General features: G+C 49.3%; 2 protein-coding genes across 4 annotated transcripts; one reads left to right on the top strand and one right to left on the bottom strand.

Annotated features, from left to right (window-relative positions):
* The first annotated feature begins 27343 nt into the window (after positions 1 to 27343).
* On the top strand, positions 27344 to 43885 carry EPHB6 (EPH receptor B6). Its single transcript, XM_027538793.1, has 17 exons — positions 27344 to 27634; positions 36710 to 36900; positions 37171 to 37235; positions 37477 to 38230; positions 38940 to 39095; positions 39372 to 39713; positions 39821 to 39945; positions 40136 to 40298; positions 40535 to 40649; positions 40886 to 40938; positions 41209 to 41328; positions 41448 to 41695; positions 41950 to 42123; positions 42631 to 42780; positions 43000 to 43193; positions 43318 to 43473; positions 43581 to 43885. The coding sequence occupies exons 2-17, from the start codon at positions 36801 to 36803 to the stop codon at positions 43687 to 43689; spliced, it is 3024 nt and encodes a 1007-aa protein (XP_027394594.1). The 5' UTR covers positions 27344 to 27634; positions 36710 to 36800; the 3' UTR covers positions 43690 to 43885.
* A 78-nt stretch (positions 43886 to 43963) lies between these two features.
* Positions 43964 to 62368, bottom strand: TRPV6 (transient receptor potential cation channel subfamily V member 6). Of its 3 annotated transcripts, none has more exons than XM_027538794.1 (15): positions 60338 to 60674; positions 51420 to 51517; positions 51135 to 51257; positions 50168 to 50305; positions 49784 to 49882; positions 49447 to 49622; positions 48807 to 48953; positions 48493 to 48705; positions 48090 to 48176; positions 47915 to 47991; positions 47510 to 47675; positions 46921 to 46987; positions 46319 to 46587; positions 44904 to 45010; positions 43964 to 44602 (listed from the first exon to the last, which is right to left on the bottom strand). In XM_027538794.1, exons 1-15 carry the CDS (start codon positions 60463 to 60465, stop codon positions 44332 to 44334), a joined length of 2166 nt encoding a protein of 721 aa, XP_027394595.1. In that variant the 5' UTR covers positions 60466 to 60674; the 3' UTR covers positions 43964 to 44331. The 3 variants fall into 3 exon arrangements, with proteins under 3 accessions (XP_027394595.1, XP_027394597.1, XP_027394596.1); XM_027538796.1 differs by lacking the exon at positions 60338 to 60674 and adding an exon at positions 62235 to 62368 and having other exon boundaries at positions 43969 to 44602; XM_027538795.1 differs by lacking the exon at positions 60338 to 60674 and adding an exon at positions 58343 to 58511 and having other exon boundaries at positions 43969 to 44602.
* Between the last annotated feature and the right edge of the window lie 7870 nt (positions 62369 to 70238).

Below are 70238 nucleotides of genomic sequence, written 5' to 3'. Positions count from 1 at the left end.
TGCAAGCAAACACACACACATACACATACACACAACTCTACACAGAAGATACTCATTACATGTTTGTGCAGAATTTAGGAAAAAACATACGGTCAGGGTTACACAAAGGAGAGAAAACAAAATTTCTGGGAAAATTTTCTGAGGAATACCAGCTGATCTATGAGGCATAAGATGCAGCCAGAAGTCAGTATCAGATCTACTCAGGGCTCAAAAAGGGCTGAGGGATATACACTGTGATAAAGAACCTTCCTCCACCTTTTTTTTCTCCGTAAGCTAGAGGTCTCCTAAAAATGTCATTACTTTATTTGATCACAGTGGTAAAACAAACAATGGGCATTGTATCTGAGTATGTCTGTGAAGCCTTGCTCATTAAAGTATCTATTGGAAATATATTTAACTGTAATATCTCTCCACCCATAAAGACATAAATATTATGTTGAATATGACCCATTGCTTAATGGAAGCAAAAGGACCGATTGGAGTCATCTAGGAGTTCCTACGTTGCTAGGGTCTTTGGGGGAGTAAAGCTCCATCTTTCCCTTGGGATTTTTGAAAGGTAAGCAGTCAAGGTGAGGCGTGGTCCCGCTAATGGATTAATACAGAGATCAATAAGATGTTAGTGATAAAGTCTTCCTCCTCCAGTTTGCCTCCAAACCATCCCTCAGGTCCTTGTTGAAATAGCTGAGGCAGGCTTTGCAGGCTCGGGAGGCTGTGTCACCATACAGGAAACACACACACACCCAAGAGAGAGTGTTCACTTCTGTATGTTTCATAAAAGCCCTAGGTGTGGCCACTACACCTCAGTTTAATGAAACTATAATTATATGCTGCTGCTGCTAAGTCGATTCAGTCGTGTCGGACTCTGCGAGACCCCAGAGACGGCAGCCCACCAGGCTCCCCCGTCCCTGGGATTCTCCAGGCAAGAACACTGGAGTGGGTTGCCATTTCCTTCTCCAATGCAGGAAAGTGGAAAGTGAAAATTGAAAGTGAAGTCGCTCAGTCGTGTCCGACTCCCAGAGACCCATGGACTGCAGCCTACCAGGCTCCTCCATCCATGGGATTTTCCAGGCAAGAGTACTGGAGTGGGGTGCCATTGCCTTCTCCAAGGAGAAAAAAAAAAACATTAAGAAGAAGCCCCAACTGTGGTATTTTCACTAACAGCAGAAGCTTGTCCAGGTCAGGTGAACTCAAGTATTTCTTCCTAACAAAGTCTCAAGCCTAAGGAAAGTAAAAGTAAGAAGATAAAGATTAAAGAAAGAAGCTGGCACTGTGCAACAAATCTAGACTTCAAATTTTTCAATGTAATGAAAAACCAAGAAACAAGGAATTAAAAAATATTTATAATGTGCGTATGGCATGTTATTTACATTTGGCATGTACCTAACATTTATATGTGTTACAGATCTACCTTATGAGAATGTTAGAATCTGTTATAGAGACAAGAAAGCAAATAAAGAGGATAAAGAAACTTAGAGGCAAGTTGCTGGAGATGTTGGCAGTGTTTATAAGATGTGCTGAATATAGATAAATAAGTCAGTAACTTCTGAGACGCATACAAGTAGATAAAATGCAACCTGCATGCGCCAGACAAAGATAGAAAGGGATGAGGGGTAAGGGAAAGGGAAGGAAGGGCGCAAGGGGGAAGGGAGGGATGGAGAGGTATGGAGAGGTATGGGAAGGAAAGGAGGAAGAAGAGAAGAAGGATGGAGCTGGTGTGAGTAACATTGACCACAGAGAGCCAGGCCTTGGGAGCAGTTTCCAACGAAGGCAGCATAGCGAACACAAGCATGTAGTTGAAAGAGGCCTTGGGAGGATGAGTGATTATGAGACTCTCATTAAAGGAGTAGCCCTGGTCAGCAGGGCTTAGAAGAGGGAGGGCTCTTGGCTCTTAACACAGGAAATTATTACAAAGCATTACCTATTGTCCCTAGACTAAATAAATAAAATGATTACTATCATTTTCAAACTCTTGAATTATATTTACGTTGAAATGAAATCATCTCTTTGCTTGATTACCTTGGGAACTGTCGGTCTTGGTGAATCTTTCCAGTCCATCCATGAGTCCATAGCTTAATTAATCCCCGTTAATTCCCACCACAGGAGGTCCTCATAGCTCATTAAAGTCAACTCATTATGTTTATGGATGGAAATAATGAGTTCTAAAGTTGATAGTTTTCCTCACTGAACACTCCTAGCTGGGTAGAGACAGGATTTGAACCTGTGTGCTCATGGAATGAAAAAGCAGGACTCAAGAACCTAATATGAAGGATAGTTGAAACAGGAGTGCATGAGTGTAAAGAAAGAACAACATTCCTGTTTGGAAGGAAGCTTTGGATACAAAGAAGCACAAGGAGAATCACAGAATGTCCAAGAAGCCCAAGCAAAGGGATCAAGGGCAGAAGACAACTTCATGAAGCCCATATTCCCCAGTTTTTGAGACTAAGGCTTAACTCCCTTTAAAAAACACATTAAGGAGTTGAGAGGAAGGCAAATAAGGAGACTGGGACACCGCCAGCCATCTGCTGTGCTGACCACTGAAGGCATTCTCTTGATGCCACTCACCTTAGTGAAGCGATCACAGCCCAAGCTGCATTTGTGGCTTCACAGGCTCATCCACTTGGACCCGTATAGAAAAGGTAGATCAGCCTCTTTTGATTTATTTGAGTTCAAGGAAAAGGTTGCTCTATAAGTTAGAGTGCCAATTTATGAATTTAAAATTTGATCATGAAAACTGTAATTGTCACAGGCTCTGGGGAGATATTCTTAAGCCTGCATAGCCTTTTACTTGGGAGAATGGATAAGAAGGTCACTCAGTACAGGTGGTTTGAATGGTTTATTGTATCACAGTGGGTTAATCTGATGCATCTCTTGGAGCAATAGAAATCCTCCTGTATCGAGGACCGTAAATTCTTAGTTGTAGCCCATGGGATCTAGTTCCCTGATCAGGGATCTAATCTGGGTCCCCTGCAGGGGAGAGTTCACATGCTGCAACTGATGATTCTTCATGACCCAACGAAGATCAAGGATCCCAGCATATGGCAGCTAAGACCCTGCTCAGCCAAACAAATAAATAAAAACATTTTGGGGGAAAGGATTACAATTCATTTCTGTGTGCATTCATCTATTCCTCCAGTGTATACCTTTGATATTATCATTCCACATGTGACATCCTGTTAGCTACCTTCTAAGTCGATAGAAGCTCCCCCAACAGCCTGAGAGAAGCTCTCCCTGCAGCATATTAAACATGGGATACCCCCCACTGGGAAGAGGAAGCCAATTAGCGTGTGGTGGTAGAGTCTTTTTCATCAATATATTTTTATTGAAGTATAGTTGATTTGTGCTTAGTCGCTTCAGTCATGTCTGACTCTTTGCGACCCTATGGACTATAGCCCGCCAGGATCCTCTGTCTATGGGATTCTCCAAGCAAGAATAATGGAGTGGGTTGCCATTTCCTCCTTCAGGGCACCTTCCCGATCCACAAATCGAATCTGTGTCTCCTGTATTGCAGGCAGATTCTTTACCCACTGAGCCACCTGGGAAGACAGTAGTTGATTTACAATGTGTTCATTTCTGTTGTACAGCAAAGTGATCCTCTTATACATATGTAGATACATTTATACATTTTTAATATTCTTTTCCATTATGGTTTATCATAGGATATTGAATGTAGTTCTCTGTGCTCTACAGTAAGACCTTGTTATCCATCCTATATATACAAGTTTACATCTGCTAACCCCAGCTTCCCGCTCCATCCCCCCCTCAGCCCCCTCCTCCAGGCAGCGTGGTAGAGTTTTAATAGATGAGCACTTAGGTCACTTACTCCTTCTCCTAATTAAGCCCAAAACTCCCACATAATTATATCACCATTTATATAAAGTCTATTAATTACTTTTTTACCTCTAAGTGATATTCACACTTCACACATCCTTTCATCTTTATTCCTTTATCCTTTAAAAATGCATTGCTCACTTTATAATATGATGACACTGATATCCTAAACCTTTGTTTCTTTTTCTTCCTCCCATGCACTTAATTTATCATCTATAATTTTACTCCAACATTGTCAAGGTTGATATCACTTACATTCCATCTGGTAGCATAATCAGGTATGTTGTGCCATGTCTGTAAGTGGACTCTGAAAGATGAAAATTAAAATGGTGTTTATATTATTATGACTTCATAAGTAATTGTCTACTGCAAAGTCATGCAGCTATAATTACAATTACTCTCTTGTTTAATTTTTACTGATTTCCTGGGATTAAAATTCTGTTCTCCTTAAAGTGGTTGACTTTATCATATCCTTTATTTATTTATCCATGTTCTCTACCAAGTAAAATATTCTATTATGACAGAAACTGCTAATTGTCTCCCAATATCTGCTCTCTACTTCTTCTACTCTCATAAACCACAATTAAGTTTAGTTGGGTACATGGAAACTGGAAATAAAAATTCTCTTTTCCGGATTTGCTTATAACAAGGCATAATCAAGTGATAATCAAGTGATGGAGCCCTGGTGATGAGATGTAAGGGCCAGTTGTGTGCAGCTTTCACTAAAAGTCCTGAAAGGAAGTCAGTATGACCATTTGTTCCCTTCCCTCTGTTCTGCTCCTTGGTATGTCAGTGGGATGCCTTTCACTCAATCGTAGGCTATTAGTACTCTAGGTCCCCAGCCTCAGAGATCTAATGTCTGATGAGCTGAGCTAGAACTGACATAATAATAATAAAAATAAAGTACACAATAAATGTAACACACTTGAATCATCCCCAAACCATCCCCCCAACTCCATCCATGAAAAAATTGTCTCCCATGAAACTGGTCCCTGGTGCTGAAAAGGTTGAGGATTGCTGATGTAGGAAGTGCAAAGCAGAAAGTCATTCTGGGTCACAGATTATCACACAGCTTCTACAACTGCCCTGAACTAATTACATTCATGCTTTTATGTGAAAGAGAAATGTCTTTCTTGCCAAAAATCCCACCCCACAGCCTTTTTACCAGCTCTAGGCTGCCTCCCTCTGGACTTCTCTTATGCAAATTTTTTAAAAACTGTTTTGTTTTTTTTTAAGCCAGGATGATTTAACATCTCTTACCAGCAGAAGAATGCATAACCTGACTGGTGTAAACTCAGAAAGGGCATCTTTGTTTTAGACACTTGCTCACTGACTGTATAAGACAACACATGGATGGTGCTCACAGTTAATTTCAGGGCACAGATGTAGGAAACAGAGGAACACAAGGATTGCTGGAGGGTCTGGTGACAGTGATTCATCATCAGACGTGTTACAGAGCTGAATCTCAGTGCAAAACAATGGCTGCCTTTAACAGACGAGGGTGCACTCCAGGACAGGAAGAACAGACGGAAAAGAAAAGAAGAGAATCAATCTGCTAACGTAAGATGTTCCGTGTAGCCAATGTTTCATCCCAAAGATCCTAAACGTATAGAAAAAGTCAAGGCGGAGGTACACCTGGACAATTGTTTTACTTGTTCAACCCATGTTCTCTTTGTCCTCTGATTTCCGGACCTAGCTTTCTAATAATCATAACATTCACATTTTCATACTCACAGCTATCCTTTTAAATACCCTCCATGTTTATTAAGCTAGTTCTTTCCTCTTTATTCTTTTTGTCACGCGAGTGTATGTTCCTCGGTTCTTTGTCTCATCACAACAAAGATTTGGAGTGACGGACATTAAAGCCCCCTCGGCGTGTCACAGTTCTCGGGTCTTGGACGGACCGTGTTATAGCTCTCAGATCTCAAAAGGACCATGTTATAGCTTAGACAAATCAGTGTTACAGCTCAGTGTTACAGCTCAGTGTTACAGCTCTATTTTATTTAGAAGATAGCAGGAAAATCCATCTTTGAGGCGTGAGGGCACGTCCATCCAAAGGCGTGAAGAGAAGAGTGCCCCAGCACATGGGGGAGAGAAAAGAGAGAGCGCTAGCTTTGGCTCCTCTTTTTATATGTTTATCTCCCCCTGGGCCTGTCCTATGTAAATTGGGCCAGCCAGGAGTGTTGTTTGTTTTACCTGAGGTCCTCACTCAGGTCCTCGGACCTTCTTTTGTTCTATTTTCTCGGGCTTTTCCCTTCTTTGTCTTTTAGCCACCGCCGTTTTGGACTCCTTTTCCCTATTCTACCTACCTAACATTTTCAAAGCTCTGTCCCTTCCTTCCTGCCAACTCATTATCAAAACCCTCAGAGCTTTTGAGTAAACCAGAACCAGAAACATGCCCTCTCAGCACTCAGAAGGTATTCATAAAAAGCTTTGGTGGGGGTGGGGAACAGAAAATCACTTAGCCACAGGGATGGTGTACAGGGAGGAGATGATGGCAGTCTTGTGGATAAATTGCTCACACACAGATGCTCAGATAAATCCGTAATTAAAACGAAATGTGAATGCTTAGGCCAGGGGAAATAAATTCCCCGAGGCCAATCCTTTGCTGGTCTCTTTGATCTTCTACAGTAATGGGTCAGTCAGACCACTTGCCTGAAGCTCAGATTCTGCCCATGTGATGTGGTTCCTTCCCCTGTGTCCTCACTAGGGCCTGGGGGTTCAGATCACTCTTGCATTCAAGAGGCCTGGATTAGAAAGAGAGAGTGCAACAACACTTACCACTTAAATACTACATAAATACCACATAGGGAAGGAAATCTTTTCCCTTCTTCTATTCTAGGTTCTTTAGCTGGTCTAGCAATTAAACTGGCATCAGACAAATCAACAGAAGAAAAAAATAAATTTCATACATATGGGAATCCCAAAGATAGGAGGCTCTAAGACAGGCAACTGAAGTTTACATGCCATTCTGAGCAAAGAAGAAGGGAGTAAGGGTTTGGGGACTTCAAAGGGGAGGAAGACAATTTAGGGAAATGGGGAGAGCAGAAGTTTGCTATGCTCTGCAGCTAAGTCTTTCTGATCTAAAAAGTTTGCCCTGGGGCTTCCCTGGTGGCTCAGTGATAAAGAATCCACCTGCCGATGCAGGAGACCCGGGTTTGATCCCTGGTCTGGGAAGATCCCACACGCTGTGGAGCAACTAAGTCCTTGGGCCACAACTATTAAGCCTGTGCTCTAGAGCCTGCGAGTGATGACTTCCGAAGCCCATGTACCCTTGAGCTTGTGCTCTGAAACAAGAGAAGCCCCTCACAAAGAGAAACACGTGCACTGCAGCTAGAGAGAGGCCCAGCCCAACACAACCAATAGAAAAGCTCTCTCTTATACTAGCTCTCTTCCTGGTACAGGCCCTCTATCTAAATTCTTTTAGGCAATAAGGGGAAAGGAAAACAAACAAATATACCTCTTGCTGAGTCTGTGAGGCCTTGCTTGTCATCAGCTCATAACAATCTACATGACAAAGTATATATTTTGGGGTCACATAATCCACTCCCCCTGAAGTCACCTCTGTGTAATTTTACATATAGTGTCTCCTTTAATCCTCGTAATGATTCTGAAAGGCAGCTATCTGGTACTTTTAATTTTTTAAAAAATTCATTATTTTTAAAATTTACGGCATATTTAGATTGTCGTGGACATGTATGAATGCCAATGTTAATGCTAAGTCACTTCAGTCGTGTCCGACTCTTTGTGATCCTATAGACCGTAGTCCAGGGCCGGGGGAGCCTGGTGGGCTGCCGTCTATTGGGTTGCACAGAGTCGGACATGACTGAGGCGACTTAGCAGCAGCAGCAGCAGCAGACTGTAGCCCACCAGGCTCCTATGTCCATGGGATTCTCCAGGCAATAATACTGGAGTGGGTTGCCATGCCCTCCTCCAGGGGATCTTCCCAACCCAGGGATCAAACCTGTGTCTCTTACATCTCCTGCATTGGCATGTGGATTCTTTACCACAAGTGCCACCAGGGAAGCCCAGACATGTACAAGGTATATGTTTAATCTTTATAAGACTGATACCCAGACCATTTTACAGTTGAGGAAATGAGCATTTCTAGATTTCCTAAACTATAGTTTAAGAAATGAGCACACAAGATAACAGTTTGAAGAAAATATTTTTTTGCCCTCCACACCCCCAAAAGAGCAACAAGCTATTGAAATATAAGTTTTGGTAATGAGCATAAAAGAGAAGAAATTAATATGCTTGCTGAATACTGGAAATATAAGGAAAATACTAGCAAATCAAGATTTTACGAGTTTGTGAAAAATCAAAGATACGCATGCATGCTAAGTTGCTTCAGTCTTGTCCAACTCTATGTGACTCCCTGGACTGTAGCTCTCCAGGTTCCTCTGTCCATGGGATTCTCCCAGCAAGAATACTAGAGTTGGTTGCCATGCCTTCCTCCAAGGGATCTTCCCAACTCAGGGATCAAACCCATGTCTCTTACATCTCCTGCATTGTCAGGTGGGTTCTTTACCATGAGTTACAACTGGGAAGCCCAAGAGCAAAGATGGCTACAGCCAAATTGAGATATGAGAGTAAAGAGAGACACAGTTCAGCACAGGTAAAGCAGCAAGTCAAAGCTGAGGCAGAACCACAGCAGCTGTGGACAGAGTCCACAGGGATGGACTTAAGTCCATCCTTAAGTCCACAGGGATGGAGGTAGTTGGAGCTTGAGAAAGAACTTAATACAAGACAATTGGTGTCAAAGCTGTATACTCAATGACTGCTGAGTCAGAGCCTCCTTTCAGACCTCTGCACATATGAATGGGTTTAAGGAAAATGTCTGTAACATAAAGCTGGAAAAATACCTATCAGAGGAATTAAACTTAAGTTTAATTAAACTTAACTTAAGAGGGGCAATGACTTCAAGAGAAGAGGTTGCCAGCTTGCTTATCTTATAGTAAAGCCTGGTAGTCCACATACCACACCCACAAAGAGCATGTGCAGTCAATCTTCTCGTGCAGGGGAAAGACCACACTATCAGGAGAAATGTTGTCAGTTACAGGTCACTTATGCTTATTTCATGAACATGATTGGATGATGGAGTATTAGCGTGTATGTCTGTGTGCTCAGTATCAGTAGATATTTGGTTTTCTAAGAAAAACAGCTGTGGCAATGACCATGCTATAGATTTATCATACCATTTTATTAACCTCTTGGAAGTATAGGAAAATAATGTTTCCCAGATCCCTTGCTTCCAGATCCAGCTAGCCAACTAATTCTGAATATGGAGTGTGAGCAGAAACATGTGCCATTTCCAGGCTTGGTCCCAAACACCGAATCTCCCACATGTAGTCCTCCTCTCTCACTGTTGTGACATCAGTGGGAAGGTTTGTGTGGCCATGTCCTGGGTCTCAGAATCACCTTTCATTAGACGAGCTGTCCAGGTGAGCTTCCCGACCGGGAAGATATGCACTGGACATTACATGAAGAGGGAACTAAGCAGACACACACAAGCATCTACAGGGTTAAAGCACTAAGAACTGGGGGATTGTGTCACAGGTGTTATCAATTACTCTTACTTATGTAGTAACATAAAAGCAAGGGAAAGTGTTAGTCAGTTATGTCCGACTTTTTGTGACCCCATGGACTGAAGGACATAAAGGAAAAGACCAAGTCAAAACAGAATATTAACTCCAGAGGAGACAGAGATAATTCAGGCTGTTTGCACAAACGTCCAATAAACACTCTATAATAAGAACAGAAGAGAGTTTTGCTGCTGCTGCTGCTGCTAAGTCGCTTCAGTCGTGTCCGACTCTGTGCGACCCCAGAGATGGCAGCCCACCAGGCTTCCCCGTCCCTGGAATTCTCCAGGCAAGAACACTTGGATTGGGTTGCCATTTCCTTCTCCAATGCATGCAAGTGAAAAGTGAAAGTGAAGTCGCTCAGTCGTGTCCGACTCTGGTAACCCCATGGACTGCAGCCTACCAGGTTCCTCCATCCATGGGATTTTCTAGGCAAAAGTACTGGAGTGGGGTGCCATTGCCTTCTCTGAAAGAGAGTTTTATTCAAGCTAAACTGAGGACTACAGTTTGGGAAACAGCCTCTTAGCAGCTCTGAAGGGGCTGCTCCAAAGAGGTAGGGAAAGAGCCAGTATATACATGAAATCCTTTGGCTGTAAATACTCATATTCTGGGGCTTCCCAGGTTGTTCAGAGGTAAAGAATCCACCTGCCAGTGCAAGAGGCATGGGTCCGATCCCTGGGTCAGGAAGGTGCCCTGGAGAAGGAAATGGAAACCCATTCCAGTATTCTTGCCTGGGAAATCCTAAGGACAGAGGAGCCTAGTGGAATACAGTCCATAGCGTCGCAAAAGAATCAGACACGACTTAGTGACTAAACCATAACAATCCATAGTCGAATATACATCCTGGTGAAAGATTACTGCTGATCGCAAAGAATAGATATCTCAAGTGAATGATTTTAGTGTTTTTCCAAGTATGGGAAGAAGCAAGAATCTGAGATCACTGAAATTCTTCCTTAGATATGCATCTTAACTATGTAGGAGCCAGAGTCTATAAATTCAAAGCAGAGAATGCTTCATCCTGTTTTTCCGAGCCTGAATTTCCCTCAAGGCACACTGTTGGTGAGTGACTGCAGTGGATCACAATACAACTCTTTGCAAAACTGGATGAGTGACAATCTTTCCTTTAACATTAAAGTAGATGCATAAGGTATGTTTGTCAGCCCATAAGACAGGCTGTTTAGTTAGCATAAAGTACAAACCAAATTATGTATAAGCCACAATGACGTCTCCATATCTCAAAATTTCTTACATCAAGGGCAAAGACTAGGACCTTAACTGAAATCCAAGTCTCTTTTATTTCTTTTCAGAAATATTTGAGCATATATTATGTCCACTGGTTAACAAAAGGATAAAACAGAAAAAAAAAATCAACAAGAGAGAGTCATTAGAAGTGAAAAACTTTTACTTAAATGAAAATTTCAGGAGAAAAATTGACAAATGTTGGCCCTCCAAAAACTAAACAAGCATATAAAAAAAGATGAAAAGCATGAGGGGGAAAGTTAAGCAGTAATGGGTACATATTTTGACATATATTCATAAAGTGGTCCTTGTGAATGGTCCCCATGACCAAAGGGAAGTCTGGGGGTTGTTACATAATGGCATTGACCAGGACTGTGCCTAGAACCCAGAGCAACACTGGAGTGCCTCTCGTGTTTCTCTGTCCAGTACTCATAGACAGTGAAAGCTGCAGCATCCAGGACCCTACGGGCTCAGATCCCCTGGGAATGAAGGTGTGATTCATCCAACCAAAAAAGAACTCTGTCTTGCTAAAGTGCTGGTGGACGGTAAAGTGAAAGTGGAATCGAGTGGGGAGTGTATAAGAAGGGTGCAATGACTATTCGTTTAGACCTCATGACCAGCTATAGAAGCAAGGACTGAGGCAGCCATGTTTTGGGTTATTCAATGCTTTCTTTTCCTTCTTTCCCTGCAACATACTCATGATAGGAAGAGCTCTGGAATAGGGGCTGACATGTTGGTTTTCAAGCACATCCCACTCAAACCACTGCTCCATATGCTAACAATAAGATAACAGTCTTCTCTGATCCTTGGACTCTGGCATACACATGAACAATTGCTAATTTCTCCATAGACCAGCAGAGTATATCAGTTAGGATAACATTCCTGGCTGTAACAGGCAAACTCTAAACTTCATAATGGCACATCCCTGGTAGAAGTTTCTTTCTTACTCAGGGAAACTCCTAAATGGGCTTTCCAGGTGGCTCAGTGGTAAAGAATCCACCTGCAATGCAGAAGATGTGGGTTCAGTTCCTGGGTTGGGAAGATCCCCTGGAAATGGAAATGGCAACCCATTGCAATGGGAAATCCCATGGACAGAGGAATCCAGTAGGCTACAGTCCATGGCATTGCAAAAGAGTTGGATATGACTTAGTGACTAAACAACAAAAGCCTTAAATGGGTATTCATGGTTGATGGCTAGCACCGCTCAAAGGAATAATTCAGAGACTGGGGTGTTGTTATTTTTCTCATCTTCCTCTTTTAAAAAATGTGATTCCCAAGATCCTTCTATTCATTTATATCAGGTCAGTAAAATGGCATCACCAACTCAATGGACATGAATTTGAACAAATTCCAGGAGATAGTGAAGGACAGAGAAGCCTGGCTTGTTGCAGTCCATACCGTCACAAAGAGTCAGACGTGACTTAGTGACTGAACAAAAAAAGAGACCACAGATAAAGAATTTTGTTGTTGTGTGCATGCTCAGTTGTGTCTAACTCAGTGCAACCCTTTGGACTGTAGCCCATCAGGCTCCTCTGTCCATGGGATTTTCCAGGCAAGAATATTGGAGTGGGTTGCCATTGCCTCCTCCAGGGAATCTTCCTGACCCAGGTCTCCTGAATCTCCTGCATTGGCAGGCAGATTTTTTACCACTGTGCCACATACCTGCCTATTAAGCTTCTTCACAGGAGGTGACACAGGTTATATCTAGTTGCAAACATTATGATGAGTTGCAAACTCAGCACATGGCCCCTCCCCTCTGAATTCTCTCCCTTCGGTTTTACCATCTCTTTTTTATTTCCCCAGATCCTCCTCATTTTATCTCAGAGTGCACATTAAAGTCTTCAAGTGGGCTTCCAGGCAAAGTTATATGGTGATTTTTACATTTTAGGGAAAAGGAACACGGGTATTAACAGATATGACCATTATCTAAAGAAAGGTAACTCAGGGGTCTTTGCATCCTTTTTTAAAGATACATGTCTGCTTGTACTGAAAGCAATAAGCCTTATCTGCCAATGCTTTCTTAAGGGACCTGGTTTGCTTACACTTTTGCTTCATTAGTAAATTAGAAATAAAATTATTCTTTAATATCTTAAACAAGACAAAAATAATTGTTAGGACATCCCTGGGCCGTCCAGTGGTTAAGACTCTGTGCTTCCGATGGAGAGGGTGCTGGTTCAATCCCTGGCCCAGGAACTAAGAGCCCACGTGCCTCAGGGCATTAAAATTAAAAAAAAAAATGTTAATGGATTTCCCCACAAGACTCCTGGGGAAAAAATGTAAGTGTCCTGCCCCAGGGAGAGTAGCCTTTATTACCATGATACAACCCCCTTTTGGTAGAACAGGAATCTGAGGAGATAGAGCTGTGAGGCCACCACCAACACCTCTGCTGTCATTATCCACCCACTGGCGCCCCCTGCCCTGCCTCAGACCGATAACCCCAGAAACAGGAAGTAGCGTTGCTGACAGCTGCATCCTTGACCAGTACATTTTATTGAGAAGAAAATGTGGTATCATGAAATTTCCACCTAATTGCTATTTTAGAAGTAATTAAATACAACCCCCTAAACACTCACCCCTTTATTATGTAAAGCAATTTAGCCCTGCTCCTGCTGCTATACCCGAATTTACATAAGCATATAATTGTTGCTGTTGTTCAGTTGTTAAGTCATGTCCAACTCTGCAATCTCAGGGACAGCAGCATGCCATACTTCCCTGCCCTTCACTACTTCCAGGAGTTTGCTCAAACTCATGTCCATTGAGTCAATGACGCCATCCTATCATCTCATCCTCTGTCGCCCCCTTCTCCTCCTGCCCTCAGTCTTTCCCAGCACCAGGGTCTTTTCCAGTGAGTCAGCTCTTCGCATCAAGTGGCCAAAGTCTTGGAGCTTCAGCATCAGTCCTTCCAATGAATAGTCAGGGTTGATTTCCCTTAGAATTGACTGGTTGGATCTCCTTGCTATCCAAAGGACTCTCAAGAGTCTTCTCTAGCACCACAGTTTGAAAGCATCAATTCTTTGACGCTTAGCCTTCAGCCAAAAAATTCGAAGTGACAGCCGCCCTGATGTAAGAATTGGATTCAGAACGCAGCTTGGGAGCAATTTGCTGTATCTGAGTATACACGATGCAGTTGCTCTTCCCCCAAGTAGCTCACCAACACATTTCCTCCAAACACAACAAAACAAAACTTTCCCCAAAGAGAATTTTCAAACCAGCTGCCAAGAGGAAAAAAAACCCCAAACATTCTCTATCATATTATACTAACTTCTATTGCTTGAATGTTGTTTCTCTGCCAACCAGTTTCTCAGCAGCCTTTTTGTGAAACTATTCAATGGCATTTAGCAGATGGGAAAACCCTAGATCACGGAGAAAGACATACATCATAAGCATACACAAACTTATTAGAGCCCCAACAGAAACAGTCTTAATCATTTATTTACAAAAACATTAAATTGTTTCTATTTGGAAAAACAGACTAAGCGGCACAACCAGAGAATGCACTTCTTAATAACAAAGCAGATTAAGAAAGAATAGGCACACAGTAAAATAACTTTAATATAGTTAATGTGAACTAGAGAAATTTCCCATTTTAAGCAGCACTGAATCTACCAGCCTCACCAGCATTATCATTACTACTAAAAAAAGAGAAAAAAGCATTTGACTAGAAGGAGATTTGATTTTTAAGTATGCTTACAGAATAATGTTTGTCAATATTCTGCCAGGTATTCAGAATCTAAAGCATCCAGCAAAGAAACTATTTTTAAATCTTAAACTCTAGTCAAAAGAGAAAAGAAAAAAAAATCGGAACAAGTCTCACTTTTCTTTGTTGTTTATCCCTTGAACTGTTAAAAACTGCTTGAAAAGTTTTTTGCAAGTTATTAGGTGTATATATCCATAATACTTCCCACGCTGTTAATTTAAACCTAGACAGTGTATTAAAAAGCAGAGACATCCCTTTGCCAACAAAGGTCTGCAGAGTCAAAGCTATGGTTTTTCCAGTAGCCATGTATGGATGTGAGAGTTAGACCATAAAGAAGGCTGAGCACCAAAGAATCAATGCTTTCAAACTGGTGCTGGAGAAGACTCGTGAGACTCTCTTGCACAGCAAAGTGATCAAACCAGTCAATTCTAAAGGAAATTAGTCCTGAATATTCATTGGAAGGACTGGTGCTGAAACTGAAGCTTCAATACTTTGACCACCTGATGCAGAACCGACTCACTGGAAAAAACCCTGATGCTGGGAAAGATTGAGGGCAAGAGAAGAGGGTGAAAAAGGATGAGATGGTTGGATGCCATCACAGACTCAATGGACGTGAGTTTAAGCAAACTCAGGGAGATAGTGAAGGACAGGGAAGCCTGGCGTGCTGCAGTTCATGGAGTCGCAGAGTCGGACACAACTTAGCGACTGAACAACAACAACAAAATATGTGTATTTTCAGAGTAAACTTTGTTTATTTATCATGGTTCTCAGTCTTCAGATGAATCGCCTAAAATCAGAATGTGTGGCCATACCCCTTCCTAAATCACTCAATCCCTATCAAGTTCAAATGAAAGAAAATGATGTCTCAGAGAGCATTAGGAATAATCACACTTTCTACAACCTATAATTTGATCATGAATAATTATGTGATGTAACAATAGAATAATTGGACTTGTTTCTCGGTGTTTCTGTGTGGCCTACTCATGCCACATTTGCTAAATTATATTTTTAAATGACCTATTAAAATTAGTCAGCTTTATAAATGTCATGGCTAGAAAAGATTTAGATAATTGCAAATCATGTGGTACTCAAGATTGTATTTTAGTTTTCTTCCATAATACTGGAAAAAATAATTCAATAAAAATTTTTACACCAAATTATTTCAATGAGCTAGACACCACTGGAGATAAGCAAACCTGACAGGGAAATCATTATGGGTCATACAGTCCCAGGGAAGAGAAAGGCATTCCTTAAAACCCCCACAAATAAATACATATTTACAAACCAGGATAATGTGATGGAAGAAAAAGCATAGTCATCAGTGAGTGAAAATAATAGGATTTCAGAAGTTTTCCCTCAACCAGCCATCTGTGAGCTAAGGTTGTTATATTGTTATACAATATATGTAACTTCACATTTATCGTTTTAATCACAATTCAGTAGCATTAAATACACGCACCGTGCTGTGTAACCATCACCGCTATCTATATCTAAAACTTGTTCATTTTCCCCAACAAAACTCCCTACCCATTAAGCAATAATTCTCCCTCCCTCTCTCCGAGCCCCCGGCAGCCTCTGTTCTATTTTCTGTCTCTATGAATTTGCTTTTTCTAGCTACCTCAAAAAAACTGGAGGAGAAGGGGACAACAGAGGATGAGATGGTTGGATGGCATCACTGACTCAGTGGCAAGAGTCTGAGCACGTTCCAGGACATGCGGAAGGACAGGGAAGCCTGGTGTGCTGCAGTCCATGGGGCTGCAAAGAGTCAGACATGACTGAGCAACTGAACAACAAAAAACTGTACAGTATTTGTCCTTCTGTAACTGGTAATGTCTCCAAGGTCCATCCGTGTAGCATATATCACAGAGTCATTCTCTTCACTGGTTGAGCAATATTTCATTATATGCGTATACCACGTTTTGTTTATCTGTTCATTAGTTGATGGACACTGGAATTGTTCCAACCTTTTAGCTATTGTGAATAATGCTGCTATGAACATTGGTGTGCAAATATCTATTCTAGTTCCTGCTTTCAATTTTTGGGGATATATTCTTAGAAGTTAAATTGCTGGGGCATGTGGTAGTTCTACATGTCACTTTTTATAAAATCACAAAATTGTTTGCCACAGCTGCTATATCATTTTACATTCCCTACCAGCAATACACAAGCAGTCCAATTTCTCCTCAAGCAACACTTTCTATTTTTCATTTTTAAAATTATAGCCATCTTAGGAAATATGAAGGGGTATCTGATTGTTATTTTTATTTGCATTTCCCTAATAACGAATGATAATGAATATTTTTTTCATGTGCTTATTGGATATTTGTATATCTTCTTTGGATAAATGTCTATACAAGTCCTTTGCCCATTTTTGAATTGGACTGTTGGGTTTTTGTTGTTGAGTTTGAGGAGTCCTTTATAGAATATGGATAATAAACACATCAAATATTTAATTTGCAAATATTTTCTTCCATTTTTTACATTTACATTCAGCTCAAAACTGAGACTTTTAAGAATAAATAGGAGTTATCTAGATGACAAAAGAGAGAGAAAAAAAATCTCTCTAAGTTGAAAGATTAGTCTGAGCAACGGTAAATATTGCCTTTCCCCCCCAAGGAATGTAGCATTGATATCTCATTTTTCTGTTCCTCTTACATAGACTACATTAAATTAATCTGATATCTAACATTTCTTTGGGGAGATATGCTGAGTTATTTACTTTACTCTGGGGTCGTCAACAGAATAATACAGGGTAGCACTAAATCCACCCTCCACTTCATCTTGCAAACGAAGTGAGTCATAAATGTGCCACTTCGATTTTTCTTCCAGTATCCAATAGGTAGTAGTCATTCAGAAAAGCACAGCTCACAAGACCAAACATTAATTCTCATAAAAACACAGAACAAAATTATAAGGAGAAAGAACCTAATTATCTAACAATTAATAAAGCCCACCTTGCCCATAATAGAATTAGTAATTACATCATTATGAAGAGCAGTGTTAGAAAAGGCCCTTCTAGGCAATTGAAACATTCATGGGAGGGGAGAAAGAGGAAGTTGGTGGAAGGGGAAGCTAATGAGTGTTAACATGATAAATTTCTGTAATTTACATTAGTTTTATTAAACATTTTACATGATCTGTCAAATGTCTCTACTTCATTAATCTATTTTGAATGAAGTGAATGAATATAATCCAGTTAGGAAATGGACTCTATTTTGAGTATGGAAACAATCTCATGTTTTCATTGAAAGTGATTAAAGTCTTAAGCCTCTATATTTGTTGAATTTGAATATAACTACTCCATGATTTTTAAAATCATCTCCCCCTTTTCACTCTCCCCCTTTCTGTTGGGTTTATAATAAATAAAAAGTGAGCTCATTTCTAAGCTTTATCCTTTTTCATGATTATTGCTTTAGCTACATAAAGCCTCAGATGAAGTTTGAAATTATTGCTTGTAAGAGCCTGTAATAAATTTTGCAGACAAGTCGACATCATTTGGTATTTCTCTTTGGGTTGTGAAGGTGCAGGGAAAGAGAAGGGTAGAGGAAGAGGAGAGGCAGGCAACAAGAAGGACAGCAATGTTCCCCTTCTCTGTGCGGGCTGGGATGGGAAAGAATCTGTGTACATTTAAATTCCAAGTTTTAAATATTTCAAAATTATGTATTTAATTTTAACAGTATTATTTTGTACTGTTACTGATGGTTCCATTTCTATTTGAGAAATTAAAGGGCATGCATGCCTGCTAAGTCACTGCAGTCTTGTCCAACTCTTTGTGACCCTATGGACTATATCCCAGGCTCCTCTGTCTATGGGATCCTCCAGGCAAAAATACTGGAGTGGGTTGCCCTGCCTTACTCGAGGGGATCTTCCTGACCCAGGGATCAAACCTGGGTTTCTCACATTGCAGGCAGATTCTTTACCACTAGTGCCACCTGTCGCTTCAGTCGTGTCCGACTCTGTGCGACCCCATAGACGGCAGCCCACCAGGCTCCCCCGTCCCTGGGATTCTCCAGGCAAGAACACTGGAGTGGGTTGCCATTTCCTTCTCCAATGCATGAAAGTGAAAAGTGAAAGTGAAGTTGCTCAGTCGTGTCTGACTCTTCGAGACCCCATGGACTGCAGCCTACCAGGCTCCTCTACCCTTGGGATTTTTCAGGCAAGAGTACTGGAGTGGGGTGCCATTGCCTTCTCCGAAACCTGGGGCCAAGGGCCCCCCAGGTACCATCTATTTATATATATATACATTTCTAGAAATGCAAAAGACAGCAATTCATTGAAGTATATTACAAAACGTGAAAGAGACTTTTTGTTACTTACTACATGAAGAAATTTCACAATGTACTTATTCCACTGATTCACCATAGAGATTGTTCTAGAACATTATGCTTATTAGGACATTGTATTTGGTTTGACATCTGTCATTTTAATTATGTGTTCTCTATTTTAATGCTTCCTTCTTATCTTTTGTATATTTCACCTTTGCAAAGATGTATTGATTTACTTGGTGTCGATTTACTTTTATCTTTTATCTATGGTTTGTAGGTTAACACCCTATTTTAAAGGTAATCTTACATGATTATCTTAAAATATTAAAATTCTTTTTAATTATGTCAACAATAATTGACTTCCTTTGATGACGTCAAGGAAGTGAACACTGATGACATGCCCATTTTTGCTATTTCCCTTTTATACTTTGGATTATGTTAATTTGGAGTTTAAAAATCTCATTTCGGAAAATTTTCTTTTTATGTTTAAATTGACTATTTTACTTTTGTTCCCATCAGTTCAGTTCAGTTCAGTCGCTCAGTCGTGTCCAACTCTGTGACCCCACGAATCACAACACACCAGGCCTCCCTGTCCATCACCAACTCCCGGAGTTCACTCAAACTCATGTTCATCGAGTCCGTGATGCCATCCAGCCATCTCTTCCTCTGTCGTCCCCTTCTCTTCCTGCCCCCAATCCCTCCCAGTATCAGAGTCTTTTCCAATGAGTCAACTCTTCTCATGAGGTGGCCGAAGTATTGGAATTTCAGCTTTAGCATCAGGCCTTCCAATGAACACCCAGGACTGATCTCCTTTAGGATGGACTGGTTGGATCTCCTTGCAGTCCAGGGGACTTTCAAGAGTCTTCTCCAACACCACAGTTCAAAAGCATCAATTCTTCGGTGCTCAGCTTTCTTCACAGTCCAACTCTCACATCCGTACACGACCACTGGAAAAACCATAGCCTTGACTAGATGGACCTTTGTTGGCAAAGTAATGTCTGCTTTTCAATATGCTATTTAGGTTGGTCATAACTTTCCTTCCAAGGAGCAAGCGTCTTTTAATTCCATGGCTGCAGTCACCATCTGCTGTGATTTTGGAGCCCAGAAAAATAAAGTCTGACACTGTTTCCACTGTTTCCCCATCTATTTCCCATGAACTGATGGGACCAGATGCCATGATCTTAGTTTTCTGAATGTTGAGCTTTAAGCTAACTTTTTCACTCTCCTTTTTCACCTTCATCAAGAGGCTTTTTAGTTCCTCTTCACTTTCTGCCTTAAGGGTGGTGTCATCTGCATATCTGAGATTATTGATATTTCTCCCGGCAATCTTGATTCCAGCTTGTGCTTCTTCCAGCCCAGCGTTTCTGATGATGTACTCTGCATATAAGTTAAATAAGCAGGGTGACAATATACAGCTTTGATGTACTCCTTTTCCTATTTGGAACCAGTCTGTTGTTCCATGTCCGGCTCTAACTGTTGCTTCCTGACCTGCATATAGGTTTCTCAAGAGGCAGGTCAGGTGGTCTGGTATCCCCATCTCTTTCAGAATTTTCCACATAATTACTTTCAATTACCTAATGTTCCTCTTCTTATTGCTTAGTGATTTGCAAGTTTGTACTTTTTTTGTATCTTATTTATCCTACAATTTTAGTTTCAATGATTATAACCACTTTTTCCTCAATCACAGTTTCCCTAATGAAGAACACAATTGCTTATTCATCTCTTAATTGTTCAGAGTACATTTGCTGTATGTCTTGCTGGAAAACAGACTTGAGTAGTAAATGTTCCAAGAATTTCCAGATTTGAGAATTGACCTCATCTTGCCTCTTGAAAAGAAGAGTTCCCTAGCTGGGGATATAATACTTGAGTCTATATTCAATAAAGTACAAAGTTGCAGGTAACAAAAATCACAATTATAGGCGTTTATTTTATTTTGTGTAACAAGAAGTGTTTGTGGTTTTGACTTTGGCTCAGCTGCCAGTGTGGGTGCTGTAGCTACAGCCATCATGTCTGTGGTACCAGAATAAAAGTCCCCAAAGATATCCACATCCTAATCCTTGGCAACAGGGAATCAAGGTTGCTAATTCCTACCTGGAGATAGAAAGAATTATCTGGGTGGATCCAATATAATCTGTGATTATAAGTGGAAGAGGGAGAGCGTAGAGAGTCGATGAAAACACAGCCCAACATTGCTGGCTATAAAGATAGAGAACGATACAAGTTATGGAATGCAGTCATATCTAGAAACGGCACTAGGAAAGGCAAGGAGACAGTGCCTCCAAAAGGAACACAGACCTGCCTACATCTTGATTTTTTTTTCTTTTTTAAACCCAGCTGGACCTATTTCAGACCTCTGGCCTCCAGAACTATAAGATAATACCTTTGAGTTGTTTTCAGTCACTAAGTTATTTTTTGTTTGGGGGAGTTTGTGTGTGTGTGTGTGTGGCATTTGGTAGGAAACCAGGCCAATGTCCAAGGGATGATTTCAAAGCAAGACAGAGGGGAAAGGGCCACATTGGCCAGATCTGTGTCTTTTTATCATAAATTCAAAGGCTTTCTCAGAAGTGCCCCCAGTTCCTTTTCATGAAGCAGAATTCAGTTTGGGAATCTGCTCCTAACTGTAAGAAAGACTAGGAGGGCAATTACTGAAGATTTTCAGCCTCTACATTTCAGGTAGCTAAGGAGAAGAGTTGGAAATGGCTTTTTAGAAGATGATCAATTGTGTTTTATCCTTTTCTTCTGAACACTCTGAAGATATTATGCTACAACTATGGACCTTCTCATTAATCAATGCCCCAGAAAAGAAATATGAATGTATCTTGACTTTGACTCTTGTTAAAAATGAATTCTGTGTATAAATTTATAAGGTACTCACTGAAAAACTTTTACCAGAATATATCTTGGTATTGACTTCTGCCCATCAGTTTTGCTTAAAGGATGGCAAAATCTCTTTCAGTCTCATGACTCTTTGAAGTTAATTCAACTCTGTCATAAATACTCGTTAAGAACTTAGCATGTGCCAGATACTAAAATAAATTTTGTTACATTTGTCTTTTTCTTTCTCTTGTGTTTTTGATTTGTCTTCTCATTCTGGCATTATTGTCATTTTAAGTGTAGAATTCCCTCTTGTATTTTTCAGACATCTTACCTTCTCTGTTATTTAAAAGAGAACTATGTTTCACATGGCATGTCTTCCTAGCCTCGTGTTATATTTCACTAGCTTGTTTTCTGGAGTTTTAAGTCATTTTTCTTTTTTTTCTGCATGACTGAGATGTTATTTCAGCTATTGTGCCTTTCTTTCTTTTTTTTTTTCACACTCCCTTTTCATCCCAACCTTTAAAAATAGGTTCTGTATCTGCTTTTAACTCACTAAGAATATAAAGTGAAAACTTTTTCTTTAAACTCTTACATCATTACTCCTTTTTCACTTTGCCTCAGATTTTTAAAATATCTCAAGATTTGTTGTTTACTTGTTCTTAACACTGACTTGCTCCCATTGTTGCTGTTACTGCTCCTAAGTCGCTCAGTCGTGTCCGACTCTGTGCCACCCCAGAGACGGCAGCCCACCAGGCTCCCCCGTCCCTGGGATTCTCCAGGCAAGAACACTGGAGTGGGTTGCCATTTCCTTCTCCAATGGGTGAAAGTGAAAAGTGAAAGTGAAGTCGCTCAGTCGTGTCTGACTCTTCGAGACTCCATGGACTGCAGCCTACCAGGCTCCTCCGTCCATGGGATTTTCCAGGCAAGAGTACTGGAGTGGGGTGCCATCACCTTCTCCGGCTCCCACTGTTACTGGTGCTTAAAGGTCTGGTGTGATGATTCCAGAATCCCCTATGTATGGAGAAAGAAAGAAAGTGAAAGTCGTTCAGCTGTGTCTGACTCCTTGCGACGCCATGGACTGTAAATTCTCCAGGCCAGAATACTGGAGAGGGTACCCTATTCCTTCTCCAGTGGATCTTCTTGATCCAGGAACTGAACCAGGGACTCCTGCACTGCAGGTGGATTCTTTACCGACTGAGGTATCAGGGAAGCCCATGTATGGAGAGAGAGCTATGGTCTAAGACAAGGGAACATCTTGAGAACCAGAAAATGCCCCAGCCACATCCGGAGCTATAGGCAGGTCCTGCAGCAACACAGGTCACCCTTCCTATCTGGGGGGATGAGGATGTTTTCAGAAAACAATCTAGGACCAGAGTTAGAGGACAAGACTGAGTTTGGCTGGAAGAGTCAACAGTTGGACCATCTGCTCCAGGTTGCTGATCACTGCATCTTATCTGGATCCAAAGTGAGAAGAACACAGCCTATGCAAGGGAAGGGACAGAGTGGTGTGGTACACTTGTAACCCTGTCCTGCACATGGGGACTGCCTAATTCTTATTAAAGTCTGAGATGTTTTCAACTTCAACTACTATCTTTTTTGGCCACATCATTCGGTATATGTGATGTGGGATCTTAGTTTCCTAAGCAGAAATCGAACCCATGCCTCCTGCAGTGGAAGCACAGAGATCTAACCATTGGACAACCAGGGAAATCCCTTAACTGGATGTAAATCTGAGTAACTGCAGAGGATATTTCCTTTGAGATGGTGTCATATTTATTTTAGCAAGAAGAGGAGCCTAGCATTCCATTCACTCCATTAACTTCCTAGAAATCATCTTTGAACATTAAAAGCATGTATCAAAAATGGTGCTTTGGAAGGATGGGGCTTCAAGAATGTCTTACGGAAAGCTGTCCTCTTCATAGATTACAGGAAAAGTAGGTAATTGTGATCATATCAGCTCATTTGTGATGGAGACTGCTGGTTGCTGGTCTACCATGCTTCCCCTTATCCTCCCTCACTAACATATCTTTAATTTTATTTGGTACACATGCATTCCCCAGCCAATAATACACAAGGAGAAGTCAGTGGGTAGAATGCCCAGAAAGGATCTTTAAAGGGTCTTAACTCAGCTAAAACTATGCCCTTTATTCTGTGCCCATCTTCTATTTCTTGACGGAAACTAATAGACATAACTGGAACTCTGGCTAAGGGGCCAATAACCTGAGAACAAATGCGTGTGGGTCATTCAGTTGCTCTGTCATGTCCGACTCTTTGTGACCCCATAGTCTGCAGCATGCCAGGCTCCTCTGTTCATGGCATTTTCCAGGCAAGAATACTGGAGTGGGTTGCCATTTCCTCCTCCAGGGGATCTTCCCGACTTGGGGATTGAACTCACATCTCCTGCCTGTGTCTCCTGCATTGGTAGGCAGGTTCTTTAACCACTTGAGCCACCTGGAAGCCCCCTAAAGATGGAGGAGCAGAAACCTAAGTCTCGTTGACCTGGGGCTTCCATAGCACCCCCAGATTCCTCAGTTTGTAAAGCACAGCTGTACAACTTCCCCTGACATGCAGCTGACACCAATCTCTAACTGATCACCCAGCCTATCAGGAAAGAAGAGCCTTTCTCTTTTTTCTGTGCACTAACACCTCTGAATGTCTTTTTATTATTTTTCAGTTAAAGTGATGTCAAAGTGTAAGACTCTGATGGGTAAACTTTGAAGATCACTCACATCCAATGAGCATTTGGTTATCAATCACCATTGGTGTACAAATCAATTGAAACTAGATTTGTCTTTCAAACAAACCAGTCCTGCAGGTTTACTCTAGAAGTTTCTAAACATAAAAAAACCCAAGGTATAAATTGAGTTTTTGACATTTTTATTGGACAAAATGCTTGGAGATCAGACTCCAGCTTTTGGGAAGACTGCCCCCAGAGGCCTGAAGTTCAGGGGAGCCAGAGACCCTGTGAGCTTGTGTGTCTGGAGCAATGTAACACCTGTCTTGGATAAGAGGTCCAGGGGCTCAGCAAATTCCTTTATTGCTTTTCACGAGAATTATTATCACTGAAATGACTTACACAGCTCTTTGTTTATAATAACATCAGCTTACACTAGCCATTCTGAAGGGAAATATAAAAGGAGAAAACTGCACATCCTTGGGGAGTGGTAGATGTTGGAGACAGAAAAACCCAAGAAGGAGGCTAAAACAGGAAAAAACAAACAAGCAAGCAGGACCGACCAAAAAACCATCTCAAACTACCTGGAAGCTTCTACTCAGGACATTCTTTTGGCTCCAAATTTACATTGTAGAGGGCTTCCCTGATAGAAAGTGAAGTCACTCGGTCGTGTCTGACTCTTTGTGACCCCATGGACTATATGTAGCCCACCAGGCTTCTCCATCATGGGATTTTCTAGGCAAGAGTACTGGAGTGGGTTGCCATTTCCTTCTCCAGTTGGTGAAGAAGTCACCCGCAATGCAGGAGACCCAGGTTCAATTCCTGGGTCAGGAAGATCCCCTGGAGAAGGGACAGGCTACCCACTCCAGTACTCTGGCCTGGAGAATTCCATGGACTGCATGGGGTCTCAAAGTCAGACACAACTGAGTGACTTTCACCTCACTTACATTGTAGATGATTGTGTCCCAAGATAATGAATTCTGTCAGCCACAGACTTTACTAGGTCCTGGCCTTCCGGATGGAGCAAATTTAAATACTATTATTTTTTATTCACTTATACTAAAATACTTCTAAGCACCTAATGTGTGCCAGGCAAGGCACTGAATGTATTTTAGAAAGGATGTATGTCCAACTTAAAGAATTGATTACTTTTCTTTTTAATAGCCGCAGGTGGCACACGACTTACCCATACATTGTATGCCATCCACCTGCTTTTAAAATTCAGCTTGATAACACATAGGAGACTATGATACAGGGCGAATTGTCATCACAGAATTAAACCTCTTTGCCTCCAGGGTACAATGAAGCTCTCTTTGAAATCTGAATGCCTCTCATGCTTTATTAACAAAAGAAAAATAACTAATTACATAAGCCTCAAATAACAAAAACTTAATTTCACATTACAGGCACCTAACAGGCAGTATAAACAATGAGCTATGCCAGACAATAGAAAGGAATAGAATAGAGATACTTTTGCTATAATGTGAATACACGATGGATTGCAAATCACTACTGGAATTTCTGGGCTTTTTAAAGTTACTTCTATGTTTTGGTTTGATTGATACTTTTATTTTTAACATAATTTAATCATCTGCCTTTTTAAGTTTCCAAGATACCCATAACTATCTGACAATCAAATTATTACTGTATCTAGGATCATGAGTTATGTAATATTGCACAGCATGTGAAGATAAGTTTCTTCACAAAAGTCTCTCAAGGCCTTGGAGAGAACTGATTTGGAAATGAAGGCCACAGAGTTTCAGAGCAAAGAGAGGAAACAGATAAACTCACCAGTGTAAGGAGACTTACTGTCTGGATGTTCAAACGCAGAATCCCTCAACGGCATTGGGCTTGTTAATTGACTCAGATACTGCCAGTGAACAAGCCCCTTGCCCAGCAAACACTTGTTCAGCCGCCTTTATCTTTCTCTCTCTCTCACTCATTCACCCAGTTCATTAAAGCCTGTTTCTCCCAGGTGCGTCCTGAGGAGTTTCATTGTTCTGACTTTTGTACTTGTTGGCTCACAGACCTCTTTCACAATTTGCCTGCGTTTCTGAAGGCTCCTTGAGTACCAGTTTTGACCAGCCCATTTGCAGCTACTGCTTTAATAACGGGGTCTTGAATAAACGGGGAAGATAGGCGACTGGCGAAGGACAGGGTAATACGAAGAGGAGTTGGGGCGGGGGAGGCTAGACTACCCCTGACGCTTGTGTTCTTTGAAAGAGCCAGCAGGTGGTAGCAACACTTCGCTGGAAGACCTCGGCTCTGGCTTGTGAGGACAGGAACAATGGACCCCCCCTCCCTCCAATCCCATCCCGGGTTTGAGAGGAGGCTACCGATGGGCACGAACATTTTTTTCCTCGCGGTGCCCTCCTCGGTTCCTCAACGTTTCCAGGCACCCGCAGCGAGGACCTCCCACCGCCTCTCACTGCGTGGGGAGGCTCTCTCTAGAGAGCGGACCAGGGAGGAGGCACCCAGAGGTGCAGCGACTTGCCCCGGTCGTGTAAGCGCCTGGCAGAGACTTCAGGACCTCCCCTTCCAGAGCCAGGCTTCCCTGCCCTTGGGGGGAGGATGGAGGGAGGGAGAGTGGAGTCAGAAGCTCCAACGCCGAGCAAGACCCGGGGTCACCGGCGCCCAGAAGAAGGCTCAATCAGAGCCACTGTCAACCCTGCCTGCCGATCCAGCGCTCCCCACCCCGCGCCCGCCCCCGCACCCTCCAGATTCTCAGTTTGTCTTTCCCTCCACCCACTTTCTTCTTTTTTTCTCAGCTCACGCCCACCTTAATTCAAATCTGAGTGGGAACTAAAACAGTGGGTTTAGTTCCTAGAGTTGAAGCAGAAGAGCAGGGGAGGCGAGGGGGCGAGGGGGCCCCTGCCCTGCCCTGCCCTGGGTACCAGTCGCGTTGCTCTCCGGCAGCCGGAGCCCGCACGCCCGCCCCGGGGTCTTAACACCCAGCTCCCGGCCGCCTGCCCCAGGCCCGGCCGGTTTTCATCCTCCGCGCCCACGTCCACCAGCCGGTCGCACGGGCGGGCCCCGGGCGAGCCCCGCGCCGCCACCCCGCTCTCCCCCGCGCGCCCGGGCCGCGCACTCGTTGCCGAGGCCCGGGAGGGCGGGCTGGGCGCCCCGGAAGAGGGGAGAGGGAGGGCGGCCGGAGGGGCCGGAGAGGGGCGGGCGGGGCTGGGAGGGACGCGGAGGGGGCGGGTCGGGCTGCGCTCGCTCCAGCCGCCGCTCGGGCGCAGAGCAGCGGGCGGCGAGCCCCGCGACCCAGCGCGGCTACGACGAGCGCGACGCGGGCTCCGCACCATCCCCGGCGCCCCGCCTCCGGAGCAGCCCCTGCCGCCGGCCGCCGCCCCCCGGCCGCCTCGCAGCCCTGAGACGCTCGGCGCCGTGTGGATCCTGGCCGCCGAGACGGGTGGGGGTCCCCGCGCCCGAGCGGAGACCCGGAAGGCGCCGGGAGAGCGCCCAGAGCCGCGGCTCCAGTGCGGGGCCTCGGGGAGGGCGCAGATCTGCGGAGCCTGCGGCCGGCGCGAAGGTGAGCCTGGGGGTCGCAGGCGGCGTTGGGGGGCGGGGGCCGGCGTCCCGGGGGACAGGGATGCAGAAGTCGAGGGCCCCTCCAGACAGGGCCTCTGCAGATCCCAGGGTCCTCCTGGCGGGCGCGCTGAGTATCCCCCACCCCACGCGAGAGCGAGGTTTGTGATGGGTGCGTAACTGGCCCACCTGGCTCCCACCCCACCCCACCCCTGCCTGTGCCCAGCCGTAGTGACACCTCCATAACCCTGCTGCTGCTGTCCCCCACTGTGTTTCCGGAGACACTTGGTTGGTTCTGACATCGGGGGTCCTGAGTTAGGGGTCCTGGAGGAGGCGGCTCCCAGCCTTCTGAAGAGGCTTGCCCACCCCCTCTGACTCCGATGGCATCTCTCCAATCCTAGTGGAGCTGGGAGGAGCATGGAGGTTGAACGGGCACCTGCCCCCAGCTCCCCGCAGCCTATCCTGCCTCCCACCGCCCTCACCACCCAGGAGCCCTGGAGTGGAGGGAAGGCTGGGTTCCTGCTCCCCAGCCCTGAACCCCAACTTGCAACCAAAGTCACTGCTCGCTGCTCCCGGACTCCACCTCCTCGCTTTACATCTGGGTGCGTGGCCCTGCCTGCCCAGCACCCGCACCCACCAATCTTGGCTGTCTGGCACCCTCTCTCCTCCCATCCCTGGGGGAGCTGGCAGGGGCCCAGCCTAGCTGATGTTGTAATGTCCCTGGCAGTGCCCAGGGAGAGAAGCGGCTGGGCCTGTTGCCAATCAGTTAACCCTGGGCCCTGCGCCCGCCTGGGCAACTTGACTCAGGCGCTAGAAAGGGGAGATGCTGGTTCGGTGGGAAAGGAGCCGTGGGACATGGGCAGTGAAGGGCAACTGCCCAAGTCATGGGTGCTGGGGTGCTCAGATTTGCCAGGTACTGTTCAGAAGGGTGGCTGGGCTTATTCAGGGCAGTGCACATTTTTGGTGCAGAAAGATCAGGGTGAGGGCTCCTATGTACCCACCTAGTGGCCTAGGGAAGAGGACTCCTTCAGAGTCTATTGGTTCACAAGGGGCGCAAGAAGATGGCCAGCACTGGCCGCTCTCATCAGAGTGTAGGGGAGCAACAGGCAGTGATGGGCTGAGTGTGGGAAGGACAGGACCACCCCTCCTTCCCCTCCCTGCTGATCACCGTCTCCAGACCTGGGCCCTGGGCCCCCAGCACACTCCTCACTAGGTGGAAAGGGGATGCTGAGGTCTGGGGGGGCTTTGAGCCTGAGGTTTCTCTTTCTCCTTGCTCCCCTTTTACCTTCCTCTCCTAGTCCAGGTGTTTCCACAGAAGCAGCTCCTGGGACAGAACACAGTTGAGACCCTGACTAGGGGCGGAGCAGGGACAGACCCAGGGTGAGAGGGTAGGGCTCATGGGTGTCTGCCACCAGTATGAGGACCACTTGGGATCTGCAGGGATGTGCTTGCTGTCACACACACACACACACACACACACACACACACACACCTAGCACATACTCTCCTGCTCCACACCCGTCTCACCTCATATACACTCCATTACACACTCTCATACTTGAGCTCACAGGCACTGGTCCTGGCACTCATGGGCTTTCTTCCACCATCTTCCACTTACTCATCTCTCCTGTATATGTACCAATGGCCACAACACCCTCCTTCATGCCCTTTTTCTGGGGCCACGCGTGTCCCCTAGCCCCCTGCCCCCCGCCCCGCCCCCGGCATGGTACAAGCCTGAGTGGCTCATTCTAAGTGGCTGTCTGGCTAGACCCAGACACTGCCTGCATCTTAAAATCCTCCCCAGCTCCACAGCCAGCCAGGGAGTGGGAGGCACATTTCTCTGCATCTACGTGCTCTGGGGGACATTCTCTGGGGCTGCAGTCCTCCGGGGACCCAGCACTGTCCTTTGCTAGGTAATCCACGCATCAGCCTCTCCAGCCCCGGGCGGCAGGGGCTAGAGGCACCGGAGGAAAGCCACCTCCTCACTGTGGGCTCTAGATGTCTCTTTGAAGGCCACCGGGATCCTTTTCAAGGCGGGTGGCCGGAGCTCGGAGAGACAGCTACCGAGCCCATATCCAAGGTGGAGATTAAGGGCAAAGGCTGCAGCAGTAAGCTGAGCAAGGATTATCCTTGGAATTTCCTGGGCGTTTAACAGCTGCAGAACAGGACAGAGGACAGGGCCCGTGGTCCTGAGCCCTCCCACACCGGCCCTGCGACTAACAGGTGTGCAGACCAGCTCAGCAACCGCAGAAGACACACCAGCCACTTAAAACCATTGGCTTCTTTGCCCTCGGGACCTCGTCTCACCCTGCTGGCAGGCAGGCTGCTCTGCCTCCCTGGGTTCACTGTTCATGCCCCGCGTGTGTTCTGAGCCTCTCTTTCTCTTTGAAGTTGCAGGCCTTGACATCACTGAGACATCGCTGATGTCATCAGTGCTTGGCATCACTGACAAACATGGCATTATCATGGGACAATTTCAATTTCTTGGGAGAGGAGCTTAAAGGGATAGAAGTTATTTTGCTTTTATTGTTGACATCCTTTCACTCATTCGTTCCCAGATCCTACTGCCTCTCTAGATCTGCTTTCACCAGATATCTGAAAATTTCTAGATATTTTGAAACCTAAAGGCCAAAGGCGGGGAGATAAATTGTAAAGATGTTATACTAATCGAGGTTTTATAAATATTTTCCTTTTTTGTTTAGATTCTGTGAGATTTTGCTTTAATTATCGAAATAAGATATGCTCATTGTAACAAGAAAAACAATTCAAGTATGTATAAGAGACAGTTCATAAGAGCCCCCCCCACCCCCATCCTCCATTTCTGCCTCCTACAGTAACCAGTTTTAATGGCCCGATATATCATTTGCCATACCTTCCTCCAAGTTCATTGGCCTTATATTACTTAATTTTTACAAATTTGCTTTATGAATCCAGGTGCATAAATTATATTTAAGTCAGCTTGGTTTGTTCATAAATTTTCACATTTATCATTTTAATGTGAGCACAGTTAACTTTTTAAATTCTTACAGGTTTACTCATGTATTTTTAAATCTTTCATTTTTATAGAAAACAACTCTCGTAAGCTATGATTTATAAGCTAAGACTCTACACATCTTTAATCTTTGCCAGTTTGTGAAAACAAAATACAATCCCAATGTTACGAAACTGCCGTGTTTTTTGTAAACTAAAAAAAACGTAGCAAGCTTGTGGCTATAGTGTTCCTACTGTATCCAAAAGATAGAAAATGGTATAACCAGAAAAGGAGCTGAGACAAAAAAAAGGATCTGGTCATGGAATGCAGTTTTTATCACAAGAAACTTGGTCTAATCAGTTTCATTTTCTGAACTATCATTTTACATCTACATTTCTGCTGCTCCTGCTGTTTTTATTTTTAAAGCCAGTACACATCTGAAATGTGAATGTTTTCCTGATGGAGATAAGTCTTCTGCTTTTTCAGAGGTTAGAGGATTTCTAAACCCTGACCGATTCCTCTCCTGAGCTGGAGAAGACAGAGAAATCTCAAACAGGTTGAAGGGAAGAGAATGACGGGACCTGACCTTACGGAGGCCTGTCTCCCTCTGTGTGGCAGCCCGGATGTGATCGGCTGCTCCCAGGGCACCCTCCTGGACCAAATGCTGAAAGATGTCCTAGTCCTCAGCCATTGAAGGCACCTTTGAACATCAAGTTCTAAGTCTTGCCTGTTTTGTATTCCAGGCATGTGATGGAGCTGCGTGTTCTTGTCACTTACATTTCTGCCTTTGAATCTTGTTTCAAAAGAATCTGCAGTGGCAGGAATTAGTTGACAGCAGTTTCTCCATATCTTGATAATGTTACCTCTATCCTTATTTTTATCCTTGCCATAGAGATAGACTCAGTTTCTTTTTATACATTAAAAAATAAAAGACTTGGATTTATCTGGTTGGTTGGATACATAAGAGCCGACCTAACTTCCTAGTCTCACTCAGCAACAATTTTTTTCTGAAGAAACTTATTTATAACCATCCGTCTTCTGGATCCGAATCTAACCGAGGTCCTCATCAAACAGCAAAAGTACACTTCTGGGTACTTGAAAGTCCTCAACCATTTCTTTTTAATGAATACCTTTGTTCTTTGTAACATTTCAAAAAATTACTTGCGGCAATCTACATGTGATGTCTCTACTTCATTGTTTTTTTTTTTTTTTTCCTGATTCCTCTTGACATTAGCAACTGAGTGGCTTTAGCTTGTTTTATAATTGCTTCTGTTCTTTTCTGGATCTTCTGGAGAGAGGCCAGCTTCATGTTGTCATCTAGATGCATACTAAAGCTATGTAGACACCCTATTGTAGCCACAAGCCATTTACTTGTATTGTTGGTCATCAAAGCAAATGCTTGGCCATTCATCTTCTAGTATGTTCCATGTTTCACAGCTGATGTGATTGGCAGTGTGCATCTTTTTCTCTCATGTTTCGCTGTCTCTCCAAAAATTCCCTGGGACATATCCAAAGTGTTCATTATTCCTTCTCCATGATTATTTGTCTAGCTATAAGTTTAAGAAGGCACACTGCTTATAGTTTCTTCTTTGTACAGACTCCAGATTCTATCCGTGTTCTGACTGAAAGAGGCTATTTTAAAGAATATCTGCTGGCCGAATGGTATAATAGCCTTCACTGTTTAAAGATGTCTTGCTGGCATTTTCAGTTCTTGATAACAGCTTTCCTAAAGACTCTGTGACAGAGAGTGGGACAGAATCTGGTCTGCTCTACTGTGTGAAGCATGTCTTCAAATTAAGCCATTAAGATTGGGGGTGGGGTGGTGGTATACCCACAACATGAATTAAATTACTTTAGGACATTTCTTAAGCAGGCATTGTGTTTTTTAAATTCTTTTTTTGTGTGTGTGTGCAAAATTGTCAGTTATTAGTTTTATGTTTGGATTGTGTAAGAGGACTGAAATACGGAAACTATCATTAAACAGCCATTGTTGATGGGACCATGCTTTTTACTTTACCATCTCCTGGTTCTTCTTTGAAACATTAATATAATCTGTGAATGATTTTTGTAGCATTTGGGACAGTATTGGCAAAGAACTTCTGCTTCTTAGTAATAATTTGCTGCTACTGCTGCTAAGTCACTTCAGTCGTGTCTGACTCTGTGCAACCCCATAGATGGCAGCCCACCAGGCTCCCCCGTCCCTGGGATTCTCCAGGCAAGACCACTGGAGTGGGTTGCCATTTCCTTCTCCAATGCAGGAAAGTGAAAAGTGAAAGGGAAGTCGCTCAGTCGTGTCCGACTCTTCGCGACCCCATGGACTGCAGCCCACCAGGCTCCTCCATCCATGGGATTCTCCAGGCAAGAGTACTGGAGTAGGGTACCATTGCCTTCTCCCATATGGAAATGATTCTTCCCCACCCCCACCCCAGCTTTAAAAAAGTGAAGTCACTCAGTCGTGTCTGACTCTTTGCGACCCCATGGACTGTAGCCCACCAGGCTTCTCCATCCATGGAATTTTCTAGGCAAGAGTACTGGAGTGGGTTGCCATTTCCTTCTCCAGGGGATCTTTCTGACCCAGGGATCAAACCCGGGTCTCCTGCATTGCAGGCAGACACTTTACCATCTGAGCCATACTGAGATACAATTGACATATAATATTGTGTAAGTTCAAGGTATACAAGGTGGAAATTTCCAGATGCTCCTTACTTGTTTCCATATGCCATAAACTGAACTCTTCATTTCTCATATGGTGTTCTAGAGGCCTGAAAGGTAAATTTTAGTGGCCACTTGGCAGACATCCACTCATGTCAGGCCATGCAGATGCACAAATGGTGTCTTTTCATGAAAATCACCTGGAGATAACACTGAAGGCTTCAGCCTAGGCATACCCAGCATTAACTGAAAAAAAATGAGACTGGTAAGAATCAAATCATGATTTTCACCTTTGTCAAAGTAAAATGTCGTTTAGTAGTTTGGTCTCAGTTTCGTTGTGAAATGTGTAATTTTTTTGGTTCCAACTTCCAATTGGCTTTTATTTTTGCTTTCAATCTTTTCAGTCTTTTGAGCAACATGCCTCTTGTTTTCTTCTCAAGAGAAATCAATGGCCTCTACTTCTCTTGTCCATGCAACTCACAGGCTTTTGAGACTCAGTCATAGGGAGAGAGAGAGCTCGTCTTAGACCAGCTGACCTTAGACCAACGAGCAAAGAAAGGTTTGAGCCCGTTTTCCTTCACCGTGACCCTGGAGGCAGCCACGACTCTTAGTCCTGTGTTTGTGAGCTGCAGTGTTGTGCTTCTAAAGGCTGGAGAATGTTTTATATAAAAACATAGCTTATCACATAGTCCTGACAAACCATTTTGAGGGCATGAACACTATTTTGATTCATTTTACTGAATAGTTATTATTTTTAGGTAATAATTGGAGAAGGAAATGGCAACCCACTCCAGTGTTCTTGCCTGGAGAATACCAGGGACAGGGGAGCCTGGTTGGCTGCTGTCTATGGGGTCGCACAGAGTCAGACACGACTGAAGCGACTTAGCAGCAGCAGCAGCAGCAGGGCTTCCCTGGTGGCTCAGATGGTAAAGAATCTCTGTGCAATATGGGAGACCAGGGTTCAATCTTTGGGTCAGGGAAGATGCCTTGGAGAAGGGAATGGCAACCTACTCCAGTATTCTTGCCTGGAGAATTCCACGGGCAGAGGAGCCTGGCAGGCTATAGTCTATGGGGTGGCAAAGAGTCGGACTCAATTGAGCAACTAACACTTCCACTTTTCATTCAACAGTTATTATTTACAGATTTGAAATTTTGAAGATTTCACTGAAAAATAATATGCATGCAAGATTTTTATCATTAATAGTTTTATCTTAATTAATCAATTTATTTATGGCCATTTCCTTTGGCATGTGGGATCTTAGTTCCCCCACCAGGGATCAAACTCACACCCCCTGAATTGGGACCAAGGAGTCTTAAGCACTGGACCTCCAGGGACGTCCCAAGATTTTAAACTGTAAAAACTAAAGCTTTATATAGCAACTTCCCTATCTATTTTACATATGGTAATGTGTATGCTTCAGTGCTTCCTCCCACCGTCTCCTTACCCCTGTGTGTCCAAAGTCTGTTCTCTATGTCTGCATCTCTATTCCTGCCCTGCAAACAGGTTCATCAGTATCATTTTTTGACATGGTACTCTGTGTCAAGCTAGAAGGGTGGGATGGGGTGGTTTCTAGAGGGAGAGTACATGTGTATACTTATGGCTGATTCATTCAGGCAGAAATCAACACAATATTGTAAAGGAATTATCCTCCAATTAAAAATAAATTTCTAAAAACTGAAGAAGGACAAGAAAAAAAAATAAAGAGGATATGAGAGTAAATGCTTCTTGCATTATTCCTCATGCTTTCCCTCTCCCTTTCTTCCCAGCTTTTGTCTGCCTTTCTTTAAGATCCTTACATACATGTGTGTATGCTAAGTCACTTCAGTCATGTCTAACTCTTTGCAACCCCATGGACCATAGCCCACTTGCCTTCCCTGTCCATTGGATTCTCTAGGCAAGACTACTGGAGTGGGTTGCCATGCCCCCCTCCAGGGGATCTTCCCAACCCAGGGACTGAACCTACATCTCCTATATTAGCAGATGGGTTCTTTACCACTTGTGCCATCTGGGAAACCCCTTTACAAACCTACGTATTATATATGTAAGGCCTTCTTAGGTTACCAATCAGGCGCATACTGTATATGACTCTGCAATGGACTATGTACTTTCACTTGGACATTATTTCCATATCAATACATAAACACTAGCCCTTATTCTTTCTGGAGGCTGTGCCATAATTTTTTTAGTCATCTTTCTATTGATGAACAGTTACTTTGCTGTATTTTCCCTTACCAACAATGATGCAATAAATATTCTTGTTCGAACATCTGTGCAAAGGAATCCAGGTATATATACCTGAAGGACAAATTCTTAGACGTGAACCTGCTAGATAGACATCACCAATGGTCCTTCTAAGAGTATACACCAACTCAAGCCCACAAGAGTATACACCAACTCGAACCCACAGCGAATACAAGAGAGCCTGTTTCTCACACCACCTCCTACTCAGGCATTGTTAATTTCATAGAACAAATGACATGCCTCCCTTTCATTGTGAGTAAGCTAGGGAGCATCTTTATATACATATAAGGGCATGCATTTATTTTTCTGTAAGCCAGAGAAAAAACATACCGCTTGGAGAGAGAGGACCTAAATAGCTCTGTCCCTTCTTCATCCTGGCTGCTTTAACAGGCAGAATCTTTCTGCCTTTGTTCATTTTCGTGTCTGCTCTTGCACCCTCCCTCACTTCATACCCACAGCTCTCCTTCTGCTGTCCCTCTCGCTTCACTGCCTCTCTGAAATGTCCTAGAGTGTCCAAGTCTGATGGGGGTTGGGAAGTGTTGGGGAGAGGGGACCGTGTGTCCCCCCAGGGAAGGAGTAGCTTGTAACTCCCCTGCTTTTAATGAGAAGCATCTTCTGACTTTCTATACAGGGCAGCCTTAGGAGGAAGAGAGGAGAATAAATGAAGAGAAAGAACTTGAATAGCTCCTTCCAGAAGAAAAGGGGTACAACTGGCTCAGAGCTACCCTGTGCTCTAAGTTCTTTTGTTGTCTAGCTCAGTCATGTCCAACTCTTTTGCAACCCCATGGACTGTAGCCCACCAGGCTCCTCTGTCCATGGAGATTTCCTAGGCAAGAATACTGGTGTGGGTTGCCATTTCCTTCTCCGGGGGATCTTGCTGACCCAGGAATCAAACCCGCGTCTCCTGCCTTGCAGGCAGATTCTTTATCACTGTGCCACCTGGATCAGGGAGGGCCATGAGCAACAGATGCTCAGAGATGGGTCACCTGCGCAGTGTAGGAGGTAGACCGACTGGGCACGTGGTCCCCCAAAATGGTGGACTCGACACAGGTCAGGAGAGATTCGGCTTCCTGTTGGCCCCACCCATGGTTGGTGCTGGGGCACTTTGATAGCTTCAGGGGGAGACCCAGGGCCAGGTTTTGGAGGCTGTACCAACTGTGAAGCAATGTGGTTACTTCTCACTGGCCTCTTCTTTCCTTTGTATCTGGAAGCAGGCTTGGCTGCAGACTCCAGCCTTGCAAAGCAGCAGCCCCACTTGGGAGCAGGGTGGTGGCAGGGCCATGGTGGGAGCCCTGAAGATGCCTCATGGCTGCTGAGGGGGCTGCCCCATCAGGGAGCAGAGCGGCGGGCATGGTCGGCAGCCTGTGGGTTCTAGCCCTGGTGTCCTCAGTCCTGGCTCTGGAAGGTAAGCCGGGAGGGGAGACGGAAGAAGTCCACCTGCCAGTAGAGACCCAGCACATGTGGGAAGTAGGAAAGATTCAGAAAAGAGTGAGACATCAAGAGAGGAAAAGGGATGGGGAAAGTTTCAGAGAAGGGCTCCCAGGAGACAATCAGGCTCCTGTTGGTCAGTTAAATGAATCTGGGAGGAAAATTCTCTTCCCAGTGGGGCTGGGGTGGGCTTAGCCCTGCCAGCTGAAGGCCTGGCCGCTGAGTATCCCTTCTTGTCTCTGGGCAGAGGTGTTGCTGGACACCACTGGAGAGACATCTGAGATTGGCTGGCTCACCTACCCACCAGGTGGGGTGAGTATCACTCTTGCATTCTGAGCCGGCGCCCCTCCCAATGCTCCAATCAGAAGCTCCGTGATTCTGGGGAGGAGACCCTCAGTGGAGATGGCTGGGTTAAGAGGTCTGCCCTCCAGAGGAAGAGGACTTTTAGGCATCCTCAGTGGCTTTGCATGTGCTTAATTCTAAGATGGGCTGGAAGGGATATGCCCCGCCTCCCTGCCCCCTACGGACCCACCTCTGTGGTTCTTCCCTGCAGTGGGATGAAGTGAGCGTTCTGGACGACCAGCGACGCCTGACTCGGACCTTCGAGGCATGCCACGTGGCCGGGGCCGCTCCAGGCCTGGGGCAGGACAACTGGCTGCAGACACACTTTGTGGAGCGGCGAGGGGCCCAGCGGGCGCACATCCGACTGCACTTCTCGGTGCGGGCCTGCTCCAGCCTGGGCGTGGCGGGGGGCACCTGCCGGGAGACCTTCACGCTTTACTACCGCCAGGCCGAGGAGCCCGACGGCCCCGACAGCATCTCCTCCTGGCACCTCAAACGCTGGACCAAGGTGGACACGATCGCGGCGGATGAGAGTTTTCCTGCCTCCTCGGCCTGGGCGGTGGGCCCCCCGCGGGCCGGGCAGAGAGCGGGGCTGCAGCTGAACGTCAAGGAGCGGAGCTTCGGGCCCTTAACCCAGCGCGGCTTCTACGTGGCTTTCCAGGACACGGGGGCCTGCCTGGCCCTCGTGGCGGTCAAGCTCTTCTCCTATGCCTGCCCCTCTGTGCTCCGCGCCTTCGCCTCCTTTCCTGAGACGCAGGCCAGTGGGGCCGGGGGCGCCTCCCTGGTGGCGGCCGTGGGCACCTGTGTGGCACACGCGGAGCCGGAGGAGGATGGAGCAGGGGGCCAGGCAGCGGGCAGCTCCCCCAGGCTGCACTGCAACGGGGAGGGCAAGTGGATGGTTGCCGTCGGGGGCTGCCGCTGCCAGCCAGGGCACCAGCCTGCACGGGGAGACAAGGCCTGCCAAGGTGAGACCCCACTCCCTTGTACTTGAGATCACTCCTGAACGGGTCCACACTTCATTTTGTACCCCCCCCCCCCCCGCACCCCACACACACAAAGGTCAACAATAAGCTGTTTTAGGAAAGGACCCTTGTTTTCTCCGGATTTATTTCCTAAAGCACCCAGGCTTGCTTTCGTCCACTCATCTGAAACTTCTGGAACATTCTGGAGAATTCCACAGCACTTGCTGGGGCTCCCAGGGCTACAGGCCTCTGAAGGGATGGCGATGAAAGGCATTGAAGTCCTGGGCTGTGGTGGGATGGGGCCCTTTGTCTGTATTTGCTGTCTAGCTAGGGATGGATCATCCCATGGCCAGGATCCTCCTGGGAGGCATTGGGTACAACTGAACAGGGTGATTCTGCTGTAAGTGCAGGCTGCAGGCGGCCTCTGCAGACGGAGGTTATGAAGGCAGGCCACGCTCTGCCTCTAGTGCCTGGCCTGCTGCAGCCCCCACCACACAGGGCTTTTTCCATCAATGGAAATGTAATTCTGCCCCCAGAAAAATGGCAGAAGTCGTGTCAGGGTCTGCCCGAAGGAGGCAGAGAGGGAGGAGAGGGGTGAGGAGGAGAGGCAGATCTCGGGAGGAACCCCAGGCCTGGGGGAATGGCAGTGCCAGTGTTGGGGGGGCTCAGGATGGAGAGTGGACCTGAGGCCACTCCCTCCTCTGCCCCTTAGCCTGCCCTCGGGGGTCCTACAAAGCCTTGGCTGGGAATGCCCCCTGCTCACCATGCCCTGCCCGCAGCCACGCCCTGGCCCCTGCGGCCCCTGTGTGCCCCTGCCTGGAGGGCTTCTTCCGGGCCAGTTCAGACCCCCCAGAGGCTCCCTGCACTGGTGAGTTCCCAACCCACCCCAGGGATGGAATCGGGATGCAGTGGGGCCAGGAGAGGGTGAGCCTGAGGGCAGTGGGGTGGCTAGTTGGCATTTGCAGTGACTTTTTCCTCCTCTGTCCTTGCTTTCCTTCCCCACCACTTTTCCCTGCTGCTCCCCTCCCGGCCCATCTTGGTTCCTCCCTCCACTGTCTCCTTCCTTTTTATTTTCCCCATCACCTCCACCCCACAACTCCCTACTCCCTGGCCCTTGTCCGCCTCATGCGCGCGGTCTCCCCAGGCCCACCGTCAGCCCCCCAGGAGCTGTGGTTCGAGGTGCAGGGCTCCGCCCTCATGCTGCACTGGCGCCTGCCTCGGGAGCTTGGGGGCCGCGGGGACCTGCTTTTCAACGTGGTGTGCAAGGAGTGCGGAGGGGCCGGGGGCCAGGGCCCTTGTCGCCGCTGTAGGGACGAGGTGCATTTCGACCCCCGCCAGAGGGGCTTGACCGAGAGCCGCGTGCTCATCGGGGGGCTGCGGCCACACGTACCCTACATCCTGGAGGTGCAAGCTGTCAACGGGGTGTCGGAGCTCAGCCCTGACCCTCCCCAGGCTGCAGCCATCAATGTAAGCACCAGCCACGCAGGTGAGCCTCAGCCACCCCAAGCTTCCAGTCTCCTCCTTAGAATGCCCCCGTGCCCCACTCCTGCTCTCCAGCCCGTGGAAACCCCACTAATGTCACCCCCACGCCAGTTCCCTCCGCAGTCCCTGCCGTGCACCAGGTGAGTCGCGCCTCCAACAGCATCACTGTGTCCTGGCCACAGCCTGACCAGACCAACGGAAACATCCTGGACTATCAGCTCCGCTACTATGACCAGGTAGGGAGCAGAGGGCACCCCTGGTGGGGCTGGTGGGAGGTTCCAGGGGCCCCACAGTGGGGCGAGAGGTGGGGGGACCGGAGGGGTGCCTCAGGACCCTGCAGCAGGGGAGTGAGGAATGTGGGAGGCAGGCAGGGGGGACCAGGACCCCACGGCCGGCAGGGAGTGAGTGGCTGTCGCCCCTCTCCAGGCAGAAGATGAATCCCACTCCTTCACCCTGACCAGCGAGACCAACACAGCCACCGTGACCAAGCTGAGCCCCGGCCACATCTACGGCTTCCAGGTGCGGGCGCGGACAGCTGCGGGCCACGGCCCCTATGGGGGCAAGGTCTACTTCCAGACGCTGCCTCAAGGTGAGGGGAGGCCTGGGTGGGGTGGGGGCAGCCCGAAGGGATGGTGAGGAAGGGCTTGGGGCCCATCCAGACCTTGAACCTTCACCCCGACCCTCCAGACCAGGAGAGTATCTGCCCCTTGATCTTCAGTTCCATGGTGGGGTGGGGGGCGGTGCAGGTAGGTGGTTGCATGAGGGAAGGATGCTCCGGCATGTGAGATCTTACTCACCTGTGCCCCTGGGCGGCTGGTTCTCCAGGTGAGCTGTCCGCTCAACTTCCTGAGAGGCTTTCCTTGGTGGTTGGGTCCATCCTGGGGGCGCTGGCCTTCCTTCTGCTGGCGGCCATCACCGTGCTGGCTCTCGTCTTCCAGAGGTGAGCCCCTCCCCGCCATGGCCAGGTACCATTCCCTCCACACGGCCCCAAGTCCTGACAGCCCTGGAGTTCCCCAGGGAAACCCCCACCAGCATCCTCTACCCCCAGCAGCCCCCGGCCCCTGGGTCTGGCTGTCTCCCACCCCCGAGCCCTGGCAGGACCTTGGCCTCTGCGGGGTAGACTGGGGAGGGGACAGATGGGAGTGTGACTGCAGGACTGTGGTTTTTGTCCCCCAGGAAGCGGCGTGGAACCGGCTACATGGAACAACTGCAGCAGTACAGCAGCCCAGGTTGGGGTGGGGCCGGGAAGTGGGGGGCGGGGGAGTTGGAATCAGAACGGCCTGAGAAGGAAGGATGAAGACCCCAGAAGTGGGGCAGGAGGGGGCGGAGGAATGGGGCAGTGAGTCTGGGACAGCTGAGAACTGTCCAGGGGTACCCCCAGGCAGGGCCCGGCCCCCCGGTTTGCGGGCAGCTCCTTGGCACTGTCTTTGGAAGTGAGAGAGCAAGCCTGGGGTGTGTGAACACGTCCCCTCTTCATGGACCACCCCCTATGCCTACAGGGCTCGGGGTGAAGTACTACATCGATCCCTCCACCTACGAGGACCCCTGTCAGGCCATCCGAGAATTTGCCCGGGAGGTCGACCCCACGTACATCAAGATCGAGGAGGTCATTGGGGCAGGTACCGCATGGGGGCAGAGGAGGGCATGGAAGGGGGTCCCAGGAGGGTCCCTTCTGAACAGGGTAGGACACCTCGAGTCCTTCCTGGGGATCCCCCTCAGCCTGCACCTGCTCCCGCAGGGTCCTTCGGGGAGGTGCGCCGGGGCCGTCTGCAGCCCCGGGGACGGCGGGAGCAGGCCGTGGCCATCCAGGCCCTGTGGACCGGAGGTGCTGAGAGTTTGCAGATGGCCTTTCTTGGTCAGGCTGCCATGCTGGGCCAGTTTCAGCACCCCAACATCTTGCGGCTGGAAGGTGTGGTCACCAGGAGTCGGCCCTTCATGGTGCTGACGGAACTCATGGAGCTGGGCCCCCTGGACAGCTTCTTGAGGGTCAGTCAGGCTGGTGGTGAGGTGGTGCTGGCGAGGGGAGACTTGGGCCGGGAAAGTGGGCAGTTCTTAGCTGTCCGGGACCCACAGCCCCATCCCTCAGCTCCCTCCTGCCCCTGCCTCTGGGGTCTTCAGCCTTCATTCTCAGGCCATTCTGATTCCAAATGGCCCTTGCCCTTGGGTGTCAGTGTGTCTGTGTGATGTGTCTAGGTACCCCCCTGCTTTTGCTGACCTCTGTCCCCCCCACCGTCCCCTAGCAGCGGGAGGGCCAGTTCAGCAGCCTGCAGTTGGTGGCCATGCAGCGGGGTGTGGCCGCTGCTATGCAGTACCTATCCAGCTTCGGCTTCGTGCACCGCGCACTCTCTGCCCACAGCGTGCTGGTGAACAGCCACCTGGAGTGCAAAGTGGCTCGTCTCGGCCGCAGTCCTCAGGTGAGAGCACAGCCTCGGGGGCCCGGCCTCTCAGGGGCGGGGGAGGGGGTTGCCGGAGGACAAGCTGGGACCAAGGGCGGTGGGTGCCTCAGGTGGCAAACCTTAGAGTCTGAAGGGGCGGAGCTCACCTGGGTGGTGGAGCGAACCCCGGGCGAAGGGGCACAGCGGGACGTCAGGAATGGACTAAGGACACTGAGGGAGAGAGGGGAGTCCTCCTAGGACCACCTCCTGCCCTTCCCTAATGCTGACCAGTGTCAGAATCCCTGGGTACCAATCCACACACCACCTTCAAGCTCTGTGACTTTGCACAAGTTTGTATTTCTCTACGTCTCAGCCTCTGTACCTGCAAAATGGAGACAATGCCGTCCGTGATACAGGGTCATTACAGGATTAAACGAGATGCTTGCTGTGAAACCCTTGATGCACATCTGAGCACTTAGTAGTTGATCAGTAACTAGGACCATGGCTCTGATTATTGCTATTGTTACTTTCAACCCTACCCCTCAGGGCCCAAGTTGTCTGCTTCGCTGGGCAGCCCCAGAGGTCATCACACACGGGAAACATACAACATCCAGTGATGTCTGGAGCTTCGGGATAGTGATGTGGGAAGTGATGAGCTATGGAGAGCGGCCCTACTGGGACATGAGTGACCAGGAGGTGAGCTCATGACCTGGACAGTGATGATTCCCCACCCCTGTCCGTCCAACCCACCAGCCTCACAGCCTCAAACATTCGAAGCCCTCCATCCTGGAATACATTCACGTTCTAAGATCTCATGGGTCTCATAGTTCCTTTCCAACCTCATGCTTACCTAACGATACATTCCTTTCCACTAGCAATGGCCTCTAAGCACCATCTTCTTCCTCTAATCCCCAGGTGCTAAATGCAATCGAGCAGGAATTCCGGCTGCCCCCGCCTCCAGGCTGTCCACCTGGACTGCACCTGCTTATGCTGGACACTTGGCAGAAGGATCGTACCCAGCGACCTCACTTTGACCAGCTGGTGGCTGCATTTGACAAGATGATCCGCAAGCCAGACACTCTGCAGGCTGGCGGGAGCCCCGGGGACAGGTCTGGAGCTTTGGCGTTAGAGCCCGGGAGAGCCAGGGAGGGTTGATGCAGACCCACAAAGGAAACTGAGGAGAGGGGACAAGGATGAAGAGGAGACTTTGACCTGCCTGCCCCGCCCTCCCAGACCTTCCCAGGCCCTGCTGAATCCTGTAGCCCTGGACTTTCCGTCTCTGGACTCCCCTCAGGCCTGGCTCTCGGCCATCGGCCTGGAGTGCTACCAGGACAACTTCTCCCAGTCTGGCCTCTGCACCTTCGGTGATGTGGCTCAGCTCAGCCTGGAGTAAGCCGGGAGGGTCTGGGAGGGGAGCCTCGGCCCAGGGCCAGGGGTGGGGCCTGGGGTCTTGGAGACACGGGCCCCGATTTTTTTTCCCTTCTGTCCCCCTCTAGAGACCTGCCCGCCCTGGGGGTCACCCTGGCTGGCCACCAGAAGAAGCTGTTACACCACATTCAGCTCCTGCAGCAGCACTTGAGGCCGCCGGGCCCCGTGGAGGTCTGAGGTCTGGGCGGGAAGCTACGACGTGAGGATGCCTGTAACCAAGTCCTGGATGAGGGTCCCGGGGGGCCAAGGGAGATGTGAGCCCGGCTCCACGCCCGCCAGCCACACACTAAACCCAACCCTTGGGGCACCGCCCTGCCGGGTCTTATACTGCCCTCCCCACATTAAAGGGAAAGAAGGGATTTTGCACATCGGAGTGGTGGTGAGGCCCTGTGGTCTGAATGGAAGGGGTGGGAGACCCCACCACAGAGAAGGCTGCAGGAGGAGAGGAGAGGAGAGGCGAACAGGAAGTGACTTTATTGGAAGGTGGAAGGCGGTATCACACCCCACACCCTCCCAGCGGTACCCATCTGCTCGGTACACCTCCCGAACCTCTGCGGCTGTCTGCAGCTGTGACCCTGGATGGAGGCTGGTGCCCAAGGTGGCATCCCGGCCTTTTGTAAAGTGCTTTGCTCAGACAGGGCGGTAAGGCCAGGGTGGGTGAAGCAGGGTCCCTATTCGCGCTGGGCCCTGTGCTTGGGGCGAGGTGTGAGCCTGCTCCTCAGTTTCCCTGTATTCTGTTCTAAACCCCAACCACCCCACCCCTGACCTGGCAGGTGAGAGATCTGGACTTTGGTGGGAGGCAGGAGGCAGGAGGAAAGCTCAGATCTGGTACTCCCAGCCCTCCCCGTCCTCCAGAGCCTTGTTGACCACCCCCCTCAGCTCTCTCTTCAGGGTCCCTTGCCGCAGCCTCTCCCAGTTGATGCTGCTGCGGGAGGTACTTCGAGACACTGAGGGGGTAAGAAGCGACAGGTGGGTGCCAAAGGGGCCGCCCAGCCACAGTCTTTCCGTGTCGTCCTCCGAGCCTGGGTGGCAGAAGGCCTGGGCATAGCGCCGGACACGCTGCTGGTTGATATCCTGTTTCTCTTCCACCCTGTTGGGGGAGGGGGAGTACAGAGGAGGTGATGGAATGGCTGACCTTGGACCAGCCCTCGTCTCTGGGCCTCATCCAGCCCTCCTGCCAGTGGCCTTCCTCCTTGTCTGCAACCTGAGTGGGCACAGGGGATGCCAGGCTTTGGGAAGCAACACAGAGCTGGGTCCAGGGACAACGTGGATGCTTTCAGGGCCGCTCTCCACCCCTGATGCCTGGCAATTTCCCTTCCCCCAGTGAGACTGGAAGCCCAGGGAGCGCACAGGCCTGTACAACAAGCCTGCCAGCCCATGCTGTCACTCACCGCAGGAACCAGCGGTCCCCCAGCCCAAACTTGTGCCCACAGATCCCCGAGCGAGGCCACAGGCAACGTGGCAGCTTCTTCTCTAGCATCACAGTGGTGGCTACAACCTGTGGGGGTGGGGGGTGGGCAGAAGAGGATGAAACCAGAGATGGAGTGCAGACCACTGGAAGAGTGGAGAAGACTCCGGGCAGAGGGACCACAGTGTAGCAACAGCTGGGAAACTCATGGTTTCCCAGAGGGGACCACACTGCTGAGCAGAGGTTGGTGGCGTCAGCTTCGTCACTGCTTTTCTGCAGGAGAGAGTGGTGGGTCTTGAGCCCCACGATGCTTCACCCAATGACCTGGCGTCCAGGCCAGGCCAGTCCAGCAGCAGGTGGGGAGACCTCGCTCTGAGAATCAGGAAGGTGGGCAGAGCAAAGAGCAAGGGTCCTCGGGGCTACGGAATATTTTGACCCTACAGATGTAAAGGCTACTTAGAAACACAAACATCCTGCGGAGAAATTTCCTACCAATACATTTACATTGAAAAAATATTTTCACGAGCAAACCCTATGTCACCAGCTTAGGGTTTTTTTTTTTTTAACTCTACTTTCTACACAACACAGTTAAATGCCATCTAGTTGGAGGATTTCCCATTTATGTTGCTGAAATTATTTTTGTTGAGATAAATTCTTTTGTAAGAACATTTTAAAATGATGATTTGATCCAGTTAATTCGTGCTTTTGACCCCATCACAATTATCTGACTGAAGATAGTTTCTGTGACTATAGGGAGTTTGGCGTTATTTTTAACACGTCCAGTTTTTCTGGGTCAAATTTTGAAGACTTAAATATTGCCCCAAAGTTGATACTTCAGTTTTTATTCAGTAACAAAAGTTCGTGAATGCAGTTGTAGCTACTGTGCTTGTGTGCTAAGTTGGTTCAGTTGTGTTCTCCTGTTTGCAACCCCATGGACTGTATAGCCCTTCAGGCTCCTCTGTCCATGGGGTTCTCCAGGCAAGAATACTGGAGTGGGTTGCATTGCCTCCTCCAGGGGATCTTCCTGACCCAGAAACCCAACCCGCATCTCGTGTGTCTCCTGCATTGGCAGTCAGGTTCTTTACCACTAGCACCACCTGGGAAGCCCACTGTCGCTACTTCTGAGGTTCATTTCTTACTGATGATTCTATAAAAGACAGATTTGACTCTTTTGAGAAAACAGGAATTCTTTCCAGCTGTTCCAGGATTGCTTGGTTGTATTGCTGATCCAGTTCTGTACACTTTGCGTCCATTTCGCCTGTGCAGTAACCCTCCAGATATACTGGGGCGGGGTGGGGGGAGGCAGGGGAGGCGAAATATCCTGCTTCTGAGTTTGGCCTGGCCCTTGGCAGGAAGAGAATGACTTGCACTAACCCTCCCGGCCACGAGGGCGCTCACCTGCGCTCTCCAGAGCTCATCCCGCTCGTGGGCTACACGCCAGTGAGTGTCACCCATCATAGCGATGAGGAGGTTGAGCATGAGCAAAGCAGCGATGATGGCGAAGGCAGCGTAGGTGATGCTGTACATGAAGGGCAGATCCACGTCGTAGTTGGCGGGGCCGTCGATGATGGTGAGGAACAGCTCAAAGGTGCTGAACAGTGCCATGGGGTAACTGTAGAAATGGCCCAGCTCATTGGGGTCCTCTGTCTGGAAGATGATAAAGAAGGCTGCTCTCACCCAAGGGGGTGAGAGTTCCATGTGATTAAACCTTAGCCCGCTCTCTGCTGCCCACTTCAGTACTGTCTGCTTCCTCTCCAGTGTCACCGTCCCAGTCCTCCATCACTCCGTCCTGTGGGTTCTTACGTTCCCCTATTTTCCATATGATTCACCCTCCTGATCCCAAGAGCAGCTCTCCCCCTTAACACATCCCATCCTCAGACACCGTGGCCTCCTCCTGCCTCTGCCTTCCCTCCTGCCCACCTCTCCCCCCAGGTTTATCTAGAGGCATCCTGTGCTTTCTGGTTTCCTCCAGCCCAGGGCCCCTATCTCAGATGATTTACCCGAGGCAAAGCCCAGGATGACCACGGCCATCAGCCAGCAGAATCTCATCAGATCGCCAAAAATCATCTAGAGGGAAGGAAGAGAAGGGAAACCAGCTGCACACCAGTCTTTTGAGCAACCGCCCCTTATAGCCTCTAAGAGGTCTAACCCTGAGAAGTCCAACAGCTCTGCCCTCTAGCATAGGGGAGGGGCTGGCCAACTATGGCCTGCCGACCAAATCTACTGGATCAATTTTGGTATGGCCCTTGAGTGAGAATTTTACATTTTTTAGATGATTGAAAAAAAATTTTAAAGGGGGAAGAGAAGAAGAAAATCAAAGAGATTATATATATGTTGGCCTTGCAAGCCTGGTAGGGAAGATTCCCTGGAGAAGGAAATGGCAACCCACTCCAGTGTTCTTGCCTGGGAAATCCCATGGTCAGAGGAGCCTGGCAGGCTATAGTCCATGGGGTCGCAAAGAGTCAGACATGACTTATAGACTAAACCACCACTGCAAGCCTGAGGTCTCTCTGATCTGATGCTTTTCAGAAATGTTTGCAGCCCCTGCTCTGGGACCTTTCTATAGAAAGTTTGGGAGGAGGCACCGACCTTCTGGATCATGATGGTGAAGGGGCCCAGCATCTGGAATCCTCGCGCAAAGTACATGACGCTGCACCAGCCCAGCACCAGGGCGAAGGACATGGGTACCACCTCCCCGCTGGTGTTGGTGAGCCGCATCACCATGGTCACCAGCACCATGCAGGAATAGGTGATGCTGGGGGGGAGAGTGGGGAGGGGGCCATGAGAGGGAGCCTGGGGTGATCCTGAGGATCCAAGAGCGAGGGCGTGTTGGAAGTGCTACCCACATACTCAGCTTCAAGCTCCATACACAGGGTCACACACACATCACAGCGAGGCCTCTGGAGCTGGGGTTCTCCAGAGGCCAGGGATCCAGGGAGTTAAACTGGAGTCTTAGTGAGAAAGGGGTAGGGGGTGAGAGGAAAACAGACTCACAAGAGGACGTGGAATGGTCCTCCGAGTATGGTCTGTCCGAAGACGCGACTGAGCCCCACTCGGAAAATGTCTGTAATCTGGGGAGAGGCCGGGAAGACACCAAGCACTTGTAAACTGAAGCTCTGACTGTATCCCTGGGGCACACAGCTCACCCCCAGATCCCCGCTGCACTCACCTCTATGAACAGGATGATGACAGCTCCAAAGATGCTCACCAGCTCCCCCACCAGTCGGAGGTGGTCCTGGTGGGTCACATAGGCCTCCTGAAAGGAAAGGCATGGTCAGAGGACTCAGGGCTTCCCTCCATCTGCCCTGCCCACCCTTGGGTGCAAGTCCGCCTCCTTGTCTAGGGACACCAGTCGCTCGGATTCTTTTCAACCTGTGAGGTGTGGCTCTCTCAAACTCTGCGCTTAGAGCACCGGTATGTTTCTGTGTGCATGTCTTTGAGTTTGTGCCTGTGTAGTTGAGATCTGGGCAAGGAGAGAAATGGTGGTGAGCTAGGAACGTGACACATGTCTGAAAAATGGCAGAGGGCTGGATACCCGCCACCCCAAAGCTCTGCTAGTCCTTGGGGGTCACCTGAAGTGGCTTCTGCTCCCAGATGGTGTTGTCCCGGGGGTCAGTTTCATTGTCAGTCCTGGGCTTGAGGGGGCGGTACACACAGCACATGGTGAAGCAGACGATGTACAGCAGGTACATGGCTGCCAGCACGCAGAAGTACGGCCGCCCATATCTCTTCCACTTGAGGGTCACCAGCTCCTTCACTGGCGTCTGGTCTAGGATCTGGCGAGCCTGCAGCAGAAAGAGAAGGCAGCAAGCGGCTCAGAGCCCCTGCTTCCCGTCCCTAGTGGCTCCCTAGCCTGAAGACCAGCCCCCCCACCCACCCACCGTACCTCCCGCTTCTTGGAGGTGACGATAAGTTCCAGCAGGGATAGCTCCTCCCCTGAGGAGTCGATTTCCGTGAGGTCATAGAGAGTAGAGGTCAGCGGTCCACATGTCCACTGGATGTACTTCTGCTTCTGCACCAGGTTCTGGAACATCTAAAGTTGGGGATGGGGGAGCAAGCGAGTGAGGAGGAGCAAGCCAAGGGGACCGTCCTGGGGTGTGGATGGGACGCTTGCCCAGAAGGACCGCTGCACCCTTGAAAGGGGGCTCACTCTTCACTCAAAGACCGCAGCCTTGTGGACAAAAGAACCCTTCTCCATATCAGCCTCCTAGTTCATCCTCTTCCCCCATAACTCCCTCTAGAGCTTGGAAAGAGGAGGTGCGAGGGGGCAGGGCAGGGGAACATGGGCGTTACAGACCACCCTGGGGACGGGATCTAGACCCTTGCAGCCCCTAACAACTCGGGGCAGAGAAAGTGGGAGAGAAAGAAGATGCGACACAGGGGCAGAGAAGGAAATTCCAATCGAAGCTGAAAATAGGGCCTCAGCATTGGGGAGGACCATTCACATCTACTTCCTCAAAGGGCCAGAAGTGTAAGAAGAAGGGTCAGGAGAAGGACCCCCGTGGGCCTGGGGGAGGGCCCCTCACCACAGTGTTGCCCTCCACTCCGGCCAGCTTGAAGGGGGTGAGGCCCTGGTGATTGAGCATGAGGTCCAGGGACTGCAGGTGGTCCCCTCGCCTGTCGTAGGACAGCAGCAGGTTGTACATCTGGCAGGCAAAGGTTTTGTTGGGCTGGAGGACGAGGATGTGCAACACTGTGTTTCCTGGGAGAGGACACGGGGTGTCACGTGACCCCTGGGACCAGAGTCCCTGCCGTTCCCCAGGACAACCCCCCACCCCGGGGGGGGCCTGAGGGCGGTCCCAGCCCCTCCCCTCTCCCCTGCCACCCCCAGCCTCCCAGCGCCCCCTCCAGCCCAGCTCTTACCCAGGGAGTCCTGGGCCCGGATGTCAGCACCGTGCTTAATGAGCAGCCTCACAATCTCCTCGCTGCCCATGCAGGCGGCAAAGGACAGAGGGTGCTCCCCTGGAGAGGCAGAGGCCCGGGCGTGAGATGCAGGTGGGGAGGGGTGGTGTCTCCAAGCGACCGCCTCTCCCTCCCCCGTCTCTGCTCTGGGCCTAGGGCCCCTTGTCAGCAGGACCAGAGGCGGGGATGCTGGAGGGGGCCTGGGGTGTGGGTGGAGGCTTGGCTCTGGCCTTTGGCCTTATGAGGGCCGACCTCTCCTAGTCTCCCCAGGCACGGGGCCTCCTCAGCCCACCCTCCCTTGACTGGTGCCCACCCCCATCCTCCCAGCCCCGGTCCTGCTCTCACCAAAGTAGATGAGGTTGTGAGGAGTGAGGCGGAAGGCGGAGCCTATAGCCCTCGCAGAGACGCTGGCCCCATGAGCCAGCAGGGCTTTCACGAGGTTCACGTTCCGGTTCATGACTGCTATGTGCAGGGCCGTCTGACCTGGACAAGAGAGCTCTTGGCTTGGGCTCTGCCCTAGGATCCAGGTAGGGGTCCCTCCTATCTTCACAGAATCCTGCAGGGGGACCCTCCTGTCTCCACCAGGTCAGTCTTTCTGGGGGAGGATGAGACAGGGGTGGGGGCCTGGTGGGGCTCCCAGGGGCCCCCAGTGCTGCCTGCCTTTTCCTACTCTAGTGGTTTAGTCGCCAAGTCGTGTCTGACTCTTGCAACCCCATGCACTGTAGCGCACCAGGCTCCTCTGTCCATGGGATTCTCCAGGCAAGAAGACTGGAGTGGGTTGCCATTTCCTCCTCTAGGGGAGCTTCCCAATCCAGGAATCAAACATGGGTCTCCTGCATTGCAGGCAGATTCTTTACCTACTGAACGACAAGGGAATCCTTCCTACCCTAGGTCTCTCCATTTCAGAGGTGCTCAACCTCTGAAATGCTCAAACAAGGGGCACCGAGAATGCCGAGGAAGAAGGGACAGAAGAGGGAGGTGAAGAGAAGGGGGCCCAGATTCCCTCTTGGTTTCCCCAGACTGCTGCTACTGCTGCTAAGTCACTTCAGTCATGTCCGACTCTGTGCGACCCCATAGATGGCAGCCCACCAGGCTCCCCCGTCCCTGGGATTCTCCAGGCAAGACCACTGGAGTCGGTTGCCATTTCCTTCTCCAATGCATGAAAGTGAAAAGTGAAAGTGAAGTCACTCAGTAGTATCTGACTCTTAACAACCCCATGGACTTCAGCCTACCAGGCTCCTCCATCCATGGGATTTTCCAGGTCCACCACCAAGGTCATGCTTCCCTCCATCCCAGACCCTCAGCCCCTCACCTTCATACAGTTCAGATGTCATGGGCTCCTTGACCAGCTCCGGGGCAGCCTCCATCAGCACCGTGGCAGCCTCCAGGTTGTCATAGAGGGCGGCCACGTGCAGTGCCGTCTCCCCCATGGCTCCTGGCATTGACAAAAAGCAGAGTCACGTGGCCTCTCTGGAGCAGGGGAAGGGGGCCCATAGAGAATTGGGGGCCCACAGCAGAAGGCCCTGGGCTATACCAGCAGGAGGAGTGGGAGGAGGGCCATGGGCACAGGGCTGACCCAGCTGGAAATTCTCCTTACCTTTCTGGTGGACGTCACAGGCCTCATACTTGAGCAGCTTGCTCAGAGCCTGGATGTCGTTCTCTTTGGCGGCTAGCAAGAGCGGAGACTCCCAGATCCTATAAGGGAGGGGAGTGGGCCCGGTTGGGAAGAAAGGTGGGCGGCTTTGCTCAGTCTCACACCTCAGTGGCAATGAACCCCGAACCCGGAGGTCCCTCATCCAGAGAGGTGGGGCCTCTATCAGGGGAGGGGCTGCCTGAGAGCTCAGCTCTCTTTCTCTGACCGAGTGGTTAATCCAAGGCAACTTTTTCATAGTTTGCATGAGTTAAATCGAAGGCAACTTTTTCATAGTTTGTGTGAGCTAAATCCAAGACAACTTTTCCATAGTTTCCATGAGCTAAATCCAAGACGACTTTCCATAGTTTGTGTGTGTTAAGTGTCAAGACAGCTTTCCTTTCCTCTGTGTGTGTATGTGTGTGTGTGTGTGTGTGTGTGTGTGTGTGTGTATGTGATCTGTGCACATCAGGTGGAGAGGAAGGAGTTTCAGATAAATGCTTGTTTACCTCCTGACCTATTTGGCCGCTGGAGCAACCCCTTTGCAGCTTCCCTTGAAGTCCTGAGGTTACCCTCCAAGATAAGCCTTATTTTCATGGACTGAGGGTATGAAGAAATGCCTCCCTTATCTTTACGGAGGCGGCCGACATGCAGAGGCTGGCGGGTATTTCTCCTGTTGTGTGATGCTCCCCTTCCTCAGGAAAGCCCCTTGATTCTGGCACTTTCTTCCCTATGATGGCATCTTTGGGGCTCAGTCCAAAAGCAGCCATGGGTCCTTTCTTTCCTCTGGCCCCTGTGTCAAGTTATAGTCTCTCCCTGCTTCCTGTCTGTGTCTCTGTTTTAGGCAAATCATCTCTGACTTTACAGTTTTATGCCTACAATGAACTGCACGCTTTTTGAAAGATCAAAACTGACTCCAACTGAGACACATGGGGTCCCTTTATTTACTTTTCCCTGCTGGCCCAGAGCTAGTTGGTCCTTCTACAGGAGTGAATCAAATAACACTATTTATCCACAGAGGGTCAGTTATGTGAACAGGAGCTCATCCACCAAAAAGGCCACAGTAGCAGGAAACTGACTCCAAGAACTGGGGGTGGAGGGGTGATCGGGAGAGGAGAGAGCGTGGCTTGTCTGTCTCCCCAAATGCTGGCCCCAGGCCCCCGCATCAGCCACAGGGGCAGCCACCTGTCAATTCAACGGCTCTCCCCACTCAGTCCCTGCCTCCTCATTCCCACTGATCCCTGTTAATCCATGTCCTCATTCTCTGGGCCAGAATTAGCAAAATCTTCTTCTGACTAGTTCCCCTATACCCTGTTTACCCCCAATCCATCCTTCTGGATGCTCCCAAGACATTCTCTCTAAACAGCAAATGCAAGTATCGTTTACAGAAGTCTTGTGGGTCCTTAAATGCCCAAGGAGAAGAAACTCAGAAGTCCTCTCTGGACTTTGTGCAACTATTTTTCCATGCTTTCTTCCTCCTGCTGGCCCCTGACACCCAGCAGTTCAGCCTCGGCACCCCAGGGCACACCATTCCCCCCACCATGGCTGTGCTGTCTCTCTCCTTTTCACCTGGAATCCAGCCCCCCACCCCACCCTAGTTACTCTCTATGCTGCGCTCCCAGTGCCTGGGAATATGCCCAGTGTGATAGCAGATGCTCGTTACCACTCTCTGTAGAAGGAATGAACTGTAGCAATGCCAGAAGGCGGTTTGGCTTTACTGTCCCCCCTTTATTAGCTCCATCAGCCACCCCCTAAGCCAACCTTAGGCAAACATATAATCTAAGTAAAAAATAGCATGCTTGGTGTGCTCACACAGCTGCAAAACAAGTTTGCAGCACCTCCCACCACTTTCCTCATCACGCCTATTACCCCAGCCACCATCACCCCCACACCCTCCACCCTTACCCCATCACCCGACCATGACCATGACCCCCACCACCACCATGACCCCCACCACCATCACCACCCCCAGCCCATGACCCCCACCACCACCATGACCCCCGCCACCACCATGACCCCCAGCCCATCACCCCCACCACCACCATGACCCCTGCCACCACCATCACCCCCCCCACCATCACCACCCCCAGCCCATCATCCCCACCACCACCATGACCCTCACCACCACCATCACCATGATCAGCCCATCACCCCCACCACCATCACCACCCCTCCCACCACCATTACCTTTTCCAACAATTTGTACAAATTCCTCTTTTATAGATATTCGAGAGTAAGCACTATTCCCCAACACACACACACACACACACACACACACACACACACACACACACACACGGCAGGAAGTTTTCCGCCCTCTTCTCTGGCCTTACTTTTACCTCAGGTGCTGTGATTAGTATCTGTCTCTTTCTCTTCTAAGGGCACTTGGAGGTCAGAGGTCAGCCACTTTCTCCAATTTTATCCTTTCTCTGCCCTCCTCCAGTTAGCTTCTAGTTTTTGTTGTTGCTGCTTTGTTTTGCTACTAGTTCTGTGCCCTGTTTGGCCAAGGGTTAATGGCAAAGCTAGAAATGGGTCCAAAGGGGCTTCTAACCCGAGTGCAGTCCATTCCCTGCTTCCTAGGACATAAGTGGGGAGGCCAGTCCCTAGGACGTAAGTGGGGAGGCCAGTCAGTGGCAGCCCCAAAGACACCACTCTTGGTTCTCTGACATATCTCTGATGACCATAAATGTCCCTTTCAAACCTCCAGTCCCCACACGTTCTGTTTCTGGCCTCCGCTGCCTGCCCTAGTGGCCTGGTAAGGGCAGGAAGCCACCATTTGAACTGGGATGGCTAGATTTACAAAATAAAAACATGGGGATGCTCAGAGTTGAATTTTAGATACACAACAAATAAGTTCTTGTTTTTTTCTTGGCTGTGCCATGTGGCCAATTGTTATCTTAGTTCCCCAACCAGGGATCAAACCTGGGCCCTCGGCAGTGAAAGCACACAGGCCTAACCCCTGGACTGCCAGGGAATTCTCCCCAAATAAGTTTTTAAGATAAGTATGTCTGTGCAATATTTAGGGCAAACTGAAACTAACAATCTATTCATTGTTTATCTGAAATTCACATTTAACTCTGTCTTGTATTTTATTTGGGAACCTCAATCAGATCACACTCTAGATGAAGAAAAGGCTTATGACCCAAACCAGTGAGGTTTGTAGAGACCTGGTCTCCTCTTGGTGGCAAACTCTAGGATCCAGCAAGAAGGGAGGGTAGAGTCTGCATGGTTCCCATGGAATCAGGCAGAGGTGTGACTTGCAATAGCACCACATGGCCACAAGGGGGAGGCCAAGAAAGCCCTTGCTAATATCCTGGGCAGTAAGGCAGAAGAGAGAGCATTAAGTCGTGTCCAACGCTTGCAATCCCATGAACTGTAGCCCGCCAGGCTCCTCTGTCCATGGGGTTCTCCAGGCAAGAATACTGGAGTGGGTTGCCATTTTCGTAAGGGAGAACTCCTCCCAAACAGCTGCCTACACTTACACCCCATAAAAAAGACGGACCCCATAAAAAAGAGCTGCTGCTGCTACTAAGTCACTTCAGTCATGTCCGACTCTGTGGGACCCCATAGACGGCAGCCCACCCAGGGTCCCCCCGTCCCTGGAATTCTCCAGGCAAGAACACTGGAGTGGGTTGCCATTTCCTTCTCCAATGCATGAAAGTGAAAATAGCAGACCCATCCAAAGATTCTTGTGCCTGGTAAATAAATAGTTTGTTCCAAAGAAACCCAACACAGAAGTTTAGATCTGGAGTAAAATCTACACATCTTCACCAGACATCTCCCTAGGGCACGAAGAAGAGGAGATACTGCCAAAATGTCTTCTGATTTTAATGGTTAAATTATACTCACTCTGTTCCAAGGGACAGTTTCATTTTATTTAGAAGCAGGCGTAACTTTACTACCAGAATCTCTTATTTACAAACAGTGATTTAGAGCAGTGGTCTTTCCCAGGTGGCTCTGTGGTAAAGAATCCTCCTGCCAATGCATCTCCATTTGGCATCCTCCGCCAGTGCAGGAGATGCAAAAGATGTGGTTTAGGTCCTTGGGTGGGGAAGATCTCCTAGAGGAGGAAATGGTAACCCACTCCAGTATTCTCGCCTGGATAATCCCATGGACAGAGGAGCCTAGTGGGCTACAGTCCATGAGGTCGCAAAGAGCTGGACACAACTGAGCGCACACACCTTAACCAGAGATAACTCCCTGCCTCCTTCCAAGGGATTTGGCAGAGTCTGGAGACATTTGGCAGAGGGCAGGGGTGCTGCTAAGCTTCTTAAACAAGGCAGCCTCTTGTAACAGAGAATTATCTGCACAACATGTCAAAAGGGTCAAGGCAGAGAAGCCCTGAACTCAATGTATGCTGCTGCTTAGTTACTTTAGTCGTGTCCGACTCTGTGTGACCCCATAGACGGCAGCCCACTGGGCTCCCCCATCCCTGGGATTCTCCAGGCAAGAACACTGGAGTGGGTTGCCATTTCCTTCTCCAATGTAGGAAAGTGAAAAGTGAAAGTGAAGTCGCTCAGTTGTGTCCAACTCTTAGTGAACCCATGGACTGCAGCTTCCTCCGCCCATGGGATTTTCCAGGCAAGAGTACTGGCGTGGGGTGCCATTGCCTTCTCCGGACCTCATTGTGTAAGTATTCATAATCTATTTTTTAAGAAGGGATTTTTCACATTAAATAGAATGAGAAATTCCATCCATGTTTTCTTACAAATCATTAAATGCTCAACTAAGAAACAAAAAATGAAGCCTTTTAAGCTCCTACAGATTAATTAATAAAAGACAATGAAAGAAATGAGAAGATCTGAAATGATAAAAATATGAAAGTTGTTTCCAGAATTTAGAATGTCTTATTTTGCTTGACTATTATAAAATTGAACAGTCTAGTTCAATACTGGACTAGTAGAAACACTGCTATAGGATTTCTGGCATAAACCCTAGCACACTTTTTACAGAGCAAACAAGTCATTGATCACCTTGAGGTTCCCTCTGGCCCCAAGGATCTGCCACTTGTCTTCTCTCCCTGTTTCCTCTGCCCCCTCCTCTCGCTTCACGTTCTTGTGGATGTGTACACGTCTATGCGTGTACACTCGCGTGTGTGGACCTGCACGTGTGAAGTTTTGCATTTGGTTGCTGGGAAATGGGCAGGATCAAGCGTGTCTAGGGAAGAATTCAAATCTGAATTTTAGAGCTAGAAAGCCCTGGAAACCCAGTCTAATCTGTCCATATGGAGAAAGAGGCCTAGAGCCCTGGGGTGGTCTGTTCAAACAAGTCGGAGGCAGCACTGGGACCCCTCTGGTCATTTCCCTGTTCCTATTCTCCATGTTCATCAGGATCTGAAGAGGAGTCAGAGGAGGCATGGAAGGTGGATCCGTGTGTGTGGGTCCCACTGGTTTCTCCACCAACCCCTCTCAGAGAAGCATGTCCCACACACCCCTTGGGGCTCAGAGTCTGGTTCTTGGATGGCTCCAGCTCTGATGGCAGGGAGCTCACAGTCCCTCTAACTCCTGCTGTCAATGGAAGCTGCCTTTTGACTGTTCTTGTGTTCTTTTTAATCACAGTGGTCCCAGGTGTTAAATGTGCTTTTCAGCTTCCAAAGCAACATCTCACATACGATCACGCTTGCTCTTTACAACCCTGTGACATGGGATGAATAATTCTCTTATTTTTCTGCAAAGGAAGCCAAGCTAGATCCAGAAGATCAGACAGAGTTCAAGATGGAATGCTTGGCCAAGAACCTAGCCCCAAGGCTCTCACTACTCAATTATGTGGTTCTTCTAGTTCTCTGGCTCTTCCCAATTTTTCTTGTGTTGGGGTGAGGTTGCAGGGAGCAGCTAGAGTGGTGACCACGGAGGGGAGGAGGTGTGCACTGGCTCCCTGGGGCAGCCTCCCTCCAGCTTGAGTTCTGGGCAATGGGATGAAGAAGCCAAAGCTCAGGAAAGTGGCTAATTCCGGACCTTGCCGCCCTTCTAAGCGCCCAAGCTGTATCTTTCAAGTACAAGATGCATGGACCTGCACGTGTTTACTGAAGCAGGAAGTTCCAGGGTGATCCAAGGTCCCAGCCCTCACTTCTGACAGGCATGCCATGCCAGCCCACAGATACTAATACAGGGATCTATATAAACAGAAAAGAATCCCTGGTGCTCACTGCCTCCTGCCAACTACCGGGAGGATGACCCTGCCAGCAAGGGGCTCAGGGCGAGGATCACGTTAGGCAGACCCGGGAAGCTGCCCAGCACAGTCCACACCAATCAGAATCAGGGCCTGCACTGTCCTCCTCAAGGCTCCCATGCTACTTGTTCACAGCCTTCTTAGCACAGTCGCCAAGCTCACTTTTAACCCAAGTCGATGTTGACCGGTGTGCTTGGCCCCTAAGAACGTGATCTTCTGGAGAGCAGAGAACGCGTCACGTTCATTTTTCGCAAACTTAGCTGAGCGTTTTATAGTCCACACCTAGTACATCGCATCTCAGGAATTAAGACGGGTCAGGAAGATCCCCTGGAGGACGGCATGGCAACCGACTCTGGTATTCTTGCCTACAGAATCCCATGGACGGAGGAGCCTGGCGGACTACAGTCTACGGGTCCCAAAGAGTCAGACACGGCTGAGCAGCTTAGTACGCACATACATACACAAAGCCCCGAGATGATGCAGAGGAAATGAGAGAAAGATGATGGTTCAACTTGGATCCCACCAACATGGGTTTAAGCCGAGGCAAAGGCAACGAAGACCCAAGAAAAGTCAACCTGAGAGAGAAGAATGCTGGGTTCCCCTATGTTCCTGGAGAGACTTGAGCGCCTCCCTTCTCCTGGAGTCCCCTCCACCCCACCCGGAGCCCCCACTCTGGGTCTGCCTCATTCCCGGGGGTGGGGGGTGGTAACAGCCCTGCTCACCTGGTCATGTTGTCCTCACTTACATGGTCAGCGCATGTATGTCCAGCCGCCCACAGATTTCCCCTTAAAGCTGAGTGATCACACTGCCTTGGACACTCCCCTTCCGACACTTTAAGGTCCTTCCGGGGAGTAGCCACCCAGTGGGGGAATCAAGGTTCCAGGGCCCAGGTGTCCCGGAAAAAGAGGATCCAGAAAACTGTGAAATCTGACAGGGGACATCAGGAAGAGGGGAGAGTAGCCCTCTGAGTGGTGAATCAGGCTTTCCTAGCCCAAGGCTGTGAGAGAAGGCCCATCAGATGTTGCTAAGACACAGGGACAGAGAAGATACCGGGGAGCAGCCCCGGCTCCAGCCCAGGTCCTCCCCTCTGCCTCCGCCATGACTTCCAAGCCCCAGGGGCCTCTCTGTGCTCCTGCCCAGCTCCCCCAGCCCCAGGGTCCCGAGACTGGATGGGGATGAGTGGAATCACTGACGGTCCCAGTCTCCAACAACAATAACGTTCTGTTGCCTCAAGATGTCATCAGCCAAACATGTGGTCAGCCCCCACTCTCCCAGGCCCAGGGGGAGAGAGGTGGGCGGCAGCTGTGAGAGTCGGGGAGCCAGACCTCAAAAAAAAAAAAAAGAAAAGAAAAAAAGGAGCACACTCCCCAGCCCTGAATCCTTGAGCAAGAGGAAGGGAAACAACAGGAATTCCAGCTAACCCTCAGCCTCCCGGTCAGGCTCAGGCAGGCCCCTGTGCTTTGAGATGGAGAGAGACCCTCAGACACACACGCTTTGGACTTTCCCCGGTGAATAGACATATTATCTGCCTCTTAGGGACCCAGGAAAGTCCCAGGAGGAGGACTTCCTGCTAGCCTGCTGGCCCCTGGGTGGGGAGACCCGCGGAGATTCTGGAGGAGAAACCACACACAGGGATGGCCTCAAGCTTCCTCCTACCTCCTCCCAACTCCCAGCTCTGAGCACCGATGGAGGTGGGGGGGACCATCGCATGAGTCTGGGGCGGTTTTCAGGGGCTGGAAGCCTTAAGTGAGATGTACTTCGGGCTCAAACTCTAGAGCCTCTCAAATTCCTCAGCCTGCCTTCGGCAGCGAATTCTAAGCACCTGGTATTTTGGCCCATTGCCCATGGCCCTCTCCTGCAATGGAGGGTAATAAATTCCAGGGCTGAGTCCCAGCTTTGTCGTCTTCACAAACAGCACCCCTCTCAGACTCCCCCACTCCAAGACTCAGACTCCGTCAATGGCTGATGCGATAAATGCACAAGAATGATGATCATATTTTGCCTTTTTTTGTGGTTACTGATGTCCGCAGTTCCCTCCCTGACCCATTCATTGATTCATTCCCACAAGTGCACATATATGTACTGTGTGTTTCTGCCCAAGAGACTGTTCTAGGAGCAGGGAGTAGAGATGTAAAGAATTGTCCTAACCCAGCAGCATCTCTGGGCCTCCCCGGTGGCTCAGCTATAAACAACCCACCTGTAATGCAGGAGGCACAGGGGACTTGGGTTCTATTTCCAGGGTCGGGAAGATCCCCTAGAGGAGGGCACAGCAACCCACTCCAGTATTCTTGCCAGGAGAATCCTGTGGACAGAGGAGCCTGGCGGCTACAGTCCAGGGGGTCCCAAAGAGTCAGACACGACTGAACAACTGAATACACACACACACAGCAGCAGCACCTCTGGGGTGCAGGTCTGTGATGCCCTAATCCTTCCGCAGCCTGACAAGTTGTCTGGGCTCCAGGAAAGTACTTACGAGAAAGGCTGCCTAATTGATGGGCTCTTAAACTTAGGGAGCACCTGTGTTACCCATGCCAGCCCCTCCCCTTTCACCTGGCGCTAACCCCACAGGCCCAGACTCTTGAGACAAAATGCTCCAGAGGGGCCAGCCCTGGAAGAAAGGTCTTCCCAGCAGAGGTGCCCTCAAGGGGAGGGGGAGCTCCCGGGGTGGGGGGGGGGGCGGGAAGGGAGGGGTGAGGGGCAGCAGCTCTGAGGCTTACCTCCTCTGCTGCAGCAGGTTCTGCTCATCCCGCCTCTGGGCCCATGGCTCCTGCCTCTGGAACCATCTGCAGAGCTTCCTCCACAGGCAGAGAATGTGCCCCTTCTCCTTGGGCAGTGGCAACCCCATGGAGCAGAGGGCCAGCTCCCTGGGGGGCTGGGGCCAAGGCCAGACCCCACCTGGACTCAGCCTGGGGGCCACATGGGCAGCCCCGAGGGCCAGCCCACCCTCTTCCCGGAGAGGTGCCGTCTCAGGGCCTTCCAGGCCCGGTGGAGTCTCCCCGAGGTGTAAGCAGCCAGACACAAGAGGCCTCCCTCGGAGGAGTTCGTTACACTTGGCAGAGCTGGGACTCCGCCACTAAGCTCCCTGGGCAGGATCTCTCCTCCTGGGAGACGCAGGAGCCCTGAAGACACTCCCTTACTCCTCCCAAATTACCTGCGATTTAAAGAGACAGGCCAGCAGCTGTGGGGGCCTGGGAAAGCTCCCTCTCTCAGCTTCCCCACAGCCAGTCCAGGGAGGGGAGGCCTTCTGAGAGAAAGGGACAGGACTCCCTGGACTTTGGGACACCTGGTGATCTTTTATAGAAAGGCCTGGACCGGTCAGTTGAGTTTCAGGTACTCCAGTCAGTGTGGGAGAAGGGGGAGGAGCTGGGCAGGGCGCTGGGTCTGAAGGGCCAGGATGCCCACCTTCCTCGCAGGGTGTCTCTGGACCTCTCTGCCCCGCAGGCGTGATTTTGCTTCGTCTCTCCCCTGGCCCATGACAGGTGCATAAATATTGAAAACTCTCAGCCCCCTCAGCAACTGTGGGTCAGCAACTTCTCCTATAAAAGGCCAGATAGTAAATGCAAATATTCTGGCCTTTGCAAGCTGCACACGGGCATACAGCATCTGATATACATTCTTCTTTGCTTGCTTTTATAGCCCTTAAGAGGTGAAAAATCCATTCTGAACTCACAAACTAGAGCATAAAATGGCACCCCCGGACCGTGTGTGGCCCCCCTGAACACAGTTCTCAGACCCCTACTCCAGAATTCTAGAGACTGTCCCCAACACCACACTGGTGGCTCAGCGGTAAAGAATCTGCCTGCAACACAGGCAACTCGGGTTCAGTCCCGGTGTTGGGAAGATCCCCTCGAGAAGGGAATGGCTACCCACTCCAGTCCTCTTGCCTGGAGAATCCCATGGACAGAGGAGCCTGGCGGGCTACAGTCCATGGGGTGGCAAAGAGCTGGACACGACTGAAACTACTTAGCACACTCGCCAGGAGTGGATTGCCAAGTAGAAGACAGGATGCTTGATTCAATTTGAGTTTCAGATAAACAGCAAACATTTTTTTAGGATAATTATGTCACAAATATTTTCCCTGGCAGCCTCCAGTGGAGACAGCACTTATTTACCCACTACTGCCTGGCAGGGGCCCTTAACCAAATCTTCCCACATCACCTCACATCAGACCTGTGAGGCAAGCATTAGCATCTGCATTTTACCAAAGGAAGGAAAAAAAAAAAAAAAAAAGCTCAAAGTGGTAAAGTAAGTTCCCCAAGGTCATAGAGCCAACTTTATAGCCAAGGCCAGATTCAAGCCCACTCCCCTGACACCAGAGCCCCCTGTCTTTCTTTCCGACCACAGCCAGCAAAGAATGTTCCAGAAGGAAGGGAGCTGCACAGTCGCACTGGAGAGTGGTGACAGGAAGCCCAGCCCCCCTTGGTCCTGCCAGAACTCTGACCAGAGCAAGCTGAGTGCCCTGGGAAGATCCTCTTCCCACAGAAGAGGAACGGAGGCCCTGGCCTCAGCCCAGCCCACATCGAGCCAGGACCCAGTGGCCTGGGGCATGGGTGGCAGGCTCGGAGACGGAGAGGTATGTGCGGATCCCTCCCAGGCTTTGGAGTCTTTCCTTACCTGTCTCTGATTCAGAGAGCTGGAGGGAGCAGCAAAGAGGGGGTGTGTGTGTGTTGTCTGTGCACTGCGTGTGCACACGCGTGCTATGTGTAGGGGAGAAGGCAAGCTCGGGTGCAGGTCTGGGGTGTCTCCATGGAGAGGAGTGGAGGAGGGCCACCCTCAAATCTCGAGAGAAAGCAGTTGCGCCAGGCGGCCGTGCCTGAGCAAACAGTACAGCTGATTAGTTGAGTTCCCCACCCACCCCGGGGTCAGCAGTTTCAGGCTGGGTGGCGGGGGAAGACGCTGGAACCCAAACCTTGAACCCTGGACCTTTGTGCCCATTAAGCCAGTGTTTGCCTGCCTGCTGACCCACCCACCTTCTCTGTCCCACCAGGCTCCAAGCAGAGACCCTCATTCACGATAAGGCGTTGAGGTATTTGTCTCATAGGATGGAGCGGGGGCGGGGTTGGGGGGGTTGCAGGAAGACGTGGCTGCAGTTACCAACTTTCCTTTCCTTTCTCACCTCCCGCCACCCAGTGCCAACTCTGTAGGGTCACCAGGGCCAATGGGACTCCAGCACAGACTCTAAACAGGTGTGGAAGGCTGTGGCCCAGCCCTGACCTGACCTGAGTGGGAGCATGGGCAATGTGGGTGAGGGGCTCTCTCTTGGGCACACAGGTCCTCAGACTGGCACGACTGATATTTTGGAACAACTAATCCTTTCGTGTGGGGGCTGTCCCGCCTGTCATAGGGTCCGTGCACGGGCCGATAGCAGAACGGCTCTGCTGAGCTGTGACCCTCAAGAGCGTCTCTAGGTGTTGCCTGAGGCCCCCCCGGCGGGAAGCAAAGTCATGTTCCCTTGAGAACAGCTGATTTAGGGCCCCAAAATGTCTACATAGCATTTTATTTTCTGTGTTTCCGTCTGGTTTTCCCTCTCTTGCTGCTCTTGTTCTTTCTGCAATTGGCTCTGCTCCCTCCATCTCTGTGCTGGTGAGTGTGGGGGTTGTGTGCTTGTGTGTGTGTGTGGGGGGGGGGGGGTAGGGGGGTTGTGGTGGATGCTACGGGGTGTGTGTGTCTGTGGCCGTGACCCTGAGTGATTTCTCTGTGGGACCCTTGGTTTCTTTCTCTTTCTCTCAACCTCTGCTCCTGTGTTTGTTTCCCCGTCCAGCTTACTGCGTCAGCGCATCCTTGCCCCCTGAGTCCTTTCAGGGGCGTCTCCTTAGCTGAGTTGTCCAGCGGGAGGCTGGCAGGGCAGACCAAGAGGCTGCGAGGATGGAGCCCGGCTGGGGCATGGAGATCAAAGCCACCGCTCGCTCAGCTTGGAGTTTGTTCCAGTCACTGGGTTCACAAGCCCCCGCTGTGTGCCAGCTCATAAAACCGGCAGCAGATGACATGTCAGCAGGTGAACACATACACACACACATACGCACACACGTCAGAAACTCCACCCAGGCCAGGATGGTGTTCAGATCCAATGTCTTAACTGAGAACCAGGTGAGCTGGGCTCTAGTGCTGAACCTCTCTGGCCGCCTGGATGGTAGTTTGTGCTAATAACCCTCCAAGGTCCTTTTCAATTCAAACATCCTGTGATTCTGAAGAAAAGTGAATCAAGAGGGCTTCGGCGTGTACACACGGCCACTTTGGCCTCCACAGGTTAAGGGGTCTGAATTGCGGCAGAGCCCTTATGCACTTTTCCCCACTTAGTGACCTTAATCCCTGGTGCTCTCTTTTCATTCAAGTTGCTGATTGTGGCTCCATCTCTTTGCGTGTCCCTCTCACAACCCCTCCCTCCTCAGAGCCACCTGCGTGCTCATACCATGGGGTCATCATGTAGGACCTGCTGACCATCTTCTCTCTTGCAGCTGGTCCCACCTTCCCGGATAGGCATGTGCACATTATTTGACACGTTTCTGCAGGACATGTTTTACATGCTTGCGTGCGTGCGTGTGTGCATGTGTACTAAGTCTCTTCAGTCATGTCTGACTCTTTGCAATCCTATGGACAGTACCCCGCCAGGCCTCTCTGTCCATGGGGATTCTCCAGGCAAGAATACTGGAGTGGGTTGCATGCCCTCTTCCAGGGATCAAACCCAGGTCTCCTGCATTGGCAGGCAGATCCTTTACCACTAGCACCACCCGGGAAGCCCGTGTCATACATTAACTAAATCAGTATGTCACAGCATGTTTCACAACAGTCGTTCATGTGTGCACATGTGCACATGTCCCGGATGCTGAAGCTGAAACTCCAATACTTTGGCCACCTGCTGCGAAGAACTGACTCATTGGAAAAGACCCTGATGCTGGGAAAGATTTAGGGCAGGAGGAGAAGGGGACGGCAGAGGATGAAGTGGTTGGGTGGCATCACTGACTCAATGGACATGATTTTGAGCAAGCTCCAGGAGTTGATGATGAACAGGGAGGCCTGGCGTGCTGCAGTCCATGGGGTAGCAAAGAGTCGGATGCAACTGAGTGACTGGACTGAACTGAACTGATATGTCTGTTTCCTGGCTTCCTTGAAATTGTAGATTTAAAAATTCACAGGCATTGATCCTCCTGGACTCTCACCCCTTTGCAGAAGGTGCCCAAAAAGCATAGGTGGCGACATGGACATAAGCCTGCTCTCCTCTCCTTTCTATTTCCCTCCAGCATGGGTCAGTTCTCTTCCTTCCTGCCCACCTCTGCAGGAAGATTGTTCAGTCTTGAAAGTTCTCACCTGATTTGCAACCTCCTCCTGCCCCTCAGTGATTCTGAATGTCTTGTTTCCTAAACCACCCATGCAGGAAGTGGGTGCTAGTTTGGGGAGAAGTAGGTTCTAGCTCTCATGGTTTGTAAGAGGTCTGGAGCTTTAGAGGGAGCCCTGCAGAGCTCTGACCCAAACCCAGCTCTCTCTGGAGGTCTCTGCAGGCTGGAGTCAGGACTCATAGTCCCAGTGTGGCTCCTCTGGAAACTGAGAAGGATGCAGAAGTGTGTCCAGAGCCTTCCTGCGGCAATGCCTCTGGTCCTGCTGGCCTGGTTTCCTGGAGCCTTTTTTTCCTCCCTCTCTTCTTATCCAGACCCCAAGGCCTCTGCCCTCCACAGCCAGAACCCTCTGCTCTGTCATCTCCCTCTATCTGTTCTCACCCACCTTACCTGATCAGGGGTACGCTGCCTGCATACCCGGAAGTCACCCAGGAACGAAGCCACTGAAGTGTGTGCCTCTCGCAAAGGACCTTCCAAATGTGCCCGAGAATGCCTGGCTTCTGGAAGAGAAGCTGATGTGTAATCATAACAGCTGTGCTCCAGCTCCTGTTCGACCAGAAATCACGGTGGGACCTCGGCCAAGTCACTTAACCTTCTTAGTGTCCTGATCTGCAAAACTAAGCACTTGAGTTTTTAAGATCTCCTGTTCCTTTCAACCCTCTCTGCTACCCCAGGAAACCCCTCTCAACTTCCACATGCAGAGAGAATAGAAGTCAGAAGGGACCCCTTTTCAGAAAAGGCTCTTGTGTCTCAGGTGAGATCTGACTCTGAATCCCAGGGCCAGATGCTCCACTGAGCAGAGAGCAGAGAGGAGAGGGAGGGAGAACATGGAGACACATGGCTTCTGATCACCCTTAGCCTGATCTGTGGCAGGAGTCTGTGGTCTTGAGCGGGGAGAAGGTGAAGCTCTCCCAACTCCAGGACTCACAGGGCTGTGGACAGCCAGAGGTGGGGCTGGGGGCCAGGTGTATGGTTCTTCTGACCTCTCTGCTCTGAGCAGAGTCCCAGAGATGCTGGGCTCGGGGTGTATGGGAAAAGGAGCCACGAAACCAATAAGTTTCGAGGAAACAGCTCTTGTTTGGGGCCCAAAAGGTGGTATCTACCCAATATCTCTGATCAGATCATTGCTATTAAAAACCCAAGCCCATGAGTGATTGAGATTGACACATACACGTTGAGTGAGTGAGTGAAGTCACTCAGTCGTGTCCAACTCTTTGTCACCCCATGGACTGTAGCCTACCAGGCTCCTCCATCCATGGGATTTTCCAGGCAAGAGTACTAGAGCGGGTTGCCATTTCCTTCTCCAGGAGATCTTCACGACGCAGGGATTGAACCCAGGTCTCCCGCATTGTAGGCAGACGCTTTACCATCTGAGCCACCAGGAAAGTTGCTACTACGTATAAAATAGATAATGAATAAGAACCTACTGTATAGCACAGGGAACTCTACTCAATACTCTGTAATAACCTACGTGGAAAAGAAGCTAAAAAACAGTGGATATATGTATATCTATGGGCTTCCCAGGTGGTTCAGTGGGCAAAGAATCTGCCTTCAATGCAGGAGCCACAAGAGTCGCAAGTTGGATCCCTGGGTTGGGAAGATCCTCTGGGGAAGGGCATGGCGACACATTCCAGTATTCTTGCCTGGAAAATCCCATGGACAGAGGAGCCTGGCAGCGTGCAGTCCACAGGGTCGCCGAGTTGTACACGACAAGCGACGGAGCACACACACACATATAGCCGATTCACTTTGCTGTACAACAGAAACAAACACAACACTGTAAATCTACTATATTTCAATAAAAATTGTTTAAAAAGACAATAAAAACCCAAGCCTAAAGCAAAACCCTTTCCTTTACCAGAAACAGTAGCCTTTTCCCACAGTCCTTCAGGGGCACATTTTATTGGCAACCTTTCCCCAACTTGTCCCCACCTGCACTTTTTGGTCTCTTTCTCTCCCCACCCAAAAGCAAACCCAGGGAAACAGCAAATACGGTGATGATAAGAACTCTCAGATTCTATTTGTTTAGCGTGATCACGCACCCAAACACCCTACCACCTGTATCTTTTTCACTTTCATGAAAGTGAAGTTGTTCCATCATGTCCAACTCTTTGCAACCCCATGGACTGTGGCCCACCAGGTTCCTCCATCCATGGAATTTTCTAGGCAAGAGGATTGGAGTGGGTTGCCATTTCCTTCTCCATCTGTCAGAAAAACCAAGCGAAATGCCAGACTGGTTATAAAAGTAGGGACCGCAGTTGAAGACGGGGGAGGAACAGTGGGAGCAGGCGGGCACTCTGTTGTCTGAGTCGGGACAGGTATGGAGGGAGGGCCCTGGGGACCAGTGGCTGAAGACCCCACCCAAAAGGCAGGCCTGACCTGGGGGGAGGGAGCTCTGGGCCTCCTCTTCACCCCTTGATGGAGAGGCAGTCAGGAGATGGGGTGGGGCTCCCCTTAGGGACTGCAGGGCAGCGCCTGGCAGGGGCACTAGGAACTGGGCAGATTCTAAGGCAAATACTTGAGTGACCTGGGGAGGGGGGTAGGGGCAGGGCGCAGTGGGAGGCTAAGAGAAAGAGGGAGAGGCCAGACCAGGGGCCCGGAGGTAGCCAGCGGCTACTATGGATGGATGGAAGCCAAACCGTGCCTTGTCTAGACAGACGGCTCTTGAGCAATTCTGACCCTCCATAGGCAGGTCCCCTGGTCAGGCCACAGCAATAAGAAGAACTAGGAAACAGAGAAAATGACTCTCACCACCTCACCTTCCTCCATGCCCCTGCCCAAATGCCTAGGCTTCAAGGACCCAGTGCCCTGAGTGGGTAGAGCCCCACTGGCCCCGCCCTAGAGGGTGGCCATGGGCTCTGCATCAGCGCATGTGAGAAAGGATCCAGACCGGTGGACTACAGTCCATGGCGTGGCAAAGAGTCAAAGACGACAAGTGACGAGGCACGCACACACACATACGTAGAACTGATTCACTTCGCTGCTCAGCAGAAACTAACACAACATTGTAAATCAACTGTATTCCAATAACAGTTTTTTAAAAAGAGCAGTAGAAAACCCAAGCCTAAAGCCAAACCCTTTCCTTTACTGAAAATGGTAGCCTTCCCAGCAGTCCTTCAGGGGCACATTTTATTGGCAATCTCCTCCCAGTTTGGCGTCCGCTAGAGGCCCTGGCAGAGTATCCAGTGAGCTCCTGATACAATCAGTTCACAGGCCAGGGGGCATCAGTCTAGCATCAGCAGGCTGCCCTGGGGGCAGTTCTCAGGCCACTGGTTCCCTCCCTGGCTCCTCCCCACTTCTCTAGGACAGGCTGATTTCCAGCTCCAAGAGCTAAATCTGATGCGTCCCCAAGCTACAGGAAAAAGTCCAGAAACCAGCAGGCAGTCCGGGCTGTCCTGGAAATCTTTGCACAGGAGCCGGAGTGCAGGAAACCACAGAGCCCTGGGCTGCCATTGGAGTGCGCGTAGGAGTGCACGTTGGAGGGGCTGGTGTGTGGTCTGTGGCCAAGGTTGTGCCCACCATGGCAGGTGGCGGGTGGATGAACTGTTTACTGTCAGGGATGCCGCTCTGGGCTTTTGTGACCTTCTGTAGAGGAACAGCAGCAGCTAACAGGTTAGGAGACTCAGTGGGGCAGCCGTGGGGGATGCCTGGCCAGAGGCAAATGTACAATCACAGCCTCAATTTTTATCCTCTCACTCCTCTCATCTGCTGTTGTCTCTGTGTCCTGGAGCCCTTTCGGTGACCAGCTTACCCTTCCGTGGCCACATTCCCCCCTGGGATCAGAGCCCAGCCTATCGCTGCCTGTTTCCCCCACACAGTGAGCTTTCTGTATCATTCATCTGATGAACCTCATCCCTTCTCCTCCCAAGAGACTGTGTAATCAGGCCCTCCCTGGCAGTCCTGTGGTTAAGACTCCATTCAATCCTCAGTTGGGGAGCTAAGATTCCACGTGCCTCCCAGGATAGTCAAAATAAATAAATAGAATACTTTTAAAGAGAGACTGATTGCATCAAACTCTCTTGTTCACCGATGAACTACATAGGGAGGAATTAGGGTCTGTGGCATTCCCCCACCATCTCTGTAACCATGTCAATCCTGCCCCAGTTCAGGAAGATGCTGTACGTTAGGAATTCAGTCAGTTCAGTTGCTCAGTCGTGTCTGACTCTTCGTGACCCCATGGACTGCAACGCGCCAGTCTTCCCTGTCCATCACCAACCCCTGGAGCTTGCTCAAACTCATGTCCATTGAGTCAGTGATGCCATCCAACCATCTCATCCTTTGTCATCTCCTTCTCCTCCTGCCTTCAATCTTTCCCAGCATCAGGGTCTTTTCCAATGAGTCAGTTCTTCACACCAAGTGGCCAAAGTATTGGAGTTTCAGCTGCAACATCAGTCCTTCCAATGAATATTCAGGCCTGATTTCCTTTAGGATGGACTGGTTGGATTTCCTTGCAGTCCAAAGGACTCTAAAGAGTCTTCAACACCACAGTTCAAAAGCATCCATTTATGGCACTCAGCTTTCTTTATAGTCGTACTCTCACATCACATTAGGAGTTATCTGATCTTAAACTCTATCACATTAGGAATTATCTGATTCTTAAACTCTAGCTCACGGCTTGAAGCTCAACTCCAATGTCATATTCTCCCTTTTCTTCTCTCTGTATCCATCCTCACGCTGCCAGGCAAGTCCCAGCCCATGTTCTCTTCTTCATGCCTTTCTTGCAAAGAAGTGCACTGAATTAAAACCATCTCTTGACCTGGCCATGCCCTGCTTATTGCTTGCAGATCCTTGGAGGAAGAGGTTAAATTACACCATGCTCTTCTCTCCCCCAACTCGAGTATATGTTGGACTATGTTTTATAGACAGTGACTGGTACCAAGGAAATTGCAAACTATTTCATTTCTCAGGCCCCAAAGGCTAATGTTGGGCTCAGTGTACAAGAGACAGGGCCAGAGGTGACAGGGGAACAAGGGAAGTTGGCAGGGGACTGAGTGTGCGAGTGGGGTACATCAGACCCCAGCCAAACACAGAGGAAACAGCCTCTGCTCCCCCAGAGGGGCTTCCCTGGGGGTCAGAATGTGCCAGCAATGTGGGAGACCTGAGTTTGATCCCTGGGTCAGAAAGATCCCCTGGAGAAGGAAATGGCAACCCACTCCAGTATTCTTGCTTTGAGAATTCCATGGAGAAAGGAGCCTGGAGGGCTATAGTCCAAGAGGTTGCAAAGAGTCAGACATGACTGAGCCCCCTGAGAGGGTGACGGACCCACAGAAGGTGGGCAGTGGGCAGC

Source organism: Bos indicus x Bos taurus, chromosome 4, assembly GCF_003369695.1.
Source record: "Bos indicus x Bos taurus breed Angus x Brahman F1 hybrid chromosome 4, Bos_hybrid_MaternalHap_v2.0, whole genome shotgun sequence".
Lineage (NCBI taxonomy): Eukaryota > Metazoa > Chordata > Mammalia > Artiodactyla > Bovidae > Bos > Bos indicus x Bos taurus.
The sequence above is the reverse complement of the archived record's forward strand: the minus strand, read 5'-3'. Positions and strand labels throughout refer to the sequence as shown.

Coding starts and splice junctions, on each gene's coding strand:
- TRPV6 (XM_027538794.1), bottom strand. CDS start 60,465: ATGGGGTTGCCACTGCCCAAGGAGAAGGGGCACATTCTCTGCCTGTGG. Junction 48,954..49,446: donor GAGTGGAGGGCAACACTGTG/GTGAGGGGCCCT, acceptor CCCCAACTTTAG/ATGTTCCAGAACCTGGTGCA. Junction 46,988..47,509: donor TCACCATCATGATCCAGAAG/GTCGGTGCCTCC, acceptor CCTTCCCTCTAG/ATGATTTTTGGCGATCTGAT.
- EPHB6 (XM_027538793.1), top strand. CDS start 36,801: ATGGCTGCTGAGGGGGCTGCCCCATCAGGGAGCAGAGCGGCGGGCATG. Junction 37,236..37,476: donor TCACCTACCCACCAGGTGGG/GTGAGTATCACT, acceptor TCTTCCCTGCAG/TGGGATGAAGTGAGCGTTCT. Junction 40,939..41,208: donor GCAGCAGTACAGCAGCCCAG/GTTGGGGTGGGG, acceptor CTATGCCTACAG/GGCTCGGGGTGAAGTACTAC.